The 72,089-nt window shown below is 38.1% G+C and overlaps 2 protein-coding genes across 5 annotated transcripts in view; one reads left to right on the top strand and one right to left on the bottom strand.

Annotated features, from left to right (window-relative positions):
- The first annotated feature begins 2,112 nt into the window (after positions 1 to 2,112).
- LOC105511774 (cytochrome b-245 heavy chain) lies at positions 2,113 to 40,255 on the top strand. 3 transcript variants are annotated; one of them, XM_011941976.1, is made up of 14 exons: positions 2,113 to 2,238; positions 4,510 to 4,605; positions 6,397 to 6,507; positions 15,295 to 15,379; positions 16,979 to 17,124; positions 19,244 to 19,434; positions 22,274 to 22,403; positions 24,563 to 24,655; positions 27,125 to 27,378; positions 28,584 to 28,746; positions 29,956 to 30,102; positions 32,945 to 33,069; positions 34,165 to 34,317; positions 39,596 to 40,255. In XM_011941976.1, the coding sequence occupies exons 1-13, from the start codon at positions 2,194 to 2,196 to the stop codon at positions 34,289 to 34,291; spliced, it is 1,713 nt and encodes a 570-aa protein (XP_011797366.1). In that variant the 5' UTR covers positions 2,113 to 2,193; the 3' UTR covers positions 34,292 to 34,317; positions 39,596 to 40,255. The 3 variants fall into 3 exon arrangements, with proteins under 3 accessions (XP_011797366.1, XP_011797359.1, XP_011797373.1); XM_011941969.1 differs by lacking the exon at positions 39,596 to 40,255 and having other exon boundaries at positions 34,165 to 36,839; XM_011941983.1 differs by lacking the exons at positions 4,510 to 4,605; positions 39,596 to 40,255 and having other exon boundaries at positions 2,181 to 2,238; positions 34,165 to 36,839.
- A 22,466-nt stretch (positions 40,256 to 62,721) lies between these two features.
- The window catches only part of DYNLT3 (dynein, light chain, Tctex-type 3), an 11,383-nt gene continuing 2,015 nt past the window's right edge, over positions 62,722 to 72,089 (bottom strand). The window contains exons 3-6 of one of the 2 annotated variants that reach the window (XM_011941992.1): positions 68,275 to 68,398; positions 67,525 to 67,602; positions 67,198 to 67,236; positions 62,722 to 63,317 (exon numbers count right to left, since the gene is read on the bottom strand). In XM_011941992.1, coding sequence (XP_011797382.1) covers positions 63,208 to 63,317; positions 67,198 to 67,236; positions 67,525 to 67,602; positions 68,275 to 68,398 — 351 coding nt within the window. In that variant the 3' untranslated portion in view covers positions 62,722 to 63,207. Of the gene's footprint in view, positions 63,318 to 67,123; positions 67,237 to 67,524; positions 67,603 to 68,274; positions 68,399 to 72,089 lie in introns of those variants that run through there. The other variant, XM_011941998.1, reaches the window with a different exon arrangement.

Raw genomic sequence — 72,089 nt, forward strand, 5'->3', positions numbered from 1 at the left:
TACACACATATATGCAGTCATATCACTTAACTATGGGGGATTTGTTCTGAGAAATGTATCCTTAGGTGATTTTGTTGTTTTGTGAAAATCATAGAGTTTACTTACACAAACCTAGATGGTATAGTCTACTATACACCTAGGCTACATGGTATAGGCTATGGTTGCTAGGCTACAAACCTTACAGTTTGTTATTGTACTCAATACTGTAGGCAATTCTAACACGATGGTCAGTATTTGTGTATCTAACCACAGTTAACCATAGAAAATAAACAATAAAAATAAAGTATAAAAGACTAAAAATGGTACACCTGTATAAGGCACTTACCATAAGTAGAGCTTGGAGAACTAAAAGTTACTCTAGGTGAGTCAGTGAGTAGGTGGTGAATGGACAGGAAGGCCAAGAACATTTTTGTACACTCCTATAGATTTTATAAACACTGTATACTTAGGCTACACTAAATATATAAAAATTTTGTTTTTTCAATAATGAAATAAATTTAGCTTACTGTAACTTTTTAGTTTATAAACTTTTGCTTTTTTAATTTCTTGACTCTTTTGTAATAACCCTAAGCTTAAAACAAAAAAATTTACAGCTGTACAAAATTGTTTTTAATATCCATATTCTAGAAGCTTTATTCTGTTTTTAAAATTTTTATTTTTATTTTTTACCTTTAAAACATTTTTGTTAAACGCTAAGACACAAACATACACATTAGCCTAGACCCACACAAAGTCAGGATCATTAGTATCACTATCTTCCACCTCCACATCTTGTCCCACTGGACAGTCTTCAAGGACACTAACATGCATGGAGCTGTCATCTATGACAGCAATGCATTCTTCTGGAATACCTTCTGAAGGACCTGCCTGAGATTCTTTTAAAGTTAACTTTTTTTTAATAAGTAGGAGTATAATCTAAAATAATGATTAAAAGTATAGTCTAGTAAATAAATGAACCAATAACATGGTCATCTATTTTTACTATCAAGTACTATGTAATGTACATAATCGTATGTGCTATACTTGTTACAACTGGCAGCTCAGTAGGTTTGTTTACACCAGCATTATTACCACAAACACATGAGTAATGTGTTATGCTACAATGTCACTAGACAGTAGAAATTTTTCAGCACACACACACACACACAAATATATATATATATATATACACACACATAGATAGATAGATAGATAGATAGATAGATAGATAGATAGATAGATAGATAGATAGATAGACAGAAAGAGAGAGAGAGAGATGGAGTCCCGCTCTGTCGCCCAGGCTGGAGTGCAATGACGCAATCTCGGCTCACTGCAACGACTCCCAGGTTCAAGTGATTCTCCTCCCTTAGCCTCCTGAGTAGCTGGGACTACAGGCACCCGCCACCATGCCCAGCTAATTTTTGTATTTTTAGTAAAGATGGGGTTTCACCATGTTGGCCAGGTTGGTCCCAAACTCCTGACCTCAAGTGATCCGCCCCCCTCAGCCTCTCAAAGTGCTGGGATTACAGGTGTGAGCCACTGTGCCTGGCCAACACCTTTATAATCTTATGGGACCACTGTCATACATGTGGTTCACCATTGGCCAAAACATCTGTATTTATATATGTATGTTTCAAATTATATATATAAATATATATATAATGTCTATATATGAACATACACACACACACATATATAGAGACATATATAGCACATAAAATCGGCACATAGTAAGCGTCTTGTAAATATCAACCATTACAGTTGTTACTACTTTTCTCAACAAGGCTATAAATGCTGTTCCAGCCTTTCAAAATCACACCTGTTTAATGTTTTACCCAGCACCAAGTCATGTTTACTTGAGTGACTTAAAAATTGCAAGCAAATAGCTGATTAGTTAAAAAGTTATTTCACTGTGTAAAATACATCCCTTAAAATGCAGTTATTTATCTCTTAGTTGTAGAAATTGGTTTCATTTTCCACTATGTTTAATTGTGACTGGATCATTATAGACCCTTTTTTTTTTGTAGTTGTTGAGGTTTAAAGATTTAAGTTTGTTATGGATGCAAGCTTTTCAGTTGACCAATGATTATTAGCCAATTTCTGATAAAAGAAAAGGAAACCGATTGCCCCAGGGCTGCTGTTTTCATTTCCTCATTGGAAGAAGAAGCATAGTATAGAAGAAAGGCAAACACAACACATTCAACATCTGCCACCATGGGGAACTGGGCTGTGAATGAGGGGCTCTCCATTTTTGTCATTGTAAGTACCAACAAGAGATTAAGTTATAAATGTTCTGACTTCTTCGGGTTATCTTGGAACTAAAATAGACCAAAGCTTTTTTGTTCATTTGAGAAATTGTGTTGAAACTGATTTACTATGTGAACATATATCTATCTGTAAACAGACTGAGTCCATTCTTCCAAATTCCTTAATGGAAAGAACATATCTGTGGGCTCACTTCTAGCTTACTTCTGAATTCCTAGGAGGCCTAACTTAGCCGGCATTTTGCAGGAGTAGAAAATATTCATGCTAATGATCTCTGATTCTGAGTTGTTTAGTAATGTCTACTGAGACGCACAATATCTATGTGTTTATACTACCTTTAAAATGACCGATTGAAATTTTATACCATTTTCTAAACTAAAAATGTAAGATTGACTCATGTATCGGAAGTTGGCCTTTATTTCAGTAATTACACTAAATATAATAAAATTTATCAAACTTCTTTTAAAAAACAAGTAACTTCTTTTCTCAGAGATGTAAACTTGAGTTATTTACAAGATTTATAAAAATTCAAAAGAACAGAATTGAAATAAGTCTAGATTCACAGATATGTAGTATGTATATTATATATAATTGTATATATATAAATCAATATAATCTATCTTGAGAAACTATGTAAGTAAAGATATAGCTAATTTACAAATGGATGCAATGATTTCTGTACTTTTTAAAATAAAGAAAATCAACTATTCTCCTAAAATGGTGTTATCGGCAAAGCAATAACGGACAAATTGGGTAGATAGAAATGTGTTTTTTTTTTTTTTTGAGACCGAGTCTCGCTCTGTCACCCAGGCTGGAGTGCAGTGGTGCAATCTCGGCTCACTGCAAGCTCTGCCTCCCGGGTTCACGCCATTCTCCTGCCTCAGCCTCCCAAGTAGCTGGGACTACAGGTGCCCGCCACCACCCCTGGCTAAGTTTTTTGTATTTTTGGTAGAGACGGGGTTTCACTGTGTTAACCAGGATGGTCTCGATCTCCTAACCTTAGGATCCGCCTGCCTCGGCCTTCCAAAGTGCTGGGATTACAGGCATGAGCCACTGTGCCTGGCCCAGAAATGAGATTTTTAAATAGCCTTTCTAAATAACCAATAGAAGCATTACACAGATGTTAAAAAGAACAATTATGAATGGAATAAGAATGGAACTTTTGTAAAAATTTATCATGAAGAATAATGAGTCTTTGAGTTTTAAATATAGAAAGAAATTAGTGGCACAAATAAAATAAAAACAACAAATATTTGTCATAAAAATTTTTTATGCCAAACCAACATTTTACTGCAATAGATAATTCTTCTGAGCATTCGAAGTTGTAAACTTAACTTCTTATCACCATTTTTAAGAGCAAATAATTTCTATAGAAAGTAAGTTCAAATTATACTTTCAGCTCTCACCACAATTTTTCCCAGGAAATGATCTCCTTCTAAATTATATACTCATGCACTTGAAAGTGAAAACACAGCTTGGAAAGTCAGAGTAAAGAAAGAATGACAAGATCAGGGAATTGGAAAGTTGCTTTAGCACCTTTTTCTTTGTAAAGAGAGAATATTATCAAGTGTCTATGGCATTTAATAGCTTCAAAGCATAGTTGAGAAAAGATCACTATGGAGCTGAAGATAGAGAATTGGATAGGGTCACCACTTGATCCAGTCAGTGCTTAGGATAAAACGAACTGTCATGATCTAGAAAGCTGTTTTTGTTGTAAATTCCATGCCCCTCACTATGCTCAATATTCTCTCCTTAAAGCATTAAGTAAAACTAATCAAGGAAAATGGAAGGCTTGGAATTTTAGCTGATGAGAATTCACTAACTGGATTATTGTGTGGTAGAGGGAGGTGATTAGCACCTGTGAAAACAGAACGCAGTGTCATACTGGTGGAGGGAAAGCAATAGTAATATGTTCCCTTCTTTTCTCATTTTAAGTAAGTGGCCTGCTATCAGCTACCTATCTAAGGTTAAGCAAAACAGAGGAGGAAAAAAAGGGAGGGGGAATGTAACACTAATAATTTGGTATACCGGCCAAATCATAAAACAATCATGGAGAATAACACAGGGTGGAGAGATTTTGATTATAGACAAGTGTAGTGACACCGTTGAGGAAACAGCTGGCTCCAAGCTGGTTACATCCAGCTTTGTCACTACCTTTGTCAAAGTTGCACTTGGGGAAGTCCTGACCCTTATCTGGCTCCAGTCTTGTGTGGAATCTACTGTTGAAATGCGAAAACTTCATGCAATTTTTTTCTGCTTGTGCAGCTGGTTTGGCTGGGGTTGAACGTCTTCCTCTTTGTCTGGTATTACCGGGTTTATGATGTTCCAGTTAAATTCTTTTACACAAGAAAACTTCTTGGGGTAAGTATAAATTCCATCCCATGCAATATTGGCCGGTTCACATTTCTCATCAGACATTCTTGTTCATTTTCCTGTTAGCATTTTAAGTAAATATTCTGGCCAACCAACAGTACCATCAGCCTCACTCCCTCCATTGCAACTTCCTGGGCAAGAATCACTTAAAGCCTTCCAGTCTGGGACCAACAAAAGTGGGGCAGAGAGGCCCAGTGGCATCCCTCCCCAACCAAGAACCATGTGCCATTGTTTAGCTTAAAGGAGAAATCTAATACTAACTCTGAAATGGAAGGCCAGGTTGGAGCAATCCATCCAGGAGTGACACATGTGGGACAAGTGGGACTTTCCATATTTTCTAAGTCATGTAATTCCTACTACATTTTTGCATGAAGAGCTCTGCTCCTAATCACATGTTATGAAATGATCTTCAGAAAATCAACCTTTCTCTATATATGGAGACTCGAGGAACTTGCTCAAGGGCCACATCTGTTGACTAGGCCAGTAGAGTGAAGGCCCTTCAGTTTCCTCTGAAATGGAAGGCCAGGTTGGAGCAATCCATCCAGGAGTGACACATGTGGGACAAGTGGGACTTTCCATATTTTCTAAGTCATGTAATTCCTACTACATTTTTGCATGAAGAGCTCTGCTCCTAATCACATGTTATGAAATGATCTTCAGAAAATCAACCTTTCTCTATATATGGAGACTCGAGGAACTTGCTCAAGGGCCACATCTGTTGACTAGGCCAGTAGAGTGAAGGCCCTTCAGTTTCCTCTGAAATGGAAGGCCAGGTTGGAGCAATCCATCCAGGAGTGACACATGTGGGACAAGTGGGACTTTCCATATTTTCTAAGTCATGTAATTCCTACTACATTTTTGCATGAAGAGCTCTGCTCCTAATCACATGTTATGAAATGATCTTCAGAAAATCAACCTTTCTCTACATATGGAGACTCGAGGAACTTGCTCAAGGGCCACATCTGTTGACTAGGCCAGTAGAGTGAAGGCCCTTCAGTTTCCTTGGGTCCTTTAATATTCTGAGTTCCCTTGAACTGTCAGGCCTCTTGCCTCCAGAAAACATTTGTTACATCATGCTGAAACTATTAATTGCTTAATATTAATTATTATATGTATTATAAATCATATATAAATAATTTTAGCATGTAATTATGCTAGATTATTATAATTGTTGTTAGCTTATTCACATTGATGCTTTCTCCCTCCAAAATATGCAACTTCTTTAGACATTACAAAGATAATAATTATAATGCCAAAGCATTATAACATACCAGTTTAAGATACTGTTAAGATCAATCTAAGTGCTAAGAAAATATTTAAAATCTTTAAAAGTCTTGATACTTAACTCTAGTTAATGATATGCACCTTAAGTGTTAAGGGGAAAGTGAACTGATGTCTCTTACTTTGAAATGCATCAAAAATTAGATGAGTTGATGGATGGATACAGGAATGGATAGATAGATATGTGATAAAGCAAGCATAAAAGGTATAATCTGGGAGATAAATAAACAGGTATTTATTGTACGTTTCTTTCAACTTCTCTTTATGTTTGAACATTTTGATAATAAAATGTTGAATTAGGGCAAAAGGTCAATTTCAGATGAAAACAAATGGTCCTAGCTAGCCCTAAAGGAAAACCATTGGCTCTGAAGGACCTTCCTGTCCAGATCACTTGGTGTCTCTGGTGTGTGGCCTCATGGTGAGAACCTTGGGGAAGTGGGGGCAGGGCACATTCTGTGCTCAAAAAAGTCACTCTGCTCCCTTTCCCGCCTCTTCTAGTCAGCACTGGCACTGGCCAGGGCCCCTGCAGCCTGCCTGAATTTCAACTGCATGCTGATTCTCTTGCCGGTCTGTCGAAATCTGCTGTCCTTCCTCAGGGGTTCCAGTGCGGTAAGAGAAAATGTTTTACTAAGTTCCTCTAATTTTCAAAGGCCATCAAGCAAAATGCCCTTTTTAAGGTAAAAACAAATGAATGGTTTGTGAGGATTCCAGCTTCTGTAGAATATTCATGAGCCAAGCCATTATCTAGTGTATTTCTGTACTATTTGTGGATGGAGCTCCCTAAGACAACCATTTGGAAAACAAATTTTGAAAAAACACACAAAACCACCTATACCTCAACAATAGCAATGAAGTAGCACACATGTACACATCTACACACACACACATATATATGTTAGATATGCATATATACAGAGCTTTAGGAAGTTAACATGTGATATTTGGGAGGTAATCTTTCAGTGTCATTCAAAAAAATGTAAGTCAGAGGAAATATCCTCTGTGGATAATATCCCAAGGAGATGGAGTCAATGGACAGGGTCACACTACAATGAATGTGACCAAGAAGTGTTGGCTTCATGAAACTGTGGAGCATAGAGCTTTCTAAATGTCCACAATTCCTTTGACTCTTACTTCAACAATTTAGTAAGCCACTAAATGTACTGTGCTAGAAGGGGGAAAAATAAGTAGGAAGAATCTCTGTAACCCATAAAATGGTATACAAATTTTTATTAGTATTATTATACAAAGATGACAAACAAGGAACTTAAAATCTACAAGTGTACTCAAATAAATATTATACAAAGCAAAATATGATGGGTCCCACAATGCTTTACAAATAAAATACTATGGGGAAGCAAGAGAGAAGTTGTATTAGGTGGGCCAGGGAATGAAGAAGGACATTTTAGAGAAGGTGACATTAGAGATGAGCATATAAAAATAAGTAAGTTTCTAAGAGGTGTAAATGAGAGACAAAGGCATTCTATGTGGAGAGGATGACATGGACAGAAGCATAGGAAATAGTGAGGAAATAGTATTCTTGAAGGCCAAGAATTGGCACAGCCTTGGCTTCTCTTTGTATTATTATTATAACTATTTTTTTGCCACCTGTGATCACACCAAAGAAGGCAGCTGGGAAAAAGTAGGGATTGGTGTCCTGGTGGGACCAATTCCATGGTTCATTAATGACTAGTAGCTTCTGTGTTTTTTTAAAAAATAAAAGGTATAGTAAGCTTTTTGAAAAAAAAATACTTATTAAGTAGAGATCATTTATGGAGGAGAGCAGAAAGTAAACTACTTTTGTGGGAATGTAGGGATTGTACAGGGCAGATGCCTGACATAAGCCTGGAGAAAAGAGGTAGGATTTTGCTGGTAAACTAGAACTGCATATGTATAGTTGAGGAGTTCATGCTTAATTTGGCAATTACAGAATATTTGAAGGAGTCTGTGAAATAAACTGTAATAACAAGCATAACTTGCCTTGAACTCTGCCTCGTTTTTCCTAGTTATACTAAATTCATGGTGATCCAGAGAATATTTTTTTCTTTGAGAACATATAACATTTAATTTACTAATATAGAACTAGAGGCTACAATTTAGCTTTTATTTTATGATTTAACTATTCACAAAATACCATTTCATCTTAAACCAACTGCCAAAAATTGGGCTCTCACAAATCTAAACTAAAAGTTGGCAGAAATAACTGTAACACCTTCGCTCCCTCAGAAAAAAAAAGAAGAATTGCTGATAACCAATTTAAGATGTTCCAGAAAGAGTTGTGATATCTTACTCTGAAAAATTCTGTGATGACGTTCCTTTCCTTAAGCCATAAATTCTATGCCACACAATGTTGTCTTGCAAACTGACAGCTAACCAAAACCAAAAACTAACAACAGTACTTGGTAGTAGACATTGATTACAAGGATTTCCAAAAAATCTTCTAAATATAAGAAATCACAGAGGTAAAATTACACTCAATTGAAAGTTTTATTAATGAGCCACCTATTGTAAAGTATAATTTTTAATATATCGTACTTGCCCAGTGAACATTTGCTAAATGAAGCCCCTGTACTACAGCTTATTTTTGAGTTGGGTTCTCTATCACCCAGGCTGGAGTGCAGTGGTACAATCACAGCTCACTGCAGCCTGGAACTCCTGGGTTCAAGTGATCCTCCCTCCTTGACTTCCATACATATGGGGATTACAGGCATGAGTCACCTGCCTGGCGAGTTCCTTGTTTCTAAGGAGACACAATTCATTTTTATTCTCCCTACCCCCATTAGAATAGTTTCTATTTAGAGGAAGTAAAGCCTGAGAAACAGGCAACTTCTCACCAAGATGACCTGTTAAGAAATCTTGGTTACTCCACAAGTCCAAATTGCACTGCTGTTGAGCGCCATGTCCCATGAGCAGCACATGTTGTAATGCCAGCTTTTATGCCTCCTGTGACCCACGAGGGAAGATCTGCATGAGAGTCTCTAAAGACAGGGATGAAATGAGACTGCCCTTCAAATTGTAGAGAAGCTTGGCCGTATAGCTAGATAGATCTTTATATAAAAAGAATATGTTTTAAAACTATCACCAAGCAACATTCTTTTATAGATCAAGCACGTACTTTCTTCTGGGATTCCTAACCTGAAATGTGAACTTTTCAAATAAAACTTCTTCTCTGATCGGGATTAAAATGAGTGAGTGTGCTGTGACTAATGTCGGAAATAATATAGCTGCCACTCATTGAAACTCAATGGAATTCACCTCATGAAATCTGCACATCAAACCAGTAAAGTGGGAACAAAATTAAATGGAAGTGTTGGCATTCGAACCCAGGTCATTGTGTCCCCAGAGCCCATTCACTTTAAATCTTGCTGCCGAAACTTCTTGAAATTGTGCTGTTGCAGTATTATGATCTTAGAAAGCCATTATACATATGAGTATTTGAGCATGCCAAGTAACCTAGACTAGAAATGACAAAGATGTTATAAATACAAGGACTTGATCGTAGGACACTATATAAGCAAAAGAGCCACAAACTTGCATTCAGTTTCTAGAGGTCTCAATCATCGAACCTTTGCTTTGTAATCTTTCCGGTTACCTAGAGAAAGAAAGCCCCAGGGTTGCCCACCCCACCACTCCAGGAAAGGTAGCGGTAAAAGCTATCAGATTGCTTTGTTGAGAAAAATGGAGAAAGGAAGGGTGAAACTCAGCATACAAAAATCTCTGAGGAAGCCTTAATAACCCCCAACTTGCCAGGCAGAAACTAATTTCTATCTGGATGGCAGTCCTAGTCTTAAGATCAGAGAGAAACAGGAAGGTGAGAGGGTGAAGTTTTATCTGTTACCTTATATAGTCTGGAAGTCAGAGGTACTCAGTGTGCCTCTATCTCTAATCATGTGGTCTAGCACTGGTCTCTTGGGCTTTCTGTCTCATGGTTTTTTTTCTTTTAGTTGAAAAACAGGTCAACTAACATAAATGTAAGAAGGCACATGTTGGTCTAAAAGTATATTAAATTGTTTAAGTCTGTCAATTAGTGAGTTGTCAGTCAATAAATATTGGTTGAGTGCCATCTATGTGCTAAGCACTGGGGACATGTGGTGAGTAAAGAGTAAGGTATAGATAGGCCATGAGCTTAAGGAACTTAGAGTGTTACAGAAGAGGCAGAGAATAAACATGGAATTTCCAAATTATAAACAGTGCTATGCAAATAAGGTAGTGTTATTCACATTTATCACATATTCTACTGCCAGCAGGTGTGGATATTACTGTCAACTATTTGCCTGAGTTCTGTAGATTCAAAGCTGGATTTTGAAATTTCTCCCAATTGCATATAAATATCTAAATCAGACACATTAATGGTGCGTGTGGTGAGATCAAGTGTACAAAAAATAGAGCTTTTGAGTTTCTGTAACGTGTTACACCCCATAAAATATGTACTTCCTTTTAGTTCCACTTCCCATTTTCTTTCTTTCTTTTTTTTTTTTTTGAGACGGAGTCTCGCTCTGTTGCCCAGGCTGGAGTGCAGTGGCCAGATCTCAACTGACTGCAAGCTCCGCCTCCCGGGTTCACGCCATTCTCCTGCCTCAGCCTCCCATGTAGTTGGGACTACAGGCGCCGGCCACCGGGCCCAGCTAATTTTTGTATTTTTTAGTAGAGACGGGGTTTCACCGTGTTAGCCAGGATGGTCTCGATCTCCTGACCTCGTGATCCGCCCGTCTCGGCCTCCCAAAGTGCTGGGATTGCAGGCTTGAGCCACCGCGCCCGGCCCCACTTCCCATTTTCTTGAAATATTTTTTTCTTACTCAGTTTCAATAGAGCATAGAAATCTGCTGAAGTGACTCAGTAATCTCCCTTGCATTAGAATCGTAGTTTATTGAAATCGGGCAAGGCTTCAGGTGACAGTAATGGAGAAACTTCCCTTTAGAAGTCAATGGCAGAAAGTAAAGTAAGTTAGTAAGGAAGCTATGGGGCATGATGGCAACCTGGATAATTGGGAAGTGGCTGGCAATAATTTAGAAGTAACTCAAAGCATATAAATGCAATCTGCATGATGACGGGGAACAAAAAATTATGGGCAGTCACAGACAGTGAAGTCCTTCCTTCCTATGCCACCAACTGGGTGTCTCGCCTCCTTTTTTAAGGAAGTGGTGAGGAGATGATATTCTTAAAAGCTCAGCATCAGCATGACTTGTGGCTTCTTTTTGGATTTGTTTGCCATTCCTGACCACACCAAAGACGGTAGGTGGGAAAAATTAAGGATTTGTGCCCTGATGGTTGGACCCACTCCACTGATCCATTAGTGACTAGTAATCTCACTTTTTCCTTTCAATATAATGTATGCATTTTACATTAACTGGCTTTTTAAAAATTACCTATTAAGATGAAACAGAGTATCATTGAATGAACAATGTATTTCCCAATCACATCTCTCCACTGTTCTGGCTTTCAGTTAATTTTTCTCTAGGGATCTACAGTTAAATCTATCAGAGGGCATCAGCATATATTATTTTCCATTTTTTATGATCCATGGTGATGATGATGATGATGATAAGGATAGGAATATGCAGACAGTGTATGTTCCACAACAAAACCATATTCTTTTGCTTTAAATTCAGCATGCAGGAGCCAGCGAATTTTCCACAAAAATTTCAAAAGGATTTGTCAACAAATAGAAGAGAATAGTGTGTGACAAATATAGATATGGGGGTAAATATGTCTCTATAAGTTTAGTATAATCATCTCCAGTTCCAGGGCAATGAAAATGTACTTCATTTATCCAGCCAAATAATGATTAAAATATTTTATAAAGTACACGACATACTGTTCTTCACACAGGAAGCTTACCTGCTAGCTGGGGAGTGCAGCCATTCTAACTGAAAACTTAAATAATGATACTAAATAACGTCAAATATTTATTAAATACCTGTCAATGAATATATGCAGTAGGGATTTGAGGGACTAGCTATGATAATTATACAGGGGAGGAAACTGGAGACTGAGTACATTGTTCAATGTCACACGGCTAGGTGGGAGGACTGGGACCCAACACAGGTATATCTGAAGACAAAACTTGCTCTGAAATGTAATTCTGTACTGCTTTCCAACCCTACTAATTGTCATTCTCTGGTTCTTTGGACTCCAACCTAGTTTCACCACTCCTGTAAGGACTGTATCAATCATCTACTGTGTAACAAACTACCACAATAACTTAAAACAACCCCTGTTTATTAGTTTACAGTTCCGTAGGTCACAAGTCCAGCACCCAGTGGTTGGATTCTCTGCTCAGAGTATTACAAGACTGAAATCAAGGTGTTTTCTGGGCTGAATTCCCACCTGGAAACGCAGAGTAAAAACCCTCTTCCAAGCTCATTCTTGTTGGCAGAATTCAGTTCATTACAGATGTAGCACTAAAGGTCCCTGTTTCCTTGCTGGTGATCATCTAGGGGCCACTCAGATCCTAGATGCTCCTGCATTCCCTGCCACATGCCCTCCTCCACCTTCCAGGTAGCAGCAGTGCTTCAAATCTCTAACTTTCTCCATCTCTGACTTCTAAACCCAGATTTAAAGAGTTCATGTGATTGGGTTTGTCAGCCCAGATAATCTCCCTATTAAAGTCAACTTGGGACATTACCTCTGCAGAATCCCTTTTGCCATACAATGTAACAAAATCATGGAGTGATGTCTCATCATTTTCACAGGTCCAAACTCAAGGTGAGGAGATTATATAAGTCATTGGGGGTCATTCTAGAATTCTGTCTACCACAAGGACTCTAAGAAAGTATAGAGGAAATTAAGTTGAAATTTGAGGAGAAAAAAAAAAGCAAGAAAGCAAGCAAGAAAGAAAGAAGGAGAAAAAAGAAAGAAAGAAAGAAAGAAGAAAGAAGGAAGGAAGGAAGGAAGGAAGGAAGGAAGGAAGGAAGGAAGGAAGGAAGGAAGGAAGGAAGGAAGGAAGGAAAAGAAAGAAAGACTATAGAGGATCATGGCAATTGGGAAACAGGAAAAAGTTATTTCCTCAAAATTTTAAGGAATAAAAAGTAGAAAATAACTTTCAGCACTTGAAAAGAACACAAAAGACAAGGCGGCTATATAAGAAAACAAAAATGGTCAGCTTTTCACCAACACATCAGTAAAATGTATTTACAAATAAATTTTTATTTCACAAACATTAAGTTTGAAAATTTTTATTTTACAAATTTTTATTTCAAATAGGAAACCATTGTTTTGAGAGTCTGAGTCGTTGCTCAGCTCCACTGGTGAACATTTAATTATAACTGATGTCATTGGTGCTCCACCATATTCCTTAAGCATTGGCACTTGCAATCCATGCGACAACTGCCCTTTGCAAGCATCATTCACTCTCTGCCTGGGGATTTTCTTTTAGCTTTCTCCTGGGGCAAGCCTGAAATCCCAGGGGATTGATGTCCTGAGAGCATCCCTCAGAGCAGCCCTCAGCCAATCATGGATGGCAGTTGGTGGCTGAGCACCCAAGCTTCTTAACCCATTGGGTAAAAACCAAAGGACAAAACAAACAAACAAAATAAATAAATAAATAAACCTGTGGGATAAGTGCTATACAGTCTCCCAGAATTCCCTGGTGTGATTGAGCCCAATGATATGATATGATCATGGTAGCTGATATGATAATACACTCTTCATTAATTTCCTTCCCAGTCTCATTTCTACCCTCGTTTTCTATGATCACCTTCTGAATAGAATACTTACACTTAAATTCTCATCACAGGCTTTTATGCACTTAGAATAATAGTGACTATATTCCTGCATTTGGTTTGGTAGAAAAGGGCATTAACCTTTTATAAGACAAATAGACTTGGATCCCAGCCAATGTGCAATTTTAGCTTTAGTTTTCTTACCAGTAGAATGAGGACATTAAGACTTACCTTGTTGCATTAAATGAGTAATGATTATGGGTAAACTACCTAGTTCACAGAAGGAATTCAATAAAGCATAATTTTTTTTATTTTTCCTTTTTCTGGAATCCTCAGTGTCTTCCTTACTACTATTTCTGTAATTCCAAAAATCTGATCTCATGGTTTAAACTTCCTGCCCTCCCTCGTTATGGCTAACTGAGAGATAGATGGTGGAGTAAGCACAATTTTCTATGCAATTATATTTTCTACAAAATCAGAGTATTTTATTAAAAACAAGTAAGCCAAATATTAAACACCCCTATATTTAAATAGAACAAAACATTTAGAACCAAATATTTTAAATACATAAATTTCCTTTGGTACTTCACCCTGTTGTTCTTAAAGTTCCCTGAATCTCTGTGACAGTGCATTTAGACTACGGAACAAAGAAACCAGAGCAAGACATTGGCCAGTTTTCACGAAAGCAAAGCTCTAATTCAACCATAAATCAGTTTTTTTTTCTTTCTTTGAACATTGGCATGAATTGAGATTCAAATTCACATTTTCTAACATGTAGGTTTGTCAAATACACTAAAATACTGAGTACAATGGTATACTTTATGCGAAAGAAAATCATGTAAAGTATGAAATATCAGAATGTTGATATAAACTCTAGTATCAGGTGGCCTGAGTTTAAATCCCAGCTCTGCAACTTATTAGCTGTGTGACCTAAGGCCAGGTAAATTCTCTATCCCTTTGTTTTCTCATCTGTTATGTAGTAATAATAATGGTACCTCCCTTGTACCATTATTGTAATCTAAGAATTAAAGAGTTAATTTGATTCTTATATTAAAGATTAAATTAAATTAAATATTCCATCAATTACATTAAAGATTAATGTAAGAATTAAATTAGTCAATGTATGTAAAACAGTTGCAGAAGCTCTTGGTAAATGTTAGCTATTGCTGTTTTGGCTATTAGTATTTGGTCAATGATCTTTCTTGTGATGTTGTTCACCTACATGGGCAGGTGTACCCTTCTTTCTCCTCTCATAGTGTGTATGTCCTAGAACAGTGTTGTTTGAAAACTATTCATTTGTTATAGAACTGTTCACTTGTCTGTGTCCCCACTTGACTATCAGGTATGTGAAGACAGTTCTGTCCTTTATTAATTTCTACATCCTTTGTTTAATGAGTAAATTAATCAGAACTAGAAACTATGTAGCTAGATATGTTTTCTGTCCAAGTTTATATTTTCATACAGTTAAGCAATGGATTCCAGAGGAGACTTTATGTCACCAGTATGAGAACAGAAAACATACTAGTTAAGCCAGCCATGTCACTTACTGGCTGTTTGACCTGAGGAAGATGACTGCATCTCTCTGAGCCTCAGTTTCCTCATTTATCAAATAGATATAATGATATAGTTTGTAGGGTGGTCATGAAAATTAAATGAGATAATATGTATCAAACGTTTGACATACAGCAAGCTTTCTTGTTAACAATTGCTATTCCATTCTTTCTCCCTTAATCCAAAGTGCTGCTCAACAAGAGTTCGAAGACAACTGGACAGGAATCTCACCTTTCATAAAATGGTGGCATGGATGATTGCACTTCACTCTGGTAAGTTTATTAAAGAAAACTTGGAACCAGAGAGTTCCCTCTATTCATAGATACCTTTTTATATAAGAGATCAATCAGTTTTTATAGTTAGATTAAGTGGTGGTTGGATATGTTGTATTTTTTTTAATGAGTTGTGCTCAAAAGTATTTACCACACTTTCTGCCACTTCAATATTAGGATTTATTCCTTTAGGTTTTAAAGCACTTTTATTTCAGGATTTTCCTATAAAAATGAAAATATGCCATCAGAAAAGTCAATCCTAGTGTCCTCACCCTTTCCTATTCTTTTTAGTGTCAAAAATGTTAATTCACATATGAAAACGTATTTATTCTAAAAAATGTTCTTGGTTGCACATGTGAATTTGTGGGCTTTTTGCAGTAAAATTACATGAGCCACAGCCCATAAAATGAGAATCCCTCAAGACTGTCATTATCAGCTAAATACCTTCATTATTATTATTACTATTGTTATTGTTATTACATGTATCCATACAATGGATATATATGTGTGTATATAGATATTATACATTATTATTAAAATTATTAGGGTGGTAGTGTCAGTGCAAGAAGGACTGTATCTGGGACCCTTATCTAATTCCACTAATTCACTCAACAAATGATTCATGTGCCAGAGAATAGATAAGAACAGTGATAAAGCAGACTTGTACTCTGCCCTTAAAGAGTCTATTCCTAGCCTGAGTAAAATAGGCTTCGGTTACAGGCATTCAACTGAGCTTCTCTTCTACTAGTACATCTGGCAGGCTTTTTGAGCAGTGGCAAATAAATAGTTCAAAAGAAATATATGATAAAACCTTGTTAGAAACTGGCATAGTGTACGGATTAAGAGCACATATTTGCGTGCCAAATGTACTGGATTTGATTCTTAACTCTGCTGCTTCCTAGCTTGATGACCTTGAGCAAGGTTTCAAAGCAGTCTATGTCCCAGTTTCCTCATCTGCAAGATGAGCCGATATTATTAGTACCTACATCACTGGGTCAATGTAAGGATTAAGTCATTGTGAAGTACTTATAACAGTACTTGGCATCTAGTAAGCCCTATGTAAGTGTTTATTAATAAAGAAAGCAATTTTTAAGAGAGAGAGATTCATACCTTATGGCCATAGGTTTGTATCAATTCAGTCAAATTTGTCATCTCTCTCTGGAGGTAATTTCAGAGTCAGGTTAATGGGCCAGCAGTTAGGCATTCATTACATGAGGGTTTTCTTGTTTGAGCCCAAATATATTACGGAGAGAGATAATGAGAGCATATCTAAACACCTTCAGAAACTAAGGCTATTGTGTAGAATCTTATAAATTGTTTGGGTCTTTAGGAGCATATAGCTCAACATCTTCATCTTACAAATTAGGAAACCAAGACTAGAGAGTTAAGTCATTTTCCCACAATTACACAACTAGAAAGGAGCTAGAATTGCCTTGTCTCCTTGGTTCTGGAGACCCAGTTCTTGTTTACAAGTGTCCTGGGCCTCCCTTTGTCTCCCTGTGGCTTATCATAGAGTTAGAGGCTGTCCCAGAAACCCAGCTTTCAATAAATTTGTGCATACCCTTCACTCTCTTTATTTCTCTTCTCTGCCCTTTTCAGCGATTCACACCATTGCACATCTATTTAATGTGGAATGGTGTGTGAATGCCCGAGTCGGCAATTCTGATCCTTATTCAGTAGCACTCTCTGAACTTGGAGACAGGCAAAATGAAAGTTATCTCAATTTTGCTCGAGATAGAATCAAGGTAAGCCTCTCATTATCTGATTCAGGTATTCTCTAGGCCATTACAATTGAGCACTAGATTTCAGTGAGTGAAGACCTCTACTTTGCCAGAAAAAAAAAAAAAAAAAACAAAGTTGGCTAACCATCAGAGGGACAAGTCTGTAGGTTACAATAATGGGAGTATAGAAAAAAATGTCTCCCACACTCCTCACCCCATGTGTGGAGGTCTCTAGATGTTTTCAAGTCTTTACGCTCATCCATGAGAATGTGTGCATGTGAATCCTGGAGTAACTCAGGCTTACCTGTGACTATGCCCACCAAAGAAAGCTGAGAACACATGCCTAGTCGAACAAGGTTTCGTTTATTACTTGCTACAGCAAAAGAAATCTCACACCTTGAGGAACTCTGGGCATCTCAAAGGGATGTAAAGTGGATTTAGGATTTAGGATACTGTTAGATGGCTTGGGGGAGGATTTAAGAATGCAAGGATTTTCTCTGGATCAGTTATGGTCAGGAATTGGGGGTAGTTCTCAGATAAGGTATGTTAATTATTTTTTCTAGGAGGCAGAGGGAACAGAATAGGACTAAGTCTATAATAGGCAAAGAAGCAGTAGTCATTGTCTAGGCTCAGACATGATTTTGGAGTGATTTTGTTTTTATCTCAATCCATCACACTCACAGAGTGACCTCCTCTGATGTTGGTGTTTTTGTGAAATTATCTATGCGAAGTAGGGAACATCCTGTCCTAAGTATTAGTGTAAGGCCAGCCACCAGCTGACAGTTGTCAGTGATGCCTTTGTCTTTTCTTACCTACAACATCTGAAGGATGGCCTGTGTCCACAAATTGTCATTCCTTGAGAAGAATAGGTGCACTGGGAGTAACTCAGCATTTCTCTAGGGGTAGCCAGGAGGGTATCCAGAAGTAAGAACTTCTTCTATCCCAGCAGGTGTTGAAGCTTCCTACACTCAGAGACAGAAACTTCAAGTCTTCATGCACCCAATGACTTGGGAAGATGACTAAATCACATTAATATGCACTGAATTCTAAAAATGTTTCCTTGTGTTTAGTTTTGGGAAAAAATAATTATTATCCTCAGACTTACATGAGAAAAACTTGACTGATATACTTAGGAACAGAATTAAACAGCATCATAAAAAACCAGATTTTTTTCTACAATATATTGGGTCATTTTTCTTTTACATTATTCATTGTTTGCCCAATGATATATGAGGGTGGCAACATGAACATAACTAGGTAAGTCTACACTGTCATGCTCTGTTCCATTGTTCCTGGATCACTTTTGCTGTATTTATGCTCTCCCACTCTTCTAAATGTTTTCATTTTCAATAACCTGTAACTGTGTTTCCTCCTCAGAGGACTGCCCTGGGGCATCCCTTTTCTCACAGACTCAGAGATGTTGGAAGGTTGGTGGGGGGCGGCTGAATGGTTATGCCTGTTCCTGTGCAACCCTTAGCCAATCACTGGTGGATGCAGACTATGAAACCTGGCTTCCTTGCCTTGAGACAGGATAAACTCTGAGTTGTAACTTACCCTCCAGAGTTCCCCTGCAGGATCAGGCTGAAGCTATCCCTTGTGAGACTTTGCCTGATTTCACCCCCTTGCTTGACTTGTTCATCTTTTCTATCCTATTCCCTACTCTCTTACCAGTTTCTCTTGGAGCACATGTTTTCTAAGTCACTTGCCCATGAAGTCTCATCTCAGGATCTGCTTCTGAGGAACACAGTTGATGACGTTTGGCATTCCCGGAATATATTTTCAAGCTAAATGCTGTGACCCTTTCAAAATCAAAGGGAGAAAGAGCTTTGAGACACTTTTAGGACATCCTGCAGTTGATTGATTTCCTTTATTTTCTACCCCCTTAGAAATAACTATTTAAGTATATCAATTCACATTTCCTATGACATCTGAACCCTGTAAGGCATTTCAAAATTTAGAAACATCTATTTCAAATCTATATCTCTGTGAGGGATGATTAGGATTATTCAAAGAGGGGGTGAAAATATCTATTGTTCTATACATTGGGCACTTTATAATAGTCCTGCATTTGAGAACCTATAATAATGTGTGTGTGTGTGTGTGTGTGTGTGTGTGTGTGTGTATGTGTGTTTATATTTTATAGAACCCTGAAGGAGGCCTGTACCTGGCTGTGACCCGGGTGGCAGGCATCACTGGAGTTGTCATCACGCTGTGCCTCATATTAATTATCACTTCCTCCACCAAAACCATCCGGAGGTCCTACTTTGAAGTTTTTTGGTACACACATCATCTCTTTGTGATCTTCTTCATTGGCCTTGCCATCCATGGAGTTGAGTGAGTGTTTAAACTCTGAAGTCAAGTATTTCATGTCCCTCAATTTCTAGGCATGATGCTGTTTTAGAGGCACAGTGACCTCCTTGCCTGTATGTGGTTAGCCTGTCTGCTAAGGGAATGTGAGAGGATAGCAGAGGTCAATTTGATAGAAACCACTCAACACTGGCATTTTTGTTTCATGCACCCATGTAATTGCTATTCATAGTGTAGTTATGCATAGCAAGCTTGAAAAATACACCAAAGTCTGAGTATCTTTGCAAATGTATAAAACATGTTGAGAGCACTGGTAGGATCCGGAATATCTGTAATGATGTCCTCTGTGGTTTAATCACTAGTAAATTAAACAAACCTCCAAACTGGAAGAGTTAATGATTAACCAGTTGAAGAGTTTGTTATAGTTCAATAAGTTTTGATTTAAGCCCACAATCATTTATTTGTTGCCTACCATGTATGAGGACCTATCTCAGGCACTGCAAGAAATACAAGCAGGAAAAATATATGGGTGTTGCCTTCAAACATTCTAATATAATGAAAGTAACAGCTAACTTCTATTAAGGGTCTGTGCTAAGGGTTTGACATGAGATATTTCTTTTAACCCCCAAAATGTATAGATTTCTCACTATCACCATTTCTTGGGGATAGTAATTGTAGACAAGAAACCTGGAGCTAAAATGTTAAAATATGCAACCTAAGCCACCCCTCTGGTAAGTGGCCCAGCTGAGATTGGAGCCAGGCAGTCTAAAGCAGGCTGTGATAAATGTGCTCTTAGAGACACACAGTTCCTGGCTATGTGGTTAGGAGAGTTTGCCTGATTGGAAATCCTCCTTCATACCAAGTTTCCTTTTTTGTACTGTTTCATACCACCTGCACACAAAGGCAGGCCTGGGGAAGTTTCCTGGTGGGTATAGGGCTCCAGGAAATTAGGGGTGGAGGAAGTAGAAGCTCAAGACTCACTCTGCCCAGAGCCCAGTTGGTGGCCAAGACATGAGTGCGAAAAAGGGGAAGAGTGGGGAAAGCTGCATTGGGCACTGCATTCTTAAACCAGTTGCTGACTGTGACCCCTGATAAATTCTTTGTAAGCATGGAGAAATCAATGTAGACCAAGAATCTGTTTACTCTCTTAAAGCACTCAAGTATCTTTAAATGGGACTTAGTCATAATCCAGTGTTTCAGGTAATCCTAGAGAAGAGAAATAATTTCTTCCCTTCTCCAATTTAGTAATTCCACCGCTTTCTGTTTGTATAGTTTCACAGATATTCGTCTTCCTTTGAAGCGGACAGAGGAGATATGTTTATCTCCTTCTCCACTTGAAGAGAATCTGCTCTTTACACTGGTTAGGTGATTTCTCACAGTCTCATGGCTCCATAGCAGCTGAATTGGTTTTAAAATGCAGTTTCCGGACTCCTGGTCCTGGCATTGAGAAGAGAAGGAGAAAATCAGATTATTTTCCTGTCATTTTCTTCCCATGGGAACTTAGGCATTTTGAACCTTAATAGTTATTTTTTGGACTCTTACTTTGTGTCTGGCATTTTTTATACATCATGCAAATTGCTTATTATAATGAACCTTTAATGAGGTACTATTACATCTGTTTTACAACTGAAGGAACTGAGGCTCAGAAGAAGTTCAATAATTTGCCTGAGTCCACCAAACTAGTAAGGGGTAGAACTGAGATTTGAACCCAAGTCTGTCTGACACAAAACAGAATTGTTTTCACCAAAACATTCTGCTTTGAGTTACTAAATCATTCTGATTTACATTCTCATGTAAAATGGAGGCAATAATACTTGCCTCTCAGGTTTGTCATGAGGATTAACTGAGATAATTTGTGTAAAATGTCTTTCCCCAAGCCTGGCACATGATAGGTGCTCAATACGTGATAATTCTCTTCCCCAAGACCTAAGGATAGAAAGGAGTGGTTAATGAACTTGAATTAAAACATTCTCATAATACACCACATGACACAATACATTTTAGGTCTCCAAAACAAACCTTTACAATGGGTTTTCTGTGCCTTTTCTTCTTACATATTCTGAAGATGCTGTCATTTACGTTCCTTGAAGTCTACTCAACGTTGTGCCTTCCTCTCTCTATCACCAATAATTGTCTTATGTTTTGGTAGTTGCTCAACTAACATTTATTGAATTGAAATGAATGAGCTCTGAGCACTTTAAGGTACACACTATTAGTGTTGATGTCTGTGAGAATGTTATAATCCCTATATAGTTAAGTATCTCACACTGGTTTCAAAATTTGGTTTGATTTAGATAATTTCCGAACCCACAAATAAGGCACTTCTGATAAGCTTCAGTGCTACTGCATGTGACTGTCTTGGTTGTCTACTATAGTGGGTGCCTGGCCAAGGATGATAAAGTTGGCCCACACTTTGATGATTGAGCCCTTTGCTTATAGGACTATCCTCATACGAAGAGTACCTTTTACTAATTTGCACAAAGGCACTGTAGGGACCAGCAGTCACTCTGTTAGATTTGCAATTTTTCTGCTTTTGTTTATTTGTCAATAAAAATGATACTTGAGACAGAAGTACAAATTCTCCCTTAATATAATTTGATCCAAGACTTACCCTCTATAATGTTACATGTAAATATTGTATGTAAAAAATGTACGTAAAAATGTATGTAAAAAACATACATTTTTTCTGTTGCTGGGTATTATACATTTTCTTTCCTTTCATCTATTCAGAGAGAGCAATAAGCTATCACTTTTAAGTGAAAAATACAGGACCTACATCAGAGCACTTAAAATATGTGCAGAATCTTTTAATAAAACAATTTAATTTCCTATTACTAAATGATCTGGACTTACATTTTTCTCCCAGACGAATTGTACGTGGGCAGACTGCAGAGAGTTTGGTTAAGCATAGACCAGAAGTTTGTGAACAAAAAATCTCAGAATGGGGAAAAATAGAGGACTGCCCAATCCCTCAGTTTGCTGGAAACCCTCCTATGGTATGTACAATTAACTGTTGTTATTACAGTTTCATTACTGACAACCTTTAACCTGGTGTCTAAGAAACATGTACAGATGTTATACATCTATACAGATGTCCATTACAAATGTCATGGAACAGCTAAAACGTGTGTCTACTTTTCTCTGCTGTGTTTGTTGGATAGAATTGCTTCTTGAAACCTAAGCTTTGCATTGTTCTGTTATTAACATCCTGATATAAAACTTGGAAAAATAGTCTTTTTAGAAGTGGTGTTTTGGTTCAAGAAGTTGCATCTCTTTTCTTCATGACGACGCCGTTTTTGGGGGGACACTTGGGATTCCATCTTGAGCTGAGTTGGATAGCTCAAATAAATCACTTATAAGGAGTGAAGGGCCTCTTCAGATATCAGCACATAATACTTTATATACAGCTTCAGATTTGAAAAGGAAATTGATGAGGTGATACATAAGGCTACCTTTAGGCATTAGGAGTTTCCTGTTTATGAGGCATAAAGGAGGCTGGGCAGCCAGGTTCATACCAACACCCAATGGCATCATGTGGTGGGCAGAAATGTGGCAAGGGTGACCAAGGAAATACATGGTGAAATACTTTCTTTCTTCTATTGGGAGCTCTGGAGGGCTCCATTTTGTGTATTCTCATGTCACTGCTCCATAGAGTAAGATGTGGGCCTTGTAATCTTCATAGCATTCTCCCCATTGGCAGACAATATACTTTGTTGGTTATTGTGCTAGCCATTGGTATAAAACTAGGCAAAAATCAACATTTGTGCAGGGCTTCTGAAGAGGATTATTTTTTTTCCTCAAGCATAATATAACATAAAAGCAAATTTTCCATTTCATTTTCTCCTTTCTTTTTTCCTACTCTCTTAGCATAGGAGCACTCTTCCTCTAGACACAGCATACTATCTGAGGACTTAGTATCTTTAAGCATCCTTTCCCATTAATGAAAGCAACTAGACATATCAGTGAATTGGCTCCACTACATGCAGACATCAGTAGAAAGGATAAAAAGGGAACTGTATTGCCAGTCCTCTTGTGGGCAGGGGAAGGCACATTTCCTCGATGACAGCTGGAGTCAGAGTACTAGTGTCTTAACAGAAACCAATCTCAAAGAATTTCTAGGTATACCAGCAACAATATCCAAATCTGGCTCCATTCAGTGAGGCTCCATGCTAGCACTCAGGAAACAGATGGATGATTTGAGACTGTTTTAAATATCTATCCCATTAAAACAAAGGCCAAAAACAGAACATTGTTTATATCTAGGGCAAATATTCTTCAAGTTTGGGGAGATTCAGGTGCTCTCAATTTCCAACAGTAAGTTTCCTATAAAAGTAATTTAGCAGAAAGATTACATGTGAGACTATGGGAAGCACTCTCTTATTTTTCCCCCTTAGAATACATTCCGGAAAGTCATCTTTTAGATAATATTGCTGTCTAAAATTCTTTGCTAGTTTAGGTATTAAACTAGAAATCCAACTGGCTGAGTTTCAGGATGGATCTGTTTGGCCTCAATGTTTTTATACGGTCAACAATGCTACAGAGTAATTCCAGTGTTCAGAAACACTACATGTTCTGCATGTTCTGACCCAAGAGATATCTAAAGAAGTCTGAAAAGCTCTGGGTTTGTCTCCATTCAGCAAGTGCATTGCATACTCCCAGAATTTCTCAGAATATTGGAGAAACAGCCAAACTCTTGCACAAAATTTGTCATCTTGCAAATTTGTCACTCTGACTACATAACTAAGAGAAAGCAATCACAATGTTGCATTAAAAATATTGTGTTGCTGAAATGTTATCCTTTAAAGAAATGTTAATTCTGAAACCAACCTTGCTTTGTTATAGGGTTAGTGCAACTGTAGTTGCAACACTGAGAGGAAATCCCATTCTTGTGAACAGTTCCTCTTGGGAAAGTTTTATATTGTCAGTACAGTTCCCCAATGTGACTAAGGAGAATGTTTACTTTTACTGGCTCAAAATTATCTTAGTCTCAGATATTTTCATATATTCCACTGTAGAAGAAATGTATTTATCTAATGTCAAATATTTAAGCAAGCCTACAAAGATGAACCTGGCTTCTCAAATTTTTCTCCCTCTGAATATTTTGTTATCTATTACCAGTTAATGTATGTCATTTTCATGTTTGCTCTGATTACAGACTTGGAAATGGATAGTGGGTCCCATGTTTCTATATCTCTGTGAGAGGTTGGTGCGGTTTTGGCGATCTCAACAGAAGGTGGTCATCACCAAGGTATTGATTGGTTTAGTAATTACTAGTAGCCAGTGTCTAACTGTATCATAGACAAGTCTTCCCAACCCCTGTATGTCATTGGTCAGATGTTACAGCAGAGAGAAGACCTACAATTTATTTCAGGTTACTTCACTCAATAATCAAATGTTTGAACCTTTAACTGGGGAAACTACAAGTTACCACTTTTGATGTTAAAATGAAGCCAAGTTCTTTCTGTGCATGAATCTCCCTCACCCACTGTGTGTGTGTGTGTGTGTGTGTGTGTGTGTGTGTGTAGGGGAAGGCCACAGAGACATTATTTGGTTAGTCAAGAGCAGAAAAGAAAAAGAGGTGAGTTCAAAGGGGCATAAATTGAGTCTTAAAATGTTCAGATGCCAAAAGAACCAGAGATCTAAGGGTAGATCTCATTGAGGCTGAGCTAGTTCTTCAATTTGTCTTTACCACCTTTTCTCTGCTGTGTATGTAATAATCTAATATGAAAGTTGAAGTGCCCAAAATTTCAGCAAGTGAGTAAATAAGCTGCGTCTCAAATTTGGTCTCCTAATTCCAAGTCTAGAGTGACTTTTCCTGAACTCTAATCTGTTTCTCATCACAAAATAAATAAATATCCAACTAAATAAATGTAAATGGAACTCCTTGTTATAATTTCAGGAAACACCAGGAAAGTATATCTTTATCAAATAAAATTTAATTCAATTCAACTCAGTGCAAAAAGTATTTGCCAAAACCCTACTATGGGTTATTTTTGCAAAACACACAAATTCTTCCTGTCCTCCACCCTATCTTTCCTCATTTGCTGTCTCTGGTGGGTCATAGTAAAGCTAGTTCAGCTGGCTTTGGAAGTCTTGAAATATAGGAAACCACAACAGTTCTCCTTTTGTGATATTTATATTGCATTATAAGAACAATCCTACAGATCAGCAAAAACAGTTGCTGCAAAATTTCCTTTACTAGACTAGAGATGACTGAACCAGACAAGTATTTTTCTTAAACATACTTTTAAGGAAAACTTGTTTTCCTTTGAAGAAAATAGATAATTGTTTTCTTCTCATATAAATAAATATGAGAGACGAGATGTTATCCAAAAGTATTCCAATGAGAATGCTATCCACTTATTTAGTTACATCTCATTTGTGCCTGTGATAGCAAAATTGTAATATGGTAAAAATTGTTTCCACAACACAAAATTGCAACATGGTAAACAATTTTCAACATAATTTTAATTTTCTGTTTTCAAAATGAAGCTTTGCAACTCCTTATTTCAGAGCAGAAGGGAAGTTGGTTATAGTTTTTATCACGTAAGATGCATTTAATTCACAAGTTCTGGAAACGTTTGACATTTTTTAAAAAAGAATTTTTCACTCTTCCACAACTCCCTGTTCAAGAAAAGCCCAGCAGTATCAGTTAACGTTAGGAAGCTGCTATTTTATTTCTATTGATTTTTCTTTCCTTTGATGTCGCTTGGTTTGTCTTTAGTTATACATATAAGGTTCTTCTAGAAGTCTTAAGAATCATGAAAGAAACAGTATATTACTTTCTGTCTTGCTGTTCACTGTGTTCTACTTTTTAAAAAATTATCCACTCAATAGTTGATGGACATTTGGATTGTTTCCTGTTTTTTGCTATTATGAATAAAGCTGTTATAAACATGTGTGTACGTAGACAAATGAGGATGGCAATGGGTGGGTAGAATAGATGGTGTACTCCCCAGATAGGGAGAAATGTAGAAATAACACATGGAATCAGGCAGATTCAAGGTGTGATTGAATCACACCTTGTGTGATTCAAGACAAAGATAGACCAACTTAGTCCTGGTTTGGGGAATGTTGCGACATAACTAGCCAATGGGATCTCATTCTTCTTGCCAGCTATTAGGTTGGTGCAAAAGTTATTGCGGCTTTAAGCCGCAATACTAAGGCCCTCTCTCATCCTCTGGGGAGATAGGAAGGTGAGCAGGAAACATCACTTTTTGTAAAATTTTTAGCACTTTTTTGACTTCTGAGAGGAAAAAAATCACAATAGGCTGATTTTTTATGTTGGATTCCCTGGTAAAGACTGAGAAATAACTGCATACAGAAGGTTTCTAAGGCATTCTGTAAGAGATAAACCTGGAAAGGAAGTAAGAAAGGCAGGAATGGGGAGAGAGAAAAACTGACCCTCTTTCTAGTTGCAGCTGTGATCTCAGATGATACTATAGGGAGTGCGGGAATTGAGATGGCCCCTTAGAGTTAACCTAAGTTAAGGAAAAGGCACTAGGCCTCAGTATCCCATAATCAGCCCATCTTTAGTAATGGGCTACAACTGAGGGCAATTCCCTGTGACAGACACATCTGCTGGAGGAACTGCTGTGTTGTCCCTAAAGCAAAGATCTAGGTGGGCCAATTTAGCTCAGTTTTTTATCCATATGGACACTAAAAAGGCAAGTATTTAGGAAAAATGTCATTTCCAGACATATGTTTTGTTCTATAGGTGGTCACTCACCCTTTCAAAACCATCGAGCTACAGATGAAGAAGAAGGGGTTCAAAATGGAAGTGGGACAATACATTTTTGTCAAGTGCCCCAAGGTGTCCAAGCTGGAGTGGCACCCTTTCACACTGACATCTGCCCCTGAGGAAGACTTCTTTAGTATCCATATCCGCATCGTTGGGGACTGGACAGAGGGGCTGTTCAATGCTTGTGGCTGTGATAAGCAGGAGTTTCAAGATGCGTGGAAACTACCTAAGTGAGTAAAAAGTACATATTACCAACATGTATGAGTTCAGGAAAAATGACATTAAATAGTTCCTCTTCCTCCATGTTTTACTAAGTCTCCAACAAAACACACAGGTTCTAAGAATATAGGTAGCTATTTCTGTGGTCGCCATTTTATATGTGTAGTGTGTTTATGCATATTTTCATAAATGTTACGTGAAATATGAAACCTTTGAATCAAATACTAGAAATAAATACTCCCAAATTCCTTTAAACATGTAAGGGTCAAGGCCAAGTTAGAGTAACTTTCCTAACAAATATAATAGTAGTGTATCAAAAATATTCTTAAATTTTCATTGGCATAATTTATTTGAGGTTAAATGCCACATATTAGGCCCTTTGCCTCCTTTTCCCTGCATGCCCAACATGCTATCAGCTACTTAGTAGATGCTAAAGAAAGGTTTGAGAGTTTGTTGAATAACTCAATGAATAGACAAATGAAAAGTGGAGACATTAAATCTACAAGATGTTTTGATGCGGCAAATTCTCACTTCAGTGTGCAGTGTGTGCAAGATTTTCAAGAGTGGGATGTCCTGGCAAGACACAGGGTATGTGTGGAGGGGGCATTGTTGTGTGTGAAGAGGGATGGGGAGATAAAAAAACAAACAAACAAACAAAAACTTGTTCTGAGTTACTAAATGTTTTTGGTTAGCCAAATATTTCTCTTCTTCCAAACCCAACCTGGCACTAAGTTCGGTTACTTGAAAGCTATTTCTTTTTTTTGTTTTGTTTTGTTTTTTGAAACGGAGTCTCGCTCTGTCGCCTGGGCTGGAGTGCAGTGGCCGGATCTCAGCTCACTGCAAGCTCCGCCTCCCAGGTTCATGCCATTCTCTTGCCTCAGCCTCCCGAGTAGCTGGGACTACAGGCGCCCGCCACCTCGCCCGGCTGGTTTTTGTATTTTTTTTTAGTAGAGACGGGATTTCACCATGTTAGCCAGGATGGTCTCGATCTCCTGACCTCGTGATCCGCCCGTCTCGGCCTCCCTAAGTGCTGGGATTACAGGCTTGAGCCACTGCGCCCGGCCACTTGAAAGCTATTTCATAGAAGGAAGCACCCAATAGATACATTATTCCAATGTGAATTAACATATTGCACATCCCCAATAATTATGGGTGTCCCATCTCACTCTGAAGATCAAGACATCTCTGTAACTATCTCCTCCCCATTTCCCTTCAGGATAGCGGTTGACGGGCCCTTTGGCACTGCCAGTGAAGATGTGTTCAGCTATGAGGTGGTGATGTTAGTGGGAGCTGGGATTGGGGTCACACCCTTCGCATCCATTCTCAAGTCAGTCTGGTACAAATATTGCAATAACGCCACCAATCTGAGGCTCAAAAAGGTAAGTCCTTTCATTTATCGGAGGACCTAGAGCAGTAACCATACTCTGCTGTGTGAGGCCTGAGAATGCTTTCAGGGCTAAGGTTGGCAGAGACCATGGGAAGTGAAGAAAAGCTTCCGGTGGTTCCAGAGAGACAGGCTTTTCTTCAAAGGAATGTTTGTTAAACCTAATGTGCTTCTAGATAAGTAGGCCTATTAGTGAAGGGAATATATTGTATTTGTATAGTGTTGCTGGAAATTCAGAAGAAAGAAAGTTGGGAAAGTATTCACAGCCCCAACTTAATAGCTACAATTTTTGTATATTCTCTTCTAATATTTCCATGTTTATATATTTTTAGAAAGTTGTAAATATTGGGTATGTATAATTTCATGTCCTGCTTTTAAAAAACATATTATAGAAAGTGATTTTCAATGTTTTCACAGGCTTTATAATGATGACTTTAAATGATCCCTTCATGTTCTATTGAGAGGATATTGAATAATTTTTCTTTCATCTTGTGTTGGATATTGAGATTGATTCAATTTCCAGCCGCCCTCCCCACCACCCAATACTTTTTTTGCAAAGGGAGAAGAGGAGACCTGAAACTCTACGTATGAATATCTCCTCAGGGTCAATTCACAGGGGATTTTTTGGTTAACTATAAATTTGGTTTTATTCTGTAATAAAGGGCATCCTAAATAAACCTCAGGCCATTCTAATAACTGTAAAGATAAACTCTAATAGGGACATTAAGCCTACCTTGACTTTTCATTCTCCCTGTACCTCTTTGCCATGTGGAGGAGATATGCATAGAACCTTATTTTTCCCCTAGGAACTCATGAATGTCTGGCAGTAGCAGGCAGGCAAGAATTTTTGTGGCAATCCCTGCTAGTCTAGATTCCATCAGGCTTTCTGAGAAGAGGTTCAAAGGAAGCCAGGGATTCTGGGAGAGTAAGAGCAGACTCAGAGAGAAACTTGGTGGGCTAATAGTTTTTTCTTAAGCCATGTAATTCTGAGGCCAGGTTACTTATTTACTGCCCTGCTAGAATGAAGGCCAGAGCAGGTTCCTGTAAACTACCCTGTGAAATGTCCAGAGCCTTCTGAAAATCTATGTTTCTAGGCATTTTGAGCATCAGGAAAAAGTTTGGGTGACAGAAAGTGGAATTCCACATGTTAATGCTGATAGGGCCTGCTAAATATAATCTGCTTCATGATCCACCCCATTTTCAGATCTACTTCTACTGGCTGTGCCGGGACACACATGCCTTTGAGTGGTTTGCAGACCTGCTGCAACTGCTGGAGAGCCAGATGCAGGAAAGGAACAATGCCGGCTTCCTCAGCTACAACATCTACCTCACTGGCTGGGATGAGTCTCAGGTAAGGACAAGACTCCAAGGCTCAGGTCCTTCCCATAGTGTACAGGGCTTACGAACTTCCCCTTGGTTATTGGTGTGTCTTGCGTACTATTTTTTCTAAGTACAGTTAGTGGATTTGGTGATCCGGTCCATTCACTCTCATTTGGTATCGCCACATTGTATTTAGACTGCTCAGATTAGAATCAGAGCCTGTGAGGGAAGAAAAGCCATCACTTTGACATTATTAGATCAATTTTCCCACCAGGCACTCTGAAACCAGGTGATTGAGATGATGCACAGGGTTATTTTGGGGAAAATTTAGCTTTCTCTTTCTCTCTCTCTCTCTCTTCCTCTGTCTCTCCCTCTTTCTCTCTCTGTGTGTGTGTGTGTGTGTGTGTATAAAACAGACAGTCCCCAACTTACAATGGTTCAACTTATGATTTTTCAACTTTGCAATGAAGTGAAAGCAATATGCATTCAGTAGAAGCCATACTTCAGTATTGTATTCAACAAATTACATGTGGTAATAAACCTTTTAGTACAAATAGGCTTCGTGTTAGATGATTTTGTGGAATTGTAGGCTAATATAAGTGTTCTGAGCACATTTAAGGTAGTCTAGACTAAACTATGATGTTTATTAAGTTAGATGTATTAAACCCATTTTAGACTTATGGTATTTTCACTTTAATGATGGTTTTATCAGGATATAACCCCATTGTAAGCTGAGGAGCATCTGTATATATAATGTACATAAGCATATAAAGGATTCTGTATATATATATTTTAATATGTATTTATATATGTATCACATATATATTTATATGTACATATGTATTTATAAAATCATTTAATTTATATGTTTTTGTATGTTTTATAATATACTCACTACATTTATAATTATATATATATATATTGCCAAGTATTATTCTTATGTATCTATTTACATAGATTGTCTAATTTTATCCTCTCACCAACACTATAAAGTAGCTCCTATTATTATCCACACTTTACAGATGAAGAAACTCAGACATATATATGCATGTATGTGTGTGTGTATGTGTGTGTGTGTGTACAATGAGAGTGCTCTTTCAAAAATGTTTGGAGACCACTATAATAAAGTAAGCCAATAGTTCTCCACAGGAACAGTTTTCCCCCCAAGACACACACCAGAGACAGTTGGCAATGTAAATATCCTACGATGAACAAGACAGCCCCCCACAACAAAGAATTATATAGTCCCAAATATCAACAGTGCTGAAATTGACAAACCCTGAAACAAGTTAATGATTCCTGGAGTGGTAACATCTTTGTAAATAAGCAAACATTAATGACTTGGCCTGGAAACAGATGCTGCCACCATGAGTGAGGCGCTAAGGCAAGAGTCTCCGCATATTTCTGTCCTGTGTCTCACCTGGTGTCTTAGTCCATTTGTGCTGCTATAACAAAATACCCGAGGCTGGATAATTTATAAAGAACAGAAATTCGTTTTCTCAAAGTTCTGGAGGCTGGCAAGTCCAAGATCAAGACACCAACAGGTTTGGTTGTCTAGCAAAGTCTGCATCTTCTGGGTGGGAGAAATACTGTGTTTTCACATAGTGGAAAGAAAAAGGGCAGGCTCATCAAATACTGCGTGACGACTCTTTTCCAAAGCCCTTAACTCATTCATAAGGGATGATCCTTTATGTCTTAATCATCTTTTTAAGGCTCCACTTCTTAATGCTATCACATTGGCAACATCTGAATTTTGGAGAGGATACATTCAAACTATAGCAACTGGGTATACATAGACATTGGCTCCACAACCCTGAGCATCTTCCATGTGCACCCTGTCACTGTGAAGACTGAATTCCCATTTGGGTTTTGACATATTGTTTATCACAGATTCTCCAAGTCTTAAAGGAATCTTGTACCAAATATAGATTAAGGAAACATAACCATAAGAATTGTTGCTCCAGAAAAAGTGGTTTCGAAATGCCACTTCTGCAATTTAAAAACAAAACAAAAATGCTTTGATAAAAATAAAACTCAGGAAAAAATCTGTATTATATAAATTGCTTTACTGCTTTGTTATTTAAAAAACAAAGCACAATTTTTTTTAAATCAGTAATTTATTTGTATTAAAAATTAATTATTTTGCTTTGCAAAATTGATCTCTATAGGATTATTAAATTGGAGTGCCCACCTTTCTTAATATCCTCTATGCCCACCATCCATCTAGTGAATTTCAAATCTGGTTTGCTTTTTAAAAATAAATTTAATTCACCACTTTTATGAAAAACACCTGTTGTTCAAACTGAAGCCTCCTAGAATGGTAGCAGAAAAACAGCATGTGACTATATACACATACGCACACACACGCGCACACACTAGCTTTAGGCTTGATTTGATGTCTTATTATGCTACCAAAGTATTGCTGCATTTTAGTGTAAAATTGTTACATCTCTTAGTAATTCTCCCAAAGGAGTGGAAGTATATTAGGGTGAAGAGAAAAAGTCAAACATAGAGCAGAGAGAAAAACAGTGAGACACTACTCATCCATCAATGCCTGACTCAAACACTGTGGCCCTAACCCTTACCCTGTTCTTCCACTCCACCTTCCTTCTTTGTTCTCATTAGGACGCTTGTGCCTCTTTCATGACACTCATCATACCCTGTTCGACATATGGGATTATTTATATTTATACTTCAAAGTCTCCCTTTCTAGATTGTAAATTGCTTGAGAGAAATCCAGTTTATTTATCGTTGTATACCTTTCAGCATCCAGCAGGGTGCCTTGGTTAGAATAGTTTGTGAAGGATGTAAATACATTGTATGTACTTTTACAGCATGTCTCTTTTTTTCTGAATTCATGTCCTTTCCTGTAGGCCAATCACTTTGCTGTGCACCATGATGAGGAGAAAGATGTGATCACAGGCCTGAAACAAAAGACTTTGTATGGACGACCCAACTGGGATAATGAATTCAAGACAATTGCGAGTCAACACCCTAAGTAAGAGTCTGTCACCAAGATGTTTTTGAAGCTTGCATCTGCCTAAAGCAGCAGCCCCCATACATAGCTAAACTTGTATATTTTAGAAACTCAAATATGTGTATTACTATATAAAGGTTGAATTCATGCCCAACAAAAGATTCCAGATATCTTCAACTTTAAGAAGGAATCTTTAAATTATACCAAATTACCTGAAGAGTTATTAAAAACAAAGATTTCCAGGTCCCCATCTCTGACTTTCTCAAACTGCCTGTCCCAAGTAGGGCCACAGCTTGGTTCTTTTCTTTAGTCTCCTAAATTTCATTAGTGTATCTGCTTCTTTTAAAGATTCAATATAATTTATACATATTGTTAAGGAGACACTGTCCCCACTTTTAGTTATAGCTTCTGGGTCTAAAATCTTAAGTTGACAGTTGTCTCAAGGTGCTTTCTGCTCTCACTAAAACTTTAATCATTATAAAACCTTGAGGGGGATCCCTTATCTTGCTAGAACACCTGAGAAACTCAAGAGATCACCATACATGTACCCTTTAGACTATTGCTTTTGGCACTGTAAGGAGCATACAAAGTACCTGGGGATCTCTTTAAAATGCAGATACCGATTTAGAAGATTTGGGGTAGGGCCAGGTAATCTGCATTTTTAAAAAAGCTGACGCCAAGGCTACTGATCGGTAACCACACTTTGAACAGGGCTTTAGACTCTAAAATTTAGAGAAATGAAGCCACACCGAGTGGCTGGCATAGTTGGCTTGTTCCTAATTTCAAGATGCCAGGGGGTACAGAGCCCTGAAGGAAAGTAGCCCACAGACTCATGAATTCACCACCATTTTCTCTGTGATAGAAGTTCCAAAAACCTTGGTTGGATTTTATTTTTGCCAGGGAAGTCAACTACCTTTTGAACTATCCAGATGCTCACACAAACAGGCTGAACCACACTCCCTCTGAGCAATACGATCCCTTTGTTATTTGTGGAAAAGACAAAGGAGCAGAGGGGACTTTGCCCTGGGACCTCAAATTAATGGGAAATTCACCTACCTGCTTTGTAGACATCTCATCCCAAAGCTTGAAATTGTCTTTTTTCTTCTTTCCCAAAAGTACCAGAATAGGAGTTTTCCTCTGTGGACCTGAAGCCTTGGCTAAAACCCTCAGTAAACAGAGCATCTCCAACTCTGAGTCTGGCCCTCGGGGAGTGCATTTCATTTTCAACAAGGAAAACTTCTAACTCATCTCTTCCATGAGGAAATAAATGTGGGTTGTGCTGCCAAATGCTCAAATAATGCTAATTGATCATATAAATACTCCTTGCTTAAAAATGGACAAAAAGAAACTATAATGTAATGGTTTTCCCTTAAAGAAATGTCAAAGATTGTTTGATAGTGATAAGTTACATTTATATGGAGCTCTACGATTTTAAGAGCACTTTTACAAACATGTAATTTTTTTCCTCTCAGTAATGTCAGTGGAAGGTAGGGCAAAGATTCTTGAACTCAATTTTAGAATCAAAAGGGAAAGGATCAAAAGGTTCAGTAACTTCCCTAAGATTATGAAGCTGTGACCAGATCTAGCCTATCTTACTCCAGGTTTGATACTCTTTCCACAATACTGAGCTGCCTCAGAATCCTCAAAATCAGTTTTTATGTTCCCCCAAAGAAGAAGGAAACCAAGGAGTAGCTACATATTTATATTTTGTGCCATTTTTGCCATCATTATTATCATATTGAAGGAAACTTTCCAGATCATTAGGACATAATATATGTTGAGAGTGTCTCAACACTTAGTAGTGACAGTATTGACATCTGAGCATACTCCAGTTTACTAATACAGCAGGGTAACTGGGCCAGATGCTCTTTCTACAAAATAATATTGGATTGATTGGAGTTAATGTAGTACTCATCATTTACCACGGTGCTTGGCAGAGAGTGGATACTCAAGTAAGATTTGTTAAATGAATGAATGAATGAACTTAGAACGACACAATGCCAACATAGAATTAATTTAAAGCCTTAAACAAAATTTATCTAAAGCAATGACTTCTATTACTCTTATAGACCAAAGGAATCTGATTCTCCCTAGGGTCAAGAACAGGCTAAAGATACTAACCAATAGGATGGCCTGGAGGGTTCTGCACTTTCTTATTTGAAGCATGAGAAAAGAGGGTTGGAAGTGAAGAATTAACCTCCTGCCATGACTCTGGTTCATCTAGTCCTGCTCCTTGTGCTATAAAATAAATGTAAACTGATTTCCTGCCCAAAATGGTCTACTCCAGCTAGCCCTTATGAATACTGAACTTAAGAATTGTGACAAATATGTATCTGATATGGTCATTTGTTTTAAATAGCACCCACCCCTTGTTTTCCATAAATACACACACGAAATGGATCGCATCTGTGTGACTAATGGTTTATTTGTATTATATCATCATGATCATCTTAAAATTAACAATCCAGAAACGAAAATCTCTATACAGAGATCAAATTCACACTCAATAGTATGTTATGAATATATGTTCAAGAGAGAGTCTCTAAATCACTGTTAGTGTGGCCAAGAGCAGGGTTTTTTTTTTTTTTTTCTTAGAACTGGTCCCATTTCTGGGAACTAAAACCAGTTTTATTTGCCCCACCCCTTGGAGCAACAACTATTTAGAACTCTTCAACTTTGGTAATGAGGAAGAAAGAGAAAGAGCTGGGGGAAGGGCAGGAGACTGATTTAGGAGGAAAAGGAAATAAGGAGAAAAGAGAATGGGAGAGTGAGAGAAAATAAAAAAGGCAAAAGGGAGAGACAGGGGAAGGGGGTCTCATATTGGTCATTCCCTGCCCCAGATTTCTTAAAATTTTATATGTATTGATGTAATTGAAGGAAGTATACACATATTCATGTTGTTTTGATTATCTAGGGTATTGAATATTTTTAAATCTGGTCACAAATTTTGATGCTGAGGAGGATTATTCAGGGGACTAGGATGAGCTAAATAAGAACTCAGTTGTTCTTTGTCATACTACTGTTCCTTTGGTCTCCCAGAATCCTCAGGGCACTGAGGGTAAGTCTGACAAATAAGGCCTGCTGTGTGAATATAGCCTTTGTGAAATGTACTGGGATGGTTTCTGCTTAGAGACACTTCGGTCTATCCTGTTCACACTGCACCTCAGGTATCAATTCATCTATTCAACAGATATTTATTTGTGTTATTACTATGACTCAGGCTCTTTTTATTGTTTCAATTCTTTACACCAAAGTATGAACTGGAGAGGGTACCTCAGTTATAAGGAGTCTGAGAATATTGGCCCTTTCTAACTTATGTGCATAATTAAAACCAGCTTCATTTGTTGCTCTGAGAATGTTTCTCCAAGGTTTTCTATCTTTGAAACCAACTAAGTTATGAAAGTGGAGAGATCTGCCCTGTGTTATCCAGTTATGAGATAAAAAATGAGTATAAGAGTGCTTGTCATTATAAGAGCTTCCTTCTTTATTCTTCTCTCAAGCCACCAGCTGCCAGCCAGCAGCAGCCAGCTGCCAGCCCAGCTGTTTTTTTTTTTTTTTTTTAGCACTTAGCATTTAGCATTTATTAACAGGTACTGTAAGAATAATGAAGCATTGTTTTTAATCTTGAGACTATGAAGGCTTTTCTTAGTTCTTCTGCTTTTGCAATTGTGTTTGTGAAATTTGAATACTTGCAGGCTTTGTATGTGAATAATTCTAGGGGGGGACCTGGGAGATAATTCCTACAGGGAATTCTCAAAACTACGCTCAACTATTAAAATAAACGAGATTTCTTTGTGTCTGTGTTACTGATCTTTGTATTAAAGGGTAAATTCAGCTAGTAACGATTTCTCTGCCCTGGTGGGGTTGAGACACTCTGTGTTTCTGCATATGACATGCCAAACACTTCATGGTTTATGGATTGGGAAGTGAAAGCTGAAGACTAAGTTCTGTGCTGAATACTGTTGATCCTCACAACACTGATGTAAGGGACAGGGAGGGCAACTTAATGCTATAGACAGAATTTCAGAAACCAAGAAGCCCCAGTGTGACATCTTTGTTCCATGTCTACTGAACTTTCATGTTCTAACTTCACAATTAAGTGCCATCAAGTTCAATTGTGGGCATATATGCTCATGCTTCAGTGATAGCCTTTGTTCTAAATGAGTCAACCAGTTACGATCTCCATTATTTAGAAAATGCATAGGGGTGTGGGCATGACGTGTTCCTGTGGGAGTCAACAGGTGCTGTCATGGAGGGAAAGGACATTACCTAAAATAAATGGCGATAACAGAAATAACCAACATTTGGTAAACACTTCCTACTATGCCAAACATTTTACATATACTTTATTTAATCCCTCAGTGACACTACAATGTAGCCGTTTTATCCCAATTTTGTTGATAAGAAAACAGTCCGAACGAAGATGAACAAGAAGGAAAAGTTCCCAAAACTATTGGGTGACTATGTCAACATTCAATCCACATCTTTCTGGGGACAAACTCCATGTCCTTTATACTAACAGATTACACTAGGTAATTTTATTTCTCTCTCTCTTTTTTTTCTTTTTTTGAGACAGAGTTTTGCTCTTGTTGCCCAGGCTGGAGTGCAATGGCACAATCTCAGCTCACTGCAACCTCCGCCTCCCAGGTTCAAGTGATTTTCCGGCCTCAGCCTCCCCAGGCATGCGCCACCATGCCTGGTTAATTTCGTATTTTTAGTAGAGGCGGGGTTTCTCCACATTGGTCAGGCTGGTCTCGAACTCCCGACCTCAGGTGATCCGCCAGCCTCAGCCTCCCAAAGTGCTGGGATTACAGGCATAAGTCACCGCACCTGGCCAAAAAGGATATTTTCAAAAGCAATTATGCTGGGTACACATTATGCACCAAGAATAGCTGGGTAACAGTGGTAACATAAATCTCTAGTTTATACCATTTAAGTAACTTGGTGTCTTAGTTTAGAAACACTGGTTAATCTGATTCATGCTAATTTTTACTTTTAAATTATGATAAAATAGAACCTATCAAAAAATGAAATTATTTTGCTTGGAGAAAAGAAGGCTGTAGGGTGATTCAACAATATTTATTAAGTCTACTTTTTCATTTATGTTTATTTTATTTATAAACAATTTCTGTCTTTCAGAGAATGGCCAGCTATTGTCTATAGTGTGTGTATGTGTGTGTGTGTCTGTGTGTCTGTGTGTAATAAGATTGCGTGAGAAAGGAGCTAAATTTCTCAAAACAAAGTGTTAACAGAGGCTAGGAAATCTGACCACTAGAGATTTTTAAAATTTGGAAAAATGATCAACCAAGTGGCCTGAGATTCATTTAAACTTGTAGCTTTTATTACCTTGTTGTAGTGGTTGGGGAATGAGGTAGTCTAAATAATTGGATATTCTAGTTAATAGTTATTGCTAATAGATTCATAATTTTCAAGGAAGTGGGATGCTGTAAATTATAAGAAGAAACTAAATCCTGAAATACACTTCTTCTTGGATTTAAAAAATGCTAGGAAAGGTTGTACATGAGCAGAGGGCACTGTGAGCTTATTTTCTAGATTTTACTCTGAAGAACTAATGACACGAAGACTGTGCCTATCTGAGACTTTTGAAAATAGCCCAAAGTATCATATCCTGATACTTCATACTTCATAGAGGACTGCTCCAAAGACAGCAAACTTGATTTATGTAATAAATTAAGTTCAAAAGATCTTCATAAATCATAAAATTACATTCGATTATAAAAAAATCACCAAGTTTACCATTATGTTAGATCCCTCAATTGCTAAATATCACTTCCTCTTTTCAGTAATAATAAAATCACTAACCTACTTATGCTCATAGAAAACACTAAATATCACTTTTTCTGATCAGATGAGGGCAAGTCAGGGCATAAGGAATGAAAACACCTTTGTTATTTCCAAGAGATTTCAGGGCAATTCTTATAAATCTTTACGTTGATTGAAAAGAAAAAAAAATTATGCTACCTAAACATCTCCTGGGAATAGCAAATGTGCTTGCATTGGCTGAAAACCACAAGGGCACACTATTAACGTGGGAGTTATTCCAGACCAAGCTATTGGAGCTCAGCACAGCTGATTATCCTGTTTTCCAGGTGGGGGCTCTGCATCACTCGTGACTAAAATATCACACTCATACATCTGTGTTATCAACTTCCTGCTGCATTCCTTACCCAGTGCTTATTCTGTTGGGACAAACATGCCTATGGCTTTACCAAGATCGAAGGCAACAGCAAGCTTGACCATGTTCAACTCACAAAGAAAGTCAGATGCAGCACAGCCTTTAAGAATATGAGATTTTGCCCTTCCTTTATAGAAAATAATCAGAAAACTTTCCTTTCCTTTTGGTAAATACAAAAATGCATTTTGAGAAATTCGTTTCCTCTTTAAGATATTGTATATCAAATGGTGAGGGGATGGAAATTGCGGGAAATGTAAAACAAATGAATGGCAACCATATTAATAGAGAGAAAAAACAAAATAAAGAATATTATAATGAATAGTGTATTTTTTAATTGTTTTTCTAAAACAGTAATGCTTAAATTGATTGCAAATTGGCTCCTATTTCCTACTTCTCCCTGGATCCATATCCTCTGCAGTGTGACTTTGTAATTCCTTCCATCATGAGGAGTCCATTTGCTCATCCCTTGTATCTGGGATATTCTCGTAACATGACCTGACCAATAGAATGTGGCAAAAGTGACTTGTGAGTTCCAGAGTCTAGGTCTCAGGAAACCTGGCATGCTTCTCTTCTCTCTTTTGTTCCTCTACCTTTTCCATACAGAATGCTCAGACTAGCCTGCTCAAGGGTGCAACCTGTGGGGCAGAGCAGAGTCAGCCTGCTAGTCCCAGCCAAGACCCCAGATATGTGAGAGAGAGCCCAAGACTAACAAAACTGCCCAGGTCATCCACAGATGACTGCAGATACATGAGTAAGTTCAGCTCACGTCCTCCGAACCACTCAGATGTCCTGTAGATGTATGAGAAATATTAAATGATTGTTGTTTTAAGCCACTAACTTCAGAGTAGTTTGTTATATAACAAAACCGCTGATGCAAATGGCATCAAAAATTGTTGAAAGAGAGAGAGGGGATCAGGGTGAGAGCTGTAGGTGACTGTATCTGTGCTAATACCACATAGCCCTTTTTGGGGGATTGCCCTGAATAATACATTAGCTTTGCTATGAGTAAAATACTATATCCTCTGAATTGTCATGAATTATGTGGAGACATACGTGTTTTGGAAGTGTGAAAGTCCTTGGGCTCAGATAAAAGGTGTTACCATCTAGAAAGTACAGGTAGTTTATTTCAATTCTACTCCAATAACTAGCATGTCATTCCATTCGTGTAGAAATAAGCTACCTGACTATCTCACTATTTGAAATAGAAGTATGAACTGTGGGTAAGTGTGTGAGGACAATGTCTGGGCAACCAAATTGGAGCTCAAATCCACAAACAGTACATTAAACAGTGGCGCAGTCGGTCAGAAATTCACTCAGAGTTGTTGTGTACTTGCCATAACCAGCTTAGTCATCTTGGTCCCAAAGTCATAGTTGATGAGAAGTGTCAAGTTAAGAGAGAAGGACTTCTAGAGATAGGTACATACACAATGATAACAGGTGACATCTGAGAACCTAAGGAAGGGCAAAGAAAGAAACACTGCAAAGCAGATTCAAAAACACTTAAAAGCATAGCAGCTCGGGGCCCGTTAGTGTAAGAGAAAAGGAGCTCCATATGCCTCAGTAAAACCTAAGAGCATCACTGTACTGCATTTATTCATTCATTCACTTCACATGTTTATTCAACAAATGCTATGTATACTGAGATTTTTCTCTGGTCATTGTACTGGCTAGAACCTAAAGGAGTGAGACTATTAATTAGAGTTTACAATCTGGCAATGATATTGTTAGCAGTCCATTCACAAAAGGGTTAATTCAAGTTAAGCCAGCCTAAATGTTTATGCAAAATAGGATTTTTGCCTAAGTTTAAAGGGTATCAGAAAAGTGTAGCCATTGAGAATGACTCATTTCATGGTGTTCTCAGATGACTGAAGTATTATTAGTATGTTTCCATTTCTAGTGCAGGAACCTCCACGTTTTAGAGGAAAGGAGGAAAGAATTTGTGTAGACTGTGCCTAAAAAACATAGAAATTTGTTTACAATTTATTTAAAGATAAAAATAAAGAACTAGGTTGCTTTAAAAAAGGGAGGGAAGGAAAATCAAAACACATCTTATTTGAGGTGTTAAAACTTTTTAAAGAAAAATAATAAAACTTAGTAAAATAAAGTTGTATTCTTCTAAACATAATTTTTTAAATCTTCAGCTGAAAATGAAAAATACAGATTATACTAAGAAGCAACTGTTTTACATTCTGCTTTCTCAATAGTATTTAAAAACTCAGTTATTTTCAGAAATGAGGAAGTCTTGATCTGCTAGATGAAGGTTGGCTGCAGGTGGTGTTTATTGCTTTGAGATGGCAACGAACCATAAACCCTTCACTTGGTAAATATTAAACTGGCTGAATGAATCTAAAGCATGTCTGACATATAGGAAAAATACAGCCCTGATAAGCAGTCTTGAAACCCACAAGCTACATGGAAAACACAGGTTCAACTACATCATAAAAATTCAGACAATTCCAGTTCAGGATGATGAATTGATCCTAAGCAATTTTCTTTCTCTCTCTCTCTGTCTCTGAAGACTCTTAAATGGCATTTTAAAAATAATAATGGGGCCGGGCGCAGTGGCTCACACCTGTAATCCCAACACTTTGGGAGGCCGAGGTGGGGAGATCACGAGGTCAGGAGTTCAAGACCAGCCAGACCAACATGGTGAAACTCCGTCTCTACCAAAAATACAAAAAAGTAGACGGGCGTGGTGGCTCGTGCCTGTAATCCCAGCTACTCAGGAGGCTGGGGCAGGAGAATCACTTGAACCCGGAGGTAGAGGTTGCAGTGAGCTGAGATCGTGCCACTGCACTCCAGCCTGGGTGACAGAGTGAGACTCTGTCTCAAATAATAATAATAATAATAATAATAATAATTGTATATATATATAAAGTATACATATATAATAATATATATATTTACATTTATGATGATGATGATGATGATGGTTGCCGGGTGCAGTGGTTCACGCCGGCAATCCCAGCACTTTGGGAGGCTGAGGCAGACATATCACCTGAGGTCAGGAGTTCAAGACCTGCCTGCCCAATATGGTGAAATGTCGTCTCTACTAAAAATACAAAAATTAGTTGGGCATGGTAGTGGGCAAATGTAATCCCAGTTACTCAGGAGACTGAGGCAGGAATAATCGCTTGAACCCAGGAGGCGGAGGTTGCAGTGAACCGAGATCACACCACTGTACTCCAGTCTGGGTGACAGAGTGAGACTCGGTCTCAAAGAATAAAAATAAAATAAAAATAATAATGAGATAACCTGTGTGAAGAGAATAGAAGAGGACTATCAAGGAATAAAAATTTTTACCATGTTCCTAGAAGCTGGATAATTGATAGAGAAGTGGTAAATTATGAATTAAGTTGAAAGAAATCAAACTTAGAAGTATGTGAGGAAGGGACAAGGCTTAGGAAGATGCCTACCTACCCTGAAGAATTCCAGAGAAATTAGAGGCATGGAAATACCAGATACAAAGAAGGGGAAGAGTGAAACATGGAAACGAAGAGTCAAATCTGTCATCCAACTGACAGAAATTTCAGAAAGAGAGTATAGAAATAGCACATGAGAGAAAAGCGTCAGAAATTATAAGATACTTTATCTGAGCTAAATAATACAAATCATCATATGGACAGAGTCCACAGAGTAGCCAGCACATTGAAAATAATTTCTTATGTCTAGACATATTATTACAAAATTTTAGAACATCGAGGTTCAAGTAAATTTGCAACGGCCTCCAGAAATGAAATATTAAAGCAAAACAAAACAAATCAAAACACAGCTAACCCATAAAGTAGCAAGAATCAAATTTGTTTCAGCAACACTGGAAACTAGAAGTCTATGGACCAAAGCCCATGGACCAGGGACCACATCTGAGAGAAAAAGGATATGCCATCTGTTTATGTACATATGTCCATGGGAAGTTCCATAGAAATTCAAAGTTCTGCTGGAAATTATATTCAACCTAGAATTCTTCTTTTTTTTTAAGATGGAGTCTTGCCCTTTTGCCCAGGCTGGAGTGCAATTGTGCAATCTCAGCTCACTGCAACCTCCACTTCCCAGGTTCAAACGATTCTCCTGCCTCAGCCTCCCGAGTAGCTGTAATTACAGGTGCCCGTCATCATGCCTAGCTAATTTTTGTGTTTTTTCAGTAGAGATGGGTTTCACCATGTTGGTCAGGCTGGTCTCAAACTCCTGACCTCATGATCTGCCCACCTTGGCCTCCCAGAGTGCTGAGATTACAGGCGTGAGCCACTGCGCCCAGCCTCAACCTAGAATTCTATACTTGGCTAGCTTAGCCTAGGTGCTCTGCTAAAAAGCAAAGTTTGAGGCAGGGATTAAAACACTGATACTTTGCTTGGGAGGTATAACCCTAAGGTGATGAGCATGAGAAACCCAGTAAGTGAGGCAAGGGAGGATGTGAAGCATCACTGCACAGCCATCAATTCACAATGAGCCCCAAAGAACCATACTCAGCATGTGTGTGTGTTCAGTTCAAGGGTCTTTTCTGAAAGAGCTTCAAAAGCCTATTAGGAATGTGAGCTAATCCATTAAAGGAGCATGGTGCCATCTCTTGTTTTTTTTTTTGTTTTTTTTTTGTTTTTGTTTTTCTTTTTTTTTTGGAGACAGAGTTTTGCTCTGTCATCCAGGCTGGAGTGCAGTGGCGCAATCTTGGCTCACTGCAACCTCCACCTCCCGGGTTCAAGCTTGGCTGGTTTCAAACTCCTGACCTCAAGTGCTCCACCTGCCTTGGCCTCCCAAAGTGCTGGGATTATAAGAGTGAACCACCACACCCGGCTGCATGGCACCATCTCTAACAAATAGTACATCTAACAAATAACAGATAAAGGTTATGGAGAGTTGTGAGGTTCTATAAAGTCAAAATGACGAGGCAGGGCAAATGGATGTAACCTGTAATTTTTCCTGGTGAGCAAGTTAGAGCAAGCTTACATTCTGGGGGATGTTTAAAGCTTCTGCTTTACAACTTTGAGAAATTTCAACCCTTTGAATTCCTGAGGTAGCACCCTACAGTAGGAGCAACGCTACCACAGGGCGAGGCCAACTGACTTGGCCATCAACTTAATTAATAATTACTAACATGATTGGGCAGATTTGTCACTTGAAGTTGGTTAAAACAAAATGATATTTTAACGAGATGATATGCTGGATAATTTTTGATGCTTATGGAATAATACGACTGGTCTGCTCTGGAATTAGAACTTCTTAAAGCCAGGTACAGTGGCTCACGCCTGCAATCCCAACACGGGGAGGCTGAGGAGGGAGGATAGCTTGAGCCCAGGACTTTGAGACCAGCCTGGGCAACATAATGAAACTGAGACTCCATAAAATATATATATATTTACACAAAACTCAGCCACGAGTGGTGGCATGTGCCTGTGGTCCCAGTTACTTGGGATGCTGAGGTGGGAGAAGCCTGGGAGGTCGAGGCTGCAGTGAGCAGAGATCATGCCACTGCACTCCAGCCTGGGCGACAGAATGGCTCTGTCGGAAAAAAAAAAAAAAAAAGAACTTCTAGTAATAGAGGAGTCCACGCCCTTGGCTCTAGGAGAACCTTTGGGGCCTCATTGCCATGCGCCCTGCTGGAACGTGCTCTCAGATTTTAACAATTGGGCTAAGGGTCCGAGCAAAGCCTGGTTTGAAAGGGCTGCAGAAACATGATGCTTTGACTCTGGAGGCCTTATGGGGGGCCCAGAAGTCTCCCCAAAGCAAAAGGGACCCTTTTCCTTTCCCAGGACCAGTAGGCCAACCTCATTGGTCAGGGTCGAGGTTTTGGCTCCGTGGGCCATGGGTCGTTCGTCCCCATGGGTCCCTGTGCAGTGCTGCCCCTAGTACCCATGTCCCTCCCATCTCTGAATTTCCATGTTTGACGGGCTCAGAACTCAACAAAATACTGTGGGGAGACACAATGACATGCTGGCAGAGGACAGACAAGGTTTCGAGAGAGGACAGGTGCCCAAAGTGAGGGAGGCCTGTGAGCCTCATCTGCCGCCCCCAGGGCATCACGGACCCAGGTTGCAATGATTACATAATGTAGCAATAAATAAGCTCTAGTTGCTTTAAGCCATTGAGATTTTGGGGGTTGTTACTTCAGCAGAACCAGATGCTGACTAAGTAAAACAGAAATTGATACAGTGGGTAGGGCATACAGTAACAAAATCTAAAACGAGTGAGTTTGACAGAATGGTAGGTTGGTGGGTGGCAAAGAAACATATTGAAGGCTGAAAAGATGAAGATCCCTGTTAAACAGAAGCAAAGCATTTGTTATAAATGTTGCCGGTAGTCACTTGGGAAGAAAATCATGTGCCTATTGAATGTGTAGATTTGGAGGGAAAGGTGGAAAACATAATGGTGGTAGTCTGTTGTTTGCTGTTAACTGAGAATTGACTGGCTTGACAGTAGAAACGGTGGAAACTTCTCAGTATCAACTAAAGTTTATGGACTTTGCACATAATGCTGTGACAGGTTGGAAGAGCTTTGAGATTGCCCCCTTGACAGCAGGTATACTATCAAGAAAGGAAGAAGTAAAGCAAAAGGAGTAAACACAAGCCAAATCATGAAATCTCTTTTAAGCCACTAATTAAGGAGTTAAGTCTCTTTCTTGAAGCAGCAGGAAGCCTTCAAGGGTTTTTGAAAAAGGGATGACATGAGTGGCCTGGAAATGAATTTCTTATAAAAATTTAGAAGAAGCTAACATCTTGTAAACAATATATGTGCACAAATCAGATCATACATAATCTGAATTAAAATATTCAGAAACAACATAGCATACATAACATAAAGCAAAAATTAAAATTCCCTTTCACATAACACAAATTTCCTCTTATTTCCCCAGATTATCATATTGATACTTTGATGTGTGTCTTTCCAGAACTTTGATATACACCCAAACACACGCATGTGCATGTGTGTCCCATTCCCCCCCACCCCACACACACATACTCTTAAATGTAGAGTGTTGGTTTGTAACATGGATAGAGTCACACATATAGATGTAACTATATGACTATTTAACATGTATTCCAGTGTGTGGATGCACTATAATTTCTTTTGTTAAAATTTTACTTTAAGTTCTGGGAGACATGAGCAGAATGTGCAGGTTTGTTACATAGGTATACATGTGCCATGGTGATTTGCTGCACCTATCAACCCATCATCTAGGTTTTAAGCCCCGAATGCATTAGGTATTTGTCCTAATGCTCTCCCTCCCCTTGACAGGCCCCGGTTTGTAATGTTTCTCTCCCTATGTCCATGTGTTTTCATTGTTCGACTCCCACTTACGAGTGAGAACATGCAGTGTTTGGTTTTCTGTTCCTGTGTTAGTTTGCTGAGAATGATGGCTTCCAGGTTCATCCACGACCCTGCAAAGGACATGAACTCATCCTTTTTTATGGCTGCAGAGTATTCCATGGTGTATGTGTGCCACATTTTCTTTATCCAGTCTGTCACTGATGAGCATTTGGATTGGTTCCAAGTCTTTGCTATTGTAAACGGTGCTGCAATAAACATACATTGCACTAGAACTTCTTATTGATGAACAATTAGAATGTTTCCAATGTTGCATTAAATAACTGCACACATCTAGAGTAGTTGTAAAGCTGTCTCCAAACTCAGGTGTGCACGATGTATGACTCTATTTTTCTCTAACAAAGTGTAATTTCTCTTTTAAGCACCTTCTATCACGTAGCAGGTAAACTAATCCCAGTCTTTTTAGGATTATGGCCTACTGCCACTCATGGAATTTGAGTCATGGTTCCAGAATCTTACACAAGTCAAGAGGGTTGGTTGAGGCCCTTGGACATAGTGTCATCTGTTCTTTTTCCCTATCAGATCCAGGGTCTTTCAGCTACTTCTGTGACACATCTGGGCACGTGAAATTATTTCTATGAAGCTTCCCATGGTCATATCTATATGGCTTATGTTTACTCCTTTTGCTTTACTTCTTCACTTCTTGATAATATACCTACTGTCAAGGGGGCAATCTCAAAGCTCTTCCAACCTGTCACAGCATTATGTGCAAAGTCCATAAACTTTAGTTGATACTGAGAAGTTTCCACCGTTTCTACTGTCAAGCCAGTCAATTCTCAGTTAACAGCAAACAACAGACTACCACCATTATGTTTTCCACCTTTCCCTCCAAATCTACACATTCAATAGGCACATGATTTTCTTCCCAAGTGACTACCGGCAACATTTATAACAAATGCTTTGCTTCTGTTTAACAGGGATCTTCATCTTTTCAGCCTTCAATATGTTTCTTTGCCACCCACCAACCTACCATTCTGTCAAACTCACTCGTTTTAGATTTTGTTACTGTATGCCCTACCCACTGTATCAATTTCTGTTTTACTTAGTCAGCATCTGGTTCTGCTGAAGTAACAACCCCCAAAATCTCAATGGCTTAAAGCAACTAGAGCTTATTTATTGCTACATTATGTGATCATTGCGTGTTGACTGGGGCCAACATTTTTCTTTCTTATGGACCCATGCTAAGATGGGCTCTATCTTCTTACTTCTACAATGTGCCTGGAACTTTACATACTTCGTCTTGTTTAATCTTCACAACAACTATTATCTGTGCTTTCTAGGAGAGAAAACTGAGTCATAGAGATATTAAGCAATTTTCCCAATGTCATTCATCTAAGAAACAAATCAGTTAGGACTTGAATCTGGACAACATGTTTCCCCCCAAGCTTACCCTATACCTTCGTAGGATATTTGTGAAGAGTCATGGTAAATGAATGGTGATAATAAAATTCACTGGGATGGGAGGAAGGGGTAAGGGTTTTTCTCAAAAACTGATCTGGGAAGAGAATGATAATTTCAGACTTAAAATTTTAATTAGTGACAGTATATAAAAGCAAAATTATGTTATGATGTTAAATAAACACCTAAAAATTGGGTGAGAATAACATGTCTCTATTTTAGTAATTCCATTTACTCAACAAAATGCTTAAGGCATGATTCTTTAAGTTAGTGCAGTACAGTTTGCATGTCTAGGGCCACTGTGAGTCCTGGAGTGCCTGGGATTATCTGAGTAGATTGGACACGAAGGTTTAATGGCCGTGAAGTAGGCAGTATTGCTTGATGCCCTAGGATTTATATGGGAGAGCTGAGGTAGACGCTCAACCTCAGGCAGCATTCTAGGTGGAAAAGAACCACTATAAATGGAAAAAGCTGGAGTCCTCTCACAGACTTTGCTCCAGAAGCTGAACAGAGTGGTGAGAGGAGCCTTTTGAATGTAGCACTGAGTAGTGTGCCCCTTTGTCCCCTGATGCAGGATGAGAGTTCAGTTGTCTGTCATCTAATCGAGCTCCAGGAAACTGGGAACCGAGAACGGAATATAGAGGACCATCGTGTTTTGAGGTTATGTGGAATTGTCTCTAACACTTGAGGACCATTTCCCAATCCAGCAAGTATCTGACGTGGCAGAAAAGCACACCAATGTCAGTGAGACTGTGAGGCAGGTAGCGACAGCTACAGCCAGAAGGGATGCCATCCACCTCATTAGTGTAGGACACAGATGATAACTCTCTCCTCCTTGCAAAACTTTCTTCACCTGGCTTTCAGGACGGCACACACACTCTTCTAGTTTTCTTTTTTACTTCACTGCCTGTGCCCCAGTCTTTCCTGTCCCAGTGAATAGAAACTCCATTTGCTTAGGCCAAATATTTAGCCTACCCCTGACTCTTCTTTCTTACACTTACCACACACAATTCATTATTAAATGCTGTCAACTTTCCCTTCAAGCCATTTCCAGAATATGATCCCTTCTCCCACACTTCTTACTACAGCCACAGTGACCACGTCAATCTTCTGCTCAAAATTGTCAGAGCTGCATCATCTCACAGAGATGGTCCTACAAGATCAGATTCCTTGTCACCTATTTGATCTTATTTCCCATCATTCTCTCCATTTCTCACTGAGCTTAAGCTACACTGGCCACCTTGCTGCCCCTCAGACATACTGAGACTAGTGCCACCTTAAGATCTTTACATTTGTGCCCCCCCTCCAACTTCCTGGAATATGTGGCTTGCTCTCTCACCTCCTTCAGGTCACAGCTGAAATGCCATCTTTATTAGAGAAATATGCTCTGACAGTACCATCTAAAATATCAGCCCTGCCACCATCCCCTCCTTCAATAACTCCCAATATCCCTCTCCTGCATTATTTCTTACTATTACTTCTCTACAGCACTTATTATCATCTGAACATATTTGTTTATTGTCTGCCTTTTCACTAGAATGTAAGCTCTAGGACAGAAAAGTTTTATTTGTTTCCTGAGAGTCTGGGATTGTTTTGGCACACAGTGAATACAAAGTAAATATTTACTGCATGAATTACTGACTTAACCCCATGTTGCGTGTGGAAAGAGACCAGCAAAGGAGAATGAGTCTTGGGAAGTTAGGCAAAAGAGGCCTTGGAAGGGCCGCTGAGGAATCCAAATGGGACACAGCTGAAAGAACTTAAAAAAAAGCAGAAGGAATTGGAATTCTGGTGATTTCTCTGAAAAAGAGTTCCTACAAACCAGAGACTGCTGCTGTTTTTCAGGGGCCTGGGAAATGTGGTTCCAGTGTGATGAGTTTAAAATTTTGACATATTTTAAATAGTTTAGCAAAGGCATTCGTTTTATGGAAAAAGCTGGATATATGTGACTGTATATCTTGGGTAGGGGGTCAGAATGGGCAGAGAGCCATCATTTTGAATCTCAGGGAGAGCACAGACTTGGAGGCTTACCCTTCACAATACAATCAATGGCATCCTTCTACCCCCTGGTGGCCGCACAGCTAAACTGCGTGAAGAGATGAAGTCTTTGAAGATGAGAAAAAAACACAAGAATTTCAAGGTAATATCTTTCAAAGCCTATACCAACCATACATGTGTGTGCAATGTATGTGTGTGTGTGTGTTTTCGCATAAATATCTCCCAAGGTTTCTTTTTCATGAAACATGCCCGTGCTGCCTTACTGTGAGTTCAGCATCACAGGGGACCAGTTGAATGGAAGAAAGACATTCCTACCCTGACAGCTATGTTTTGCTGTAAAACACACCCCCCAGTCCAGACCACAAACAAGCTCCTTTCATAGCTATCTGCAAGGTGTGTTTGTAGAACTGATGTCTGTTGAAGCTGGAAGGTTTGTATAGGCAAGCTTAAAGTCTGGGATTCTACAACTTTATGATGATTCTTTCTCATTCTACCTCCTTCCAGTCTATGAGTTTGGGCATCCCAAACTTTCCCACTTCAGGCTTTCACTTGTTGGAAACATCTACATCCTCTTTGGATTCACTTCTATTTGCCCCATTTTAGTTCTGCAAAGCCCTATAACAAGTATTGTTGAAGAAAAAATACCAGAATAGATCCTGGACAAATGAAAAGAATTAATTTAGCATTGTATATCTGTTAGATGCAAGCTTGTACAGATTTAGGTATGTGTAACAGATATCCAGATGTCTGTTCAACCCTTGGTTTGGAATTTTTAGTCCATGATATTAAAGGTGAAAAAGGTCCTATTCATTTTATAGATGAATTACGTGCAGTGAAATGATTACTTCAAGATCACATAGCGAATTGGAGGTAGAGCCAGGACTAGAATGCAGGCCTTCTTACGCCTTACCAAATGCTGCTGTTAGCAGCAGAGAGACAAAGCTATGAGCGTCGACGAAGCTGACCCCAGTGAACAGTGCTCTCGGTGGTTTTGGATAGTTCAGCAAACCTCATTCGGCTCAGCAAACAAGAAACTAAACTTTATGACATCCTTAGTTTTGCTCTCTGCCTGGCTGCCTAGACCTACCAGTCATGATTTCCAGGGGATTCCAACTCCATGATATCTCTTACATTCATCAATTTTCTTCCTACTTCCACAGAAATTGCTGTGGTTCAGAAGAGACATCTAGAAGAAACCCTGTTGCAAGTTCTATGCAGCGCACGTGTGCCAGCACACACACACACACACACACACACGCACGCGCGCGCTCACATGCACAGAAACACACACACACACTACTCGTAAGTATATGTAAAGAGCACGGCTGGTATTATATCCCAAGCATACCAAAAACAGTAGGCCCAGTGTGTATGACTGTTGTGCTTTTTTGGGGGATAAGCTGTGATTCACAATGAATTCTATTTTACAACGATAATTTTAAGGGCTGGCACAGGATCTCTTTAGCTATATATGTGTATACATTGTACATCTGTACATGAGAGAGCCACTTGCTATTTTTAAGGATATTGTTTTCTCTCTTCTTAAAACAAAGTATTATTTTTAAATTACAGAAGAGATACTATTCATTAAGATTTAAAAGGTATACATCCCATAACCCAGTAATCCTACTTGTAAAGTGGATACACGGACCCAAGGAAGTTTGTACAAAGATATTCATAGCAGCATTGTCTTGTAAGAGTAGAACGGTAGAATAAGTAGAAAGCTGAAACTGGATCCTTTCCTTACTCCTTATACGAAGATTAATTCAAGATGGATTAGAGACTTAAATGTTAGACCTAATACCATAAAAACCCTAGAAGAAAATCTAGGTAGTACCATTCAGGACATAGGCATGGGCAAGGACTTCATGTCTAAAACACCAAAAGCAACGGCAGCAAAAGCCAAAATTGACAAATGGGATCTCATTAAACTAAAGAGCTTCTGCACAGCAAAAGAAACTACCATCAGAGTGAACAGGCGACCTACAGAATGGGAGAAAATTTTTGCAATCTACTCATCTGACAAAGGGCTAATATCCAGAATCTACAAAGAACTCAAACAAATATACAAGAAAAAAACAAACAACCCCATCAAAAAGTGGGGAAAGGATATGAACAGACATTTCTCAAAAGAAGACATTCATACAGCCAACAGACACATGAAAAAATGCTCAGCATCACTCGCCATCAGAGAAATGCAAATCAAAACCACAATGAGATACCATCTCACACCAGTTAGAATGGCAATCATTAAAAAATCAGGAAACAACAGGTGTTGGAGAGGATGTGGAGAAATAGGAACACTTTTACACTGTTGGTGGGATTGTAAACTAGTTCAACCATTATGGAAAACAGTATGGAGATTCCTCAAGGATCTAGAACTAGATGTACCATATGACCCAGCCATCCCACTACTGGGTATATACCCAAAGGATTATAAATTATTCTACTACAAAGACACATGCACACGTATGTTTATTGTGGCACTATTCACAATAGCAAAGACTTGGAATCAACCCAAATGTCCATCAGTGACAGACTGGATTAAGAAAATGTGGCACATATACACCATGGAATACTATGCAGCCATAAAAAAGGATGAGTTTGCATCCTTTGTAGGGACATGGATGCAGCTGGAAACCATCATTCTTAGCAAACTATCACAAGAAGAGAAAACCAAACACCGCATGTTCTCACTCATAGGTGGGAACTGAACAATGAGTTCACTTGGACTCGGGAAGGGGAACATCACACACTGGGGCCTATCATGGGGAGGGGGGAGGGATTGCATTGGGGAGTTATACCTGATATAAATGATGAATTGATGGGTGCTGACGAGTTGATGGGTGCAGCACACCAACATGGCACAAGTATACATATGTAACAAACCTGCACGTTATGCACATGTACCCTAGAACTTAAAGTATAATAAAAAAAAAGAAAAAAAAAGAGAATTCTGCTGCTATAAAAAAATAAAAATAAAAAATAAATGATGAATTGATGGGTGCTGACGAGTTGATGGGTGCAGCACACCAACATGGCACAAGTATACATATGTAACAAACCTGCACGTTATGCACATGTACCCTAGAACTTAAAGTATAATAAAAAATAAAATAAAATAAAATAAAAAGAGTAGAACGGTAGAAACTACCTAAATGTTCATCAATAGGAAAATGAATAAACTGTGTCCTATCCATACCATAGATACAATATGGCAGCTAAACTTAACAAGATGAGTCTGTATATACTGACATGAAAAAAAAAATCCCCAAGGCATACTGTTCCATAAAAGGAGCAATCTGCAGAATCATATATATTATTTACAATTAAAAATTATACATTGATGTATACATGTAAATGTGCAGAAAAGCCTGGAATCTTATACATGAAAATGACAGTAGATTTTACCTCATGGGAGTACATGGGAAGGTGGGGGACAGAGAGAAGACAAGATGAAGGGCAAGGGGCATTTTAGGCTTTTGTTATACCATAATGCTTTGGGTGAAAAACAATATCATGTATTGTGCAATTTAAATTAAGTATTAAAAAGTATTACATAATTGTTTATTTCAAACCACATAATACATAAAGTAAAAAGTGATATTTCATCTTTACTTTTCCATAATTTATTTATCCCTTCCCCTTTTGGTGGACACTTTAAAGTTGTTTTCATTTTTTAAATTTGTTATTACAAAGAAAATTCTTGTTTGCTTTTTTCTTTTTTTCACTCATGTTATTATTTCTGTAGTATAGATCTCTAATACTCTGGTCATGGAACATAAGCACTTAAAAATTTGACAGATGCTGCCAAATTGCCCTCTAGAAAGAGTACGCTAATGATTCATAGAACATTAGTTTTGTCCATGTAAACTCCCTGGTTTACATTACCAAGCTTGCTACAATAGCAGTTGCACCCAGACGTTCTGATGGGGCCTCAAGTCCAGATGACAGCTGGCTTCATTTCCTTCCCTCTGTCTGTTGACCATTGGTGGAACAAGTGCAATGTCTGACCAGGTGACCCAATCAATAGAGGAAGCTGGGGTAGAGTGATAGGGGCTACTAGAAGACTAAATCTGCAGGAGCTATGAAACTCTGACAAATTAATGACCCATGGGCTACATGTGACCCACAGACATGTTTTCTTTGGCCTGTATAATGTTGGGCTACACAGTGTGTAAAAAAATATGACTCGGTGGTAAGCATTAAAGAAACAGTGCTGAATCCCCAACTTGTGATGTTTTCTTTCATGTCGTTCTCTGTGTACAGATTTATCAATTCATATAAAACCCCTGGTATTTCTTTATTTCCTTGCTCCTTCCCTGAGAGGTAAAATGGCTCCTTTTTCCCTTTTTCTTTGTAGCTATTTCACCAGAAGAGCATGTTTCTGCCTTCAACTGGGCAATAATTCGAATTCTGGAGTTTAACATTGGAAAGACTAGCTGTCCTGAGATAAGTTACATTCTGGAACAGAAAGGTAATATTTTTATTTGAAGCTATCTTTATCTTCATCTCCCAATTGATTCAGAACTAAACTAGGAAAGAGATGTACTATTTATTGGACCTCCTTAAATCCAAACACCATGTTCTAAAATATGGAAATGTTGAAATTGAGAGATTGTGCATCATAATTGATATTTATGGATTTTTTGAAAAAACTGGAAGATTAACCCTGAACCCTTGTTTCTAAATTGTGTGCTATACAACTCATCACAGTCCTTACTATTCCCTATTATCTGATACCTAGAATGAGAGACCATTGACATTGAGCCTCATGTGAAAATAAAATTGTAGTAGACAGAATAATACACCCCCCACCATCACAAAGATGTCCACATTCTAATCCTCAGAACCTGTCAATATGTTCATGGCAAAAGGGATTTTGCAGGTGTGATTAAGTATAGGGACAATATCTGGGGTGGGCTCAATATAATCACGAGGTTCCTAATAAGGGAAATATGAAAACAAGAGGCTCAGAGTCAGAAATGATGGAAGCAGAGGTCAGAAAGGAAGGGGATTTGAAGACACTATACTGCTAGCTTTGAGGGTGCTGGAAGGAATCACTAGCCAAGGAATTTAAGTAGCCTTTAGAAAGTAGAAAAGGCAAGAAAAAGGATTCTCTCCTAGAAGTTCCAGAAAGGACACATCTCTGCTTATACCTTGATTTTAGATCAGTAAGACCATTTTGAACTTCTGGCTTCCAGAAATGTAAGTGAATAAATTTGTGTTGTTTTAGACCACCAAGTTTAAGTGGCGATCGGAAACTAATACAAAAAGTAAGGAGAAAGTCAAACACTTCTTACACTGATATATCTATCACAAGAGGGAAAACAAATTAGATCAAGATGGCTATAAATTTCAGTGCTAATGTGAGAGTATTTCCTTGTAAAAGGATAGTGAACATTCTTTTGTTTTAAGAGACAGTGTGTCACTCTGTCACCCAGGTTGCAGTGCAGTAGTGGCATTCACTGTAACTTCATACTCCTGACTCAAGAAATCTTACTGCCTCAGCCTACCTAGTAACTGGGACTACACGTGCACACCACCACAGCCAGCTAATTTTTAAAATTTTTTGTGGAAAACGTGTCTCACTATGTTGCCTAGACTGGTCTTGAGCTCCTGGCCCCAAGTGATCCTCCAGCTCAGCCTCCCAAAGGGCTGGGATTACAGGCATGAGCTACCACGCCCAGCCTCCATTGTTGATTATTTAGCCAGCATCCAATACTCCCCTTACCTTTCATTAAAAGTACCCTGATTTTTGTTTAAGTGTTTAATGCTCTCCCATGTCTTTGATATGCTTTAGGGAAAACTAACGCTTTTTTGGTCTAAATGTGACTCTATCCTTGCTACAGTGAATCATTCAGGAGCCCAAATTTAAGAAAGTCAATGAATAGAATTTCCAGATTAACAGATTGGCTCGATATTGGGCATGTGGCTTAATTTTGTTTGTTTCTTCCTGTATTCTTTCTAGCCAGTGACCTAATTTTTACCAGTGCAAGTCTGTGAAATTGTTTTCTGTTTCTATATTACAAACAACCTCAAAACAGAGTTACTAATGTGGCTACATTTAGCTAGGAGTTTGGCAGGAGGTAGAAATTCCAAAGGTGGCTTTTTATTCTGTGGAGTCCATCTTCACATGACTTTTCCTCATTCAGTAGTCTAACCTGAGCTTCTTTACAGTATGGTGAATAGATTCCAAGGAGGACCATTCCAAGAGACAAGGATGCAGGAACACAAAGAGAAAAATACAATGTGTAAATAAACTTTTGCTTTTTCATCATATGTCCCATTGGCCAAAGCAAGTCATATGTCCAAGTTCAGAGTCAATGAAGAAAGTAACTAAACAAGGGCATGAATACCAGGAGAAGAGATTTATTGCAGGCCACTATCCACCACAGGAATGCTTAGGGGAAGTTTAAGGGAAAGAAATTTTCTCATTTTTAACTATTCAAATAGATTTTCTTTCTTTCTCTACTCAATATGGTATACTAATGGGAAGCCTGGATCTGCTCTAGCCATTTTTGTGCGATGATGAAAGTCAGGCTAAGGATAAAGTCAACAAACAGTGGGACACAAATGAAGCAATCACAGAGAAACAGACCTTAGGCCACAGGATTAAGTCAACCCTGAAATACATTTTATTTCTGGACTTCCAAATAAGTTAATTAAAAGCATTCTAACTATATGGCAAGTGAATTCCATTACTGCATATTTAACATGCAAAAGATGTCTGTTGACACAGTATAACTTAAAGTACCATTATGAAACAAATCATAATAAGAACTATGATAGAAATATGGAAGTGTTTTAATAATAAAAATAATAAACTAAAAAAAAGAACTGAAATGTCAACAATGTTTGCTTTGGAAAGCACATTGGTGATGCTATTAGGAAGTACAGTTATTTATAAAGTAAAAAAAATTGCTTGGGTGGAAAGCCCTTTTAGATACAGCATATATTTACTTTGAGGTGGAGTCAGGTGGCCATTTAGAAGCCTCCATCAGGCCGGGCTTGATGACTCACACCTGTAATCCCAGCACTTTGGGAGGCTGAGGTGGGCAGATCACTCGAGGTCCGAAATTTGAGACCAGCCTGGCCAACATGGTGAAACACTGTCTCTACTAAAAATACAAAAATTCGCCCGGTGTGGTGGTGCGTGCCTGTAATCCCAGCTACTCAGGAGGCTGAGGCAGGAGAATTATTGCTTGAACCTAGGAGGTAGAGGTTGCAGTGAGCCGAGATCGCGCCACTGCACTCCAGCCTGGGTAACAGAGCAAGACTCCATCTCAAATAATAATAATAATAATCATCATCATCATCATCACAGTGGCCAGGTGTGGTGGCTCTCACCTGTAATCCCAGCACTTTGGGAGGCCAAGACAGGTGGATCACGTGAGGTCAGAAGTTCAAGACCAGTCTGGCCAACATGGTGAAACCCCATCTCTACTAAAAATACAAAAATTAGCTAGGCATGGTGGCAGGCGCCTGTAATCACAGCTACTCGGGAGGCTGAGGCCAAACACCACATGTTCTCACTCATAAGTGGGAGTTGAACAATGAGAACATATAGGCACAGGGAGGGGAACATCACACACCAGGGCCTGTCAGGAGGTAGGGGCCTAGAGGAGGGATAGCATTAGGAGAAATACCTAATGTAGATGACGGGTTGATGGGTGCAGCAAACCAACATGGTAAATGTATACCTACGTAACAAACCTGCATATTCTGCACATGTATCCCAGAACTTAAAGTACAATAAAAAATAAAATAAATTTTAAAAATATCTCTGGATACATGCTTCTCTTCTAACATTAAAGACTCTGAAGTAAGAACCACAGTGGTCATACAAACCTGGGGAGTGTTGCTCAGGCAGTTCCTTCCTATTCATGGCTGTGCCATTACTGCATTATTAATCAAAGCTTGTTCAATCAACACTCTCTCCTGCCAACCTGTTCAACACAATCTGACACCTACTAAATGTGCTTCAAAGAAAAAAAAAAAGAAAACACATGGCAAGATACATGAAAAATATTTAACTTCACTAGTAACAGTAGTAATCAGAGAAATGCAACTATAACAAGATACCTATCAAATTGGCAACAATGAAAAAGTCTAGCAATACCATTTTGGTAAATATATGGAGAAATAGTACATTCTAGAGGGAATGTAAAACGATGCAACAACTTTAGAGGGCACCTTGGCATTACATTGCATTTAATAAAGAATGAGATAGCTATACATGTTGATTTAGCAATATCTAGCTACGTACTCTAGAGAAATCCGTATATGTGCACAAGAAGACTTGTCCAAAAATGACTAGTGCAGCATGGTCAATAATAATAAGCAACATAAATGTCCCTCTGCAGGAGAATGGATGAATGGATGCACTGGAATATTATACCTCAGTTAAAATGAATGACATAGAGTATATGTATCAACATGACTAAATCTTTAAATTATAATGTGCAGTACGAAAAACAAGTTGCAGAATAAGATACAGTGCATAGTAATACATAAAAATCATACTCTTTTTGTGAAGTGGCAACATACAAAACAATAACATACAATTTTTTCTTGGTACATGCAAAATTGTAACAGTAAAATAACATGCAAAGGAATGCTAAGCATCATCACATTCATGGCAGTGAACACCTCTGGAAAAGAGCAGCTAGAAATGAAAATTAATGCATGAAGAGATCTTCATCTCAATCTGTAATGTTTATCTTATATTTTAGAAAGAGAAACTAATAAAAATAAATAGGGCAAAATGTTAACGTTTGGTGAAACTGGCTGGAGGATTTTGTTTTAGAAAGAACAAAACAAAACCTCAAGGAATAATCTGGCCTAGAAACTCCTTCTAGGATTGACAGTGATACGTTGATCTATGTTCCTCAAATGGTGGATAGTTGAAAACTGAATTTGAAAATATGCTTTCCAATTATTTTAGATACATCATACTCTATCATCAATGATCGAGTGAATAAAGAGCAACAGATAAAATTCATGAAATGCAGTGTTGAAAATTAAAGATGATGACATCAAGCAATCAGAATGCTAGAAGTGCCTCAGAAGAAGTTATCCTGGGCTATTTTGCAAAATTTTTATTCATGTTTGGAAGTAACTACATTTGTGAACAGCTGTTTCTTCAGTACAAAACTAAGAACTGAATAGAACTATATATGCTCCCAGTTAAAGAAATCTAGACTAAATTCTTTACTGCACATCAAAAAGAGAAATAAAAGACCTTTACATTGACATCTTGGGCCTGAAGAAAAATGTTAGACTCACATGAAAGGATTAGAATAGTACAAAAGCAAAACTAAAATTTTCCTGTTTCTATTTGTTTTTAAATTTCAAATTTCAAATTTAAAACATAATTTCTAATGTATGAATTATTAATACTGACATCAAAGCTTAAAAAATAAAGCTTAATTCTATTCATGACAGCTAATTTTTCTAATACCATATATATTACCTACCTGCTCCCTATTGTCACACCCTTCACCCTGCAGTATGACTTGGCTGTTCTGGCATCTCACTTTATCTTTCATTATGTCTCTACCCAGTGCTGTATCAAGGAGAGTAGTCAGAATGGTCCTCTCTGGGTATAAACAATAAGGGGGTGCATTGTCTGGAGGGAATTTAAAGACAATAATAAAACTGATCAAGAGTTGCTCTGCTTGTAAAATGTTTTTGGTATGAAATTATCTTATTTCACCTTCATTTTTAATTGAGATTTGTATTGATAAATAGACTTTATGCAATTGTAAGAAATAATAGGGAGAGATCCTATGTATTTGTTTCCCAGTTCCCCCAGTGGTAACATTTTGCAAAACTGGAGCACAATGTCACAGCCAGGATATTGGCATTGATAACATTTGATTTCTTCAGATTTCCCCATTTTACTTGTACTCATTTGTGTGTATATTTAGTTCTACACAATTTTATGACGTCTAGGTTTGTGTATCCACCACCACAGCCAAGATACCAAACAGCTCCAACACAAGGATTCCTTGTGTTGCCCTTTTATAACCATACCAAATTCTCTCCTGCCTCCTGGTGGAGGAGGCTCCTCTCCCTTCATCATCTCTGTCCTCTGACATTCACTAATATTTTCTCCATTTTTAACTATTGGTTAAAAAATTTTATATAGATTAAATCATACAGTATGTATTATTCTGAGATTGGCTTTTTTTTTTTTTTTGAAACAAGTTCTTACTCTATCTCCCAGGCTGGGGTGCAATGTCATGATCATAGCTCACTGCAGCCTGGACCTGCTGGTCTCAGGTGATCCTCCTGCCTCAGCCTTTGAAGTATCTGGAACCACAAGTTCACACCACCACACTGGCCACTTTTTAAATTTATCTTTTGGTAGAGATGGGGGTCACCTTATGTTGCGCAGGCTGGTCTCAAACTCCTGGGTTCAAGTGATCCTCCTGCCTTGGCTTCCCAAAGTGCTGGAATTACAGGCCTGAGTCGCTGCACCTGGCTGAGATTGACTTTCATACTTAATATAATTCCCTGGAGATTCATGCTATTTGTTGCACATATCAAGTGTTTTTGCTTTTGTTTTTGTTTTTGGTAGTATTATATGTATGTACCACAGTTTGTTAAGCCATTCACCCATTGAAGGATATCTGAGTGGCTTCTAGATTATTGCTATTACTTATAAAGCTGTTATGAACACTCATGTCTAGGTTACTGGTCTATTTTTTTATCACCACGTGCTGGAAATTCTGTCATCTACTGGAGTAGATTATTCCCATCAATCTGTTTCCTGCCTAGTACATCATGCTCTCTGCCACAATTGCTGCTGATACCATTATCAATACTGCTGCCGGTGTTAGTAGTATTGAAGCTTGGACAGTCTTCCCTGGATTGGAGAGTGGTAGAGAGACGAGAGGGCATCTGTAGCCACAGCTCTGCCATTAAGAAAACGTGGGCTAATCCTTAACCAGACTCAAGTGTTTCTGCTTCTCTCTTCATCTGCACTCTTCTCCGCCTGTTGACTAATACTCTCCTTATTTTCTAATCCAAAATTCAGAGGGAACTAGTTTGCTTGGCTTAGCTAATATACCTGCCACCTTAGGGGTTTAAAATCCATCTATGGATGATCCATCACTGGGTCAGGTGCTCATGCCTAATGCAATATGTAGTCACTCCTAAGTAGAGCATCTGTTTCCCCAAGCTGAAGGGCAGGATTATTTGATCTGTGGGCTACGCAATTTCTGCTAACAGGAGGTATTGAGTGGGCCGTGATTGCAATGTCCAGTATGCATGGAAAATTCTCTAGGTAAACTAGATGCCCATCTTAATCATAAAGTAAGCAAAAAATAATAAAACACTCACAAAGTGTTGAATTTTTATAATAATGTTCTTCAAAAAATATGGTTGTAAAATAAACTTCAACATAAGAAGATACAAAATAATCTGTAATCTAGTGAAAAGTTAGGTGATGTGTATCAAAAAGGAATAATCTAGTTTTGGAAAAATTGATGTATAGCCCTGCTTTCTTATAACAAAGAGATCACAAGTTTGGTTTACTGATAAGGATCCTCTGAGTCCAAGATGATAAAATCATAATAGGTAAATGTGTTTTGTGTTCGATTGTTTATAACAGTAAAAAAAAAAAAAAAAAAGGCTCAAATCATTAAGGTACAATTTTTAAAGTGACCACAAAATATTACTTACTCTAATGTAGGGGTTGGTAAACTCTAACCAGCCTGCTACTTATTTTTATATGTAAAGTTTTATTGGAACACAGTCATATCCATCCATTTACTTGTCAACAGCTGCTTTTACACTACAGTGGCATACTTGAGTAGTTGCAAAAACCTTCAAAGCCTCAAATATTTACTAGCTGGCCCTTTACAAAAAAAGTTTGCTTTGTTTAATTACCAAGAACCCATTACACCAATCCTGACTATTTTTGGTGGTATTCTGTATGAGCATTAGCTGCAAAAGCCCATGTTAATTCATGCAACTTAACCCATATCAAATTCCTAGCCTACAAAATTAGAGGTTATAGAAAGGTCAGTACATGCCACAATCTAATCATTTTCAAAGAGATTTTCTCCATAAGGCCTTATAAGAAATAAAAATAAATTGACAGAATTTTCATTAAATAATACTTCCTCATATAAAACTCTGCCCTGAGAAATCTAGATTGAAATATCTCAAGTTAAAGCTGGTTGCTACAGTCTGAATGTTTGTGTCTCATCCAAATTCATGTCGAAGCCTAAATACCAATGTGACGGAGTTGGGAGGTGGGACCTTTGGTAGGTGATTAAGTTGTGAGTATGGAGCCCTCATGATTGGGATTACTGCCCTTACAAAAGAGATCCCAGAGAGCTGCCTTGCTCCTTCCACCTTGTGAGGACACAGCTAGAAGCTGTCGTCTATGAGCCAGGAAGCAGGCTCTCACTAGACACCGAATCTGTCAGCGTCTTGATCTTGGACTTCTCAACCTCCAGAACTGTGAGAAATAAATTCCTATTGTTTATAAGTCACCCAGTTTATGGTATTTTGTTATAGAAGCCCAAACCAACTAAGACAATGGCATTCATGAAAAATGTATCTAAAAAGATAAAGCATTCAATAAAATTGAAAGGTATGCATTTGCCATAAAGTTGAATATTTATTACTAGATAAGCCCAGGCAACAAATTCCCTGACCCAGTTGGGGGTAGCTGTGAAGGAACTTTCTGATATGGTTCTCATCTTTTAAGGATCCCAGAATGGGGGTGGTTGCCCACATTTTGTCTTCCATAGGGACGAGATATATCATACTAGCAGTCCTGCAAGTGTCTCTACAGGATACTAGCTTTAACCGTGAGATCCTCAGAAGCCATTTGGGGAGAGGACATTCTTCATGAAGCAATTGGGGCTATTTCTATCTAGACCTGAATTGTCAATACATCATATATATCCAAGAATGATGTGGAACGATATTCAGTGGGACCACAGGGAGAATTACAGTTTGCAACTAGACAAAGTGGGCTAGAGTCTCCTAAACTACTGATGTTAAGGCATATTGATGATAGTCATCTAAATCTTGTAAGAGATGAATGTTTAAGATCTTTTTGGATGGGCAGGGTGGCTCATGCTTGTAATCCCAGCATTTCGAGGCCGAGGCGGGTGGATCACTTGAGGTCAGGAGTTCGAGACCCTCCTGGCCAACACGGCAAAACCCCATCTCTACTAAAAATAGAAAAATTAGCCAGGTGTCGTGGCACGTGCCTGTAGTTCCAGCTACTCGGGAGGCTGAGTCAGGAGAATCACTTGAACCTGGCAGGCGGAGCTTGCAGTGAGCCCAAATCGCACCACTGCACTCCAGCCTGGGCGACAGAGCGAGACTCCACCTACAAAAACAAAAAATAAAAAAATAAAAAAATAAAAAAAATTTCATAAATGTGCAAAGGTTAACTTTACAGAATTACTTGACATTGAATCCTCTTTAACCACAAATGTAGCTCCACCTTCTAGGTTATAAAACAAATGCCCCTTGGGTAGATTCTAGCACATGAGGTAAAATTTATTTACCTCTTAATCTTTTATTTTTTTAAATTAATTAATTTATTTTTTTTGAGATGCAGTCTGGCTCTGTTGCCCAGACTGGAGTGCAATGGCACGATCTTGTCTCACTGCAACCTCCACCTCTGATTTCAAGTGATTCTCTTGCCTCCGTCTGTCGAGTAGCTTGGACTACAGGCATGCGCCACCATGCCAAGGTAATTTTTGTATTTTTAGTAGAGACAGGGTTTTGCCATGTAGGCCAGGCTGGTCTCAAACTCCTGCCCTCAGGTGATCCACCTGCCTCAGTCTCCCAAAGTGCTGGGATTACAGGCATGAGCCACCATGCCCAGCCTTAATCTTTGCTTTGGTATCTGCTATAAGAATGACTTCTACCACAAAAAGTCACACACTTTTCTCCCACTTAAAAGAAAAAAAACTGTTATCAAAAATAGAGAACTATTTTTACTCAAACTTTGAAAATATAATCCTGGACATCCTAAGATTAAAGAATGTGATGATGAAAGCAGGTAGTAATAATATTTTCAATGACTCATAATTAGGTAACACTCAACTTGGAAAGAAGAGCAGAAAGTACTTTCACTAGAGAAATCGTAATGAGAGGTTGCCATCATTTAGGCAGCTTATGGGTACTTTAAAAACACAAAATTAGAATGTTACAAAAATCCTTTGAATACTCTAATTTTACAAACTCAAAGTCCTTAATTAAAAACAACAACACAATTGCAAGTTGACAAATAACACAAAATCCCTTGCAAAAAATAATCATTAAAAATTAGTAGTTACAGAATATATTTTTACACTGACTTACGAAAATGAAATTTTGTGTTAAAATCATAAAGTAAAAGGCATAAAATAGAAGCTATTAATTATGTTGTAATGTACTGGATTTGAGCTGCTATTTTAATGATATTTATTCTGCATAATATTCTTTTTGTTTGTTTTTTTTTTTTTTTGAGACGGAGTCTCGCTCTGTCGCCCAGGCTGGACTGCAGTGGCCGGATCTCAGCTCACTGCAAGCTCCGCCTCCCGGGTTTTTTACGCCATTCTCCTGCCTCAGCCTCCCGAGTAGCTGGGACTACAGGCGCCCGCCACCTCGCCCGGCTAGTTTTTTGTATTTTTTAGTAGAGACGGGGTTTCACCCCCATGTTAGCCAGGATCGTCTCGATTTCCCGACCTTGTGATCCGCCCATCTCGGCCTCCCAAAGTGCTGGGATTACAGGCATGAGCCACCATGCCCAGCCCCTTTCTTTCTTTTTTAACAGGGTCTTGTTTTGTCGCCCAGGTTGGAGTACAGTGGTGTGATCTTGGCTCACTGCGATCTCCGCCACCCAGGTTCAAGCAATTCTCCTTCCTCAGCCTCCTGAGTAGCTGGGATTAGAGATGTGTGCCACCATGCCTGGCTAATTTTTGTATTTTCAAGACAGACGGGGTCTCATCCTGTTGGCCAAGCTTGTCTCAAACTCCTGACCTCAAATGATCCACCTGCCTCCCAAAGTGCTGTGATTACACAGGTGTGAGCCACCACCCCCCGGCATTTCTTCTATTTAGAATTTCTAATAGCAAGCAGAATGCCATTTCTCTAAGTATTAAATGATTATCCAGAAGCAAAAGTACAGCACAGGAAGATAATATTTATTATATTTTAACTAGAAACAGAGCAGATAGCAAGTTCACGAGGTATGAATTTTTTTTTCTTAAATTAGGCTTAAACAACAATAATAAAAAACAAGTCTGCATATATATTTTGGTCACTATTATAATCTTCCAGGGCACAAAAGCCAGCAGCATAAAGAAACATGAATAATGACTGAGAATTTTTGATGTGCCAAAAACAAAGATCACTGCATTAAACTCCTTTATTTTGTTATTACTATTCTTAAACATTGAATAATTATTAATTATTGTTATTCGGCAAAATATCAAACATGCACATAGTATTCCTACAAGAATATTGCCTTAATATTGTCAATATTAACACAAAGCTTATTCCTCTCCAAAATTCAATGAGTTATGGTTCCACTCTCTATATGTATTAGTGTTAGTGGTAATATGCAAAACTGATTTTGTTTTCAGGGTTAAGTAGCAAATTGACTTCGCATTTGGTGGCCAGCTGTGTACCCTAATTTTCATCTATTTTCTTAATAAATTTAATTACATTTCATAAGCCCTGAGATAACGTGCTAATGATTGTATACTTTTAATCTATACTTTATTCCACTCAATTTGAACCCCATATAATAAGTCTTTTAAATTATTTACAGATGGTTGTAACTAAAGCAATGACAAAATTTACTACTTGTATAGATAAGACTGATAATAAGGCCTTTAACTAAGAGTTGCATATTTTATACGCACTTTTAACTTGCTAGGAGCAACTCTTAAAATTACATCTATAATTCTGTCAGAAAACAGTAAGTGCTTTTCATTTTGCTTACTTCTATATGTGTAACCAGATTCACTTTTTTCCTCCCTTGTAAAACCACTATTTTCTTTTCCTTCCCCAAATATTAATACTTGTCTTCCAACTGAACAATTGCTAAAGAAACTTAGCATTTGCACAGCACATTGACAACTATAGTGCTTAGCAGAGACATATGCCCGTAATAGGCATCTGATAAATGTTTGTTCCACATGGAATGAGTGAATTGTAAGGCAGCTGTTTGAGTCATATACTGTTCATCATATACTGCAACTAATTTTATTTAACTAGGAAATTCAGTTTACCAGATTTAATTTACCCTCAAGTGTAAATCCAAAATTTTGAAATATTAAAAAAACTGATTTACTAAACCTCATAAAAAGTAAACAAGTTAATCATAGCTGTTACTATACTATCCGTTGATAGAAAATTAAAAACAATTATTACTTTCCACTAAATATTAAGTACAACTAAGTGAGGGGAAGAAAGTTTTAAAAAACTAAAAGATGTTAGCTAATTCTTTTTTTTTTTTTTGAGATGGAGTCTCGCTCTGTCGCCCAGGCTGGACTGAAGTGGCCGGATCTCAGCTCACTGCAAGCCTCGCCTCCCAGGTTCACGCCATTCTCCTGCCTCAGCCTCCCAAGTAGCTGGGACTACAGGCGCCCGCCACCTCGCCCGGCTAATTTTTTTATTTTTTTAGTAGAGACGGGGTTTCACCGTGTTAGCCAGGATGGTCTCGATCTCCTGACCTCGTGATCCGCCCGTCTCGGCCTCCCAAAGTGCTGGGATTACAGACTTGAGCCACCGCGCCCGGCCGATGTTAGCTAAATCTTATCATTTTCTCCACATTTATCCTTGCAGCTTTTTTGTTCATGTATTTATTCCTGTTAACTTCTCTAGCTGAAAGAGAACTTTATTATCTGAATGTAGTTCCCCATCACCTTAGGTACAAAATATTAGTGAAAAGCTGGTGTAAATGTAAGATTGTATTTTCATGTCATGCCATATTTCTAAATTTATTTTTTGCTAGCATTACATTTTTCCTATTTAAATGATGCTGTATAGAATATGAGCTAATCTGCCAATTACTATGATATTGCTTGCTGACAATATCAGTTTTTGTTGATAGCTTTAAAGCATATTGCACGCTTGTCATCTAGCACACTAGTAAACAACTATTACTCTTTTTGGAAAGGATACACTGACAAATTCTTAAGTTAACGGCTTTAGCCCAACATTTTTAGTCAGTTAAAGAACAATAGCAATGGCAAAAACATTGACAATACAGTTCATGGTCCGGTTCTCCCATCTTACGGTACAGGTTCCTGAAACACACAAAAAAAAGATTTTGAAATACCAGCAAAACATAAAAATCATCAGAGTATATATATACACATATACATTTTTCTCATGTTTTATTATCTTATTTCCTTCAACCTGTTAAGTTTTCACATTTCATATGGGTCTGAAGGTATACTTGTTACTAGGTACAAAGCAATACTGTTGATAGTCTTTTCAGAATTTAATTAGAATTAAATAAGTATTTGATTAAAAAGTGCAGTTTGACTTTGCTAAAAGTTGGATTTTGTGTAAATCAGCTTAAGATCTCTTACCATCAGATGTGGTATCCCAAAAGCAGGAGCTGGCTGTGTGAAAGCCATATGCGCTCTTCTGGACCACTGCACAGGTCACTGCAAATAAAGTCACAGAATGAGGACACTTACAGACAAAGGGAAAGAGAACCAAGGTCAAAGTGTGTGAGTTCAGAGCTCTACAAGCCTTAAAAAAATAAAAATAAGAATAAAAAATAACAGAAAACAAAGCATTCAGCAAACAGATTGAAAAAAAAATAAAAGCCTCTCATCTTTATTTAGCATCATGATTTTGACCCCACTGGATTCAGTTGGTTTTCTCACCATTGCCATTACCACTGGTGATTGTATTGCTGGAAAAATATCAGCCAAATCCTGTGCTTTGTACCATGGGCAGAATTCAGACACAGAAATGCAGGAAATATTCCACTTTATAAACAGCTGCTGTGTGGAATCACAGATAAAGAGGCATGGGACTACTGAAAGAAACACAGTTGAGCTAAGAGGGGGGTCTCAGTGGAAAGAAAGAACTGATGGAAATGCAAAGGGTGATGCTACCAAAGACAAGTAGCTCAAACTGCCTTTGAGTAGTGAAAGATCTTCATCTTTTAAGTATTATTATAGATTATCTTTGAATGAGTAAATCAGAAGTCCTTTATACCCTGTTAGTATCCAACTTAAAGGTCTATTGTTTATATACCTTCTCAAAATTCAAAGAAAATCACAATGACAAAGGCAAGTGAACTAGTGAGGAAGGATACTGATACTTACCAATATATTTGTAAGCTTTTCCCAACTTAACCAAATGTGTTAAGGATTGTTCCACTATGCTTGCGGTCCACTGGTTGATGTTGTTATGATCATAATCTTCACCACCTAAAACCCCATCTACACACTAAAAGGGCACAGAGGGCAGTTAATTTAGTCAGTAAAATTGTTCAAAAAGAACAAGTTTTACACAAATTGCAGTGAAAAAATTATTGAAAACATAAAATATACTTACAGCTCAATAAGGCATCTTAGAAAATATACACTTGGTAAATATTGATTACGCACTGTCTCTAATTGCTTAAGAGTTTTGAAAGAGTTTCCACATGCATTATCTCACTCTATGAGATACTATGGGTCGTATAAAGATAAATATGTCACGGTTTCTGTGTAAATAACCTAATCTAGCAGAGAAGCTAATAAAAAATTCTAATATCTATAACACAAGGAAGACTAATGATAAATTATGTAATAAAATTGTGGTGGAGAAATTAAAAGGTGATATCAATTGGTTAACAAGTAGCTTTGAAATAGCTGGGATTTGAACTAGGGCTCACATGCTAGAAACAGGATTGGACTAATTTAAAAATGTAATTCTTATGCATAATAATTATATTCTCATTCATACTATGTGACTGTTTAGCTAGGAAACAACTAGCATACCTGCCACTGAAAGTAAATAAAGATGTTCTAGAAAGATAAAGTCAAATATCATAATTTCCCATAGAGCTTAATTTCATCCACTTCTGACACCTGATTAAAAGCACTGGCTCTAGTACCACAATCCTAGGTTTTAAGGCCTACTTTGACACCTATCTGCTGTGTGACCTTTAGCAAGTGACTTAACCCCTTCAAATCCCTATTTTCCTAATCCTTATAGAAAGGATAACAGCATCATCTCATCAGGTTGCTGTTAGGATGAAATGAGACAATGAATAGCAAGTGCTCAGGGACTAGCATAGAGTTAGCATATAAATAATGTTAACTATTATCATATTGCTGCTGTTATATTTTACATTTGAGTGATGAAAACTGGATAATAAAGCACTCATTTAATTCATTTTTAGAATCTAGCATACACATGCAGTTTCATTTACTATAATTAGACTCATTTAATTCATTTTTAGAATCTAGCTTAATAATACACACATACACACACATGCAGCTTTATTTACTATGATTAGACCACAGTAAATATTTATAAAGGCATTAATACAAAATCTTAAGTTGGATAGTATAAAATCTTCACCAATGATAAAATATAAAAAGAGAAATTAAATATTTTAGCAGGGTTGACAAAAGTAATGTGGCTCAAATTTTTCTCCTAGAAAGCTCAACAACATGAGAAAGTAGGAAGAGTAGTGGCTTAAGGATCAGGGGAATAGAATTTTAATTCTGGCTTTACCATTCCTAAGCTGGTGACCTTTGGACAAACCTATTCCTCTCTTGAGATCACCTTTCCTTAAGGATAAAGTAAGAGCACTCATTTTTCTTTCAGGTTATTTAGTAGGACCACTCCAAGTTTTGCTCTAAACAGCAGAAAACACCATGGGGTGTGGGTGCCACTGTAAATAGCCCTGCTAATTACTATTAATTAACATTTAGCCTAATTAATTACATTAACAAGGAGGCCCATGAGACAATGAGGTCCTTAAACAGCTCTGTATTCTCAGCGCTAAACTTAGCACTTAGCAGGTAGTCAACAAATGTTGTTGAAGCAATATTGATTTTGATATACTCGCTGGGTATCTTAAATACACTTTAGACTAAGTTGTAAGTTAATTCCATTTGTAGCTCATTTTTTCTTTGATGATTTTATTGGGAAGCAATTTCTATCACTAACAATAAAGAAAATGTATGTATATTACTGATAAATGGGTGTCTCTGAGTTCAGAAGGAAAAACATATCAGCATAGGGGCTCAGAATAAGAAATCAAAGGAAAGAGAATAAGATTAATAAGACAATAAGATCAGTAAGGAAATCAGAAATAACTGCTGAAATTATGTAATCATCTAGGAAGTGCTGAACTGTTTTAAAATGTTGCTCATTCTCAGGCATTTCCAATGCCTCAATGGAAATGTTTCAATGGCAAAAGAGGGTTGGTTCATGGGAAGAGGAAAGATAGACATTTAGCTACAAGTAACCTGTGGCAAAGCTGAGTTTCTTTGTAGTCTCATATTTCATATAAAAATTCAAGAGAAGCTTGCTTTTGACTACATAATGCATCAGAGTTTGGTTTTATTTAAAAATGTTTTCAGTTAAATTACTTATATTACTTAACTCCCTCTCACAAATATTCAAGAAAAACTGATGTTCCAAAATGCATCCAGTGCCTTCTAGCACCACCTAGCCACTGCCGAGTATGCATGTCCAGTTGAAAAAGCATGACTCTTTTAATTTGACATAATATTAAAGTAACAGGCATATGGTTTGAAAAATCCAGTGGAACAGAAAAGCTTAGAATGAAAAGAGTCTCCTTCCCACCCTTTCGTTTCCCATCCCCAGTCCCATTCCCCAGAGGAAACTCATCAGTGTACAACTGTTTTTATTTCTTCTGAGGGTTACTTACGTATCTCCAAATAATGTTTATGTCACTATTTCCTGATTTATGAATTACAGGCAACATCCATATAACTCCTACTATGATAGACGAGAATTTGGTTCCCTCAGACCACCCGCCCCCTTCTCTCAATATAGTGAAATCACAATTTTTTAACTTAAGTCTATTTACACTGTTAGAAACATGTTTCTTTTTCACTCTAGATGTTTTCTTCCACACAGAGGATTGTTCTTTAACATTCCTGGCCTCTTTTCCTGTCAGTTATTCCTCCCCATGGAGGTGGAACGAGCTACCTGGTTGGTGGGTGATAACCATTGTTCTAACATCTCATTTGGGAGAGCCAGTCTCCCAAATGTGTTGAACTTGGGCTTTAGTTTCTCCTTCCCTCTCCACCCAAACAAATGAAAGGCACCAGCCTGAACAAGTGTTTCTCTCTGCTGACTCAAACTTTCTCTTGGATGACTCTTCCCAGGGCTGAACTGAATGGGAGTTAGCAAAACAAGCTACAATCACCAGACTAGTTTTTATCAGTAATAAAGGTGGTATTTTGTTCTCTTTCTATTGGCTCTTTTTTCTTTTCATTTGGTTCAGAACTTAAGGAAGAAGGCACTATTTAAATGCAATCCCAAATAACGCAGCATTCTTTCTTCTATGTTCCATCAACCAAGGACAGTCTTTCCTGACTTTCCACTTTGAAAACTAACATCACTCCCTTCTCATTACCTCCACTCCCTCTTCCCCCTCCCAGTTTCCCTCATTTGTGCTTTTACATTGTAAAGGTATTAAAAACCTTTGCTTTCTACTTTTAATAATTAAATACTCCCAGGCTACACAGATAGAATGCATAATTCTGAAGTATTAAAATATGGCAGGATTTTCAGGTGCCTGTCTAGTCCTCTCAGACCTTGAGTTAATTCTCACTGTGTAAGGCCAGACCTGGGTGTTAAAAAATACCTTTCCCATACTGTAGTCTGTATGTGATACCTCTAAAATAATGAAAGTTCCCCTGCAGAATTAACTCCCAAAGACAATTTCTTTTCTATTTGCCTAAAAGGAGTTTCAAATATTTTTCTAAAAATTTTGATTTACTATCATATCAATGTTCAAAAGATGTTAAGTGATCATTTCTCCAATTATATTCGGCAAAAAAGTGTACATGCCCAAAGGCCGATATTTCTAGGGCTTTTGTTATCTATTTTACATAATATACATATATATTATACATATACTTTACATTATAAAAGTTGACAGGTGTGC

The sequence above is a fragment of the Colobus angolensis genome, unplaced genomic scaffold, assembly GCF_000951035.1.
Source record: "Colobus angolensis palliatus isolate OR3802 unplaced genomic scaffold, Cang.pa_1.0 Scaffold103, whole genome shotgun sequence".
Lineage (NCBI taxonomy): Eukaryota > Metazoa > Chordata > Mammalia > Primates > Cercopithecidae > Colobus > Colobus angolensis.

Bases quoted from the DNA above. Each gene is read 5' to 3' on its own strand.
- LOC105511774 (XM_011941976.1), top strand. From the start codon at position 2,194: ATGGGGAACTGGGCTGTGAATGAGGGGCTCTCCATTTTTGTCATT. The intron at 6,508-15,294 runs GTAAGAGAAAAT...CTTAATCCAAAG, and splicing joins TCCTCAGGGGTTCCAGTGCG to TGCTGCTCAACAAGAGTTCG. The intron at 15,380-16,978 runs GTAAGTTTATTA...TGCCCTTTTCAG, and splicing joins GATGATTGCACTTCACTCTG to CGATTCACACCATTGCACAT.